A 70,575-nucleotide genomic window follows, 5' to 3' on the forward strand; every position below is an offset into this window, starting at 1 on the left:
GGATTACTGTACATTCATCTGAGGGCTACAGTAAAATTAGATTATATCGATTATTGAATATTAATAAACTAATATTGCATGTAGAAGTTCAAAAAAATGTAATATAAAATGAGTACTTTTAGTTTTCATTAAAATACTTAAATTACATCTTCATGTAGATCATTTTTTTATTGGAACATTTTCTTATTGCAGTATTGTTTTAATTTGACAATACAGAATCTGAATACTTCCTATAATCTCCATATATCCAGTAGTAAATAATGGTAATCTGATTACTTTTGTGCAGTTTTACTGCTCTGCTCTTGTGTAACCTTGCAGAATGCAGATTCACAGTTAGTTCATGTATTTCAACGTTTCCTGGAAATTCTAGTGGAAGATTTTTCATTTAAGATTACATCAAAATATTGGTTCCCTTAAAACCTAAATTATGAAACTTATTTTAAACATGTCTCGTCTTGATGCAGGTATCTGCTGGTGTTTCATTGAACAGTTTGTACTAAAGGGAGACTTGGTATTCTCAGCCTCACTCTGATGCAGTTCCGCTTCACGGAGTGAAGGCGGCTCTCTGCTGCCGCCTAGTGTTCGACTGGAGGTAATGGAACGCAACAGCTGCAACAGGACATTGAGTTGATCCCCTTCGCCTGTTTGCAGTTTATAGAAATTAATCTTTCTTCTACAGATTATCTGCTGTCACAACATTTTATCTTTACTTCTGACCGCCCGAGCATCTAAATGTGATTTACTCATGAAGATATTGCATTGTCACACAAACAGGCCATGAAACACGGACCGGACACACGTTGACCACAAGCGTGTGGGATTCTTTTTTGCTGAGCTCTCTCTGGTTGTGGACGTTCTGGTTCCAAGGTGACCCTGGCAGTTGTTGGAGTAATTTGTGTCCTGGTCTGTTGCTTCAGACGTCTGAACGCCGCTGTGAGCGAGTCTCAAACCCAGAGAGGACGTAGAAGGTGGAGGGGGTCGCGGTGGAGGGTTGAGGGTTCTATTCCTAACAGGGAGACATTCCTCAAAGCTCCTGCAGGCATATCCACAAGAGCAACATGTGACCTCGGTGAGCAGGCCTTGGTTTAACTCTCTTCTTACCTTCCCCTCCTCCCCCAATCACACCCCCGTGGGTGAATGGGTGTTGTCAGGCTCTCAGCCAATGACAAGACAGAGATCTGTGAAACACAACCATGATGAATCTGTGCATGCCAAAGAAAGGAGGAAAGCACCAAAAGATAAGCAGGAGGGAGATCGGATGAGGATGAGGGAAGGAGATTAAAAAGTCTCCATGCAGATCATTTAATTATTGTCTTTTTGGGTTATTGTTTGATTGTAGAATTAACCTAAAATTCCATCTGTAAACACCAAGAGAGACAAAACAACTGACTCGAGGCCGAGTTCAAAGTTTAACTGGTGCACAAACACGAGATAAAAGCTGGTGAAGTTGACCGGAGGATGACTGAAGCGCCTGACTAACAATGAGATGATTCAGTCCAAATAACAATGAAGCATTTTATGAACAGCCGCATAAACCTGTGGAATAAGTGAAATAAATGTGCTGTGGATGAATGAATTCATCACCTACTCGTCCTATACTGTCCAAGAAATAATTAAGGTGTTGGCAATTCTTCAAATAATCATCATAAAACATAAAAAAGGCCTTCTCCTTGTTCTGAACTCTATTAGAATATATTATAATCCTTTCATCCTTTAATGGGTTCATGACTTTTAAAGGACAATAAAGCTGCAGGGCTCTATTAAGATAAACACAGCTATTAGTGCAGAAATTAAACGGTGCATCCACTTCGTTAAAGTAATTATTAATATGATGACTGTGTGTGTGATGAATAAAGGACGTTCAGAACACACTCATCTATTTACTGCATTTCTAAACAATCTATTTGCTTTTCAAACAGTGCAATGTGGTGTTTTACATCGCTGCCTGATTTCATTCATGCTCACAGGTGCCGTACCTGTGTCCCAGAGTGGATTCTAATCTTATCTCCTGTGCAGAGTCCACAGGTGACAGCTCGGGTCGCGACCTTTGTTCAGACAAGCAGCGGCTGACAATATTCAGTAAATAAAAAATGTGCACGTGCGTGAACATGTGTGGATTACAACACGCAAGAGCCACACCGTTTTTGCTGCTAGGAGCACCGTGAGGCCATTGTTCTCATGCTAACTTGTATTGGTTAGTATTGGTTTGCTAACACTAATGCGCATCTATTAGCAGGTATTAGCACGAACACAGTGCATTCACAGTGTGCATCATTAACCAACGGATTGGATAAATTGATATTTCATCGTGATGATATCATAAAAATTGACAATTAATAAAGTCTAACATCTTCATCTGTCTGTGGTGCACTGGCGTCAAGCCCGGAGTGTACCCTGCCTCACGCCTCTCGGTCGGCTGGGATAGACTCCAGCACCCCGCAACCCACAACGGCAGAAGAAGTGGGTATGAAAAATGAAGGAATGGAAATCTCCATCTCTACCCATGATGCTTTGCATCTCTACTACAACTTCCCCGTCTTCACACACATTTGTAGAGCCGTGCAGACGAGGACACGCACCCTGCCCTGAAGCGTCACAACTGTTTGCTTAACCTAACAAATTTAAATTTTTAAATTGTAAATGTCTGAATTTTAATTTATACTACATCCAAACGTGAGAGAGGGGGGAAAATGTCCTCGTGATCCAACGCTTTCAAGTAATTCAACAAACCCCCATTCACTACATTTTGGCACTGTTTACACACACACACACACACACTCACACACACACACATACGTCTATCATGAATGACCTGCTGCCCTAAATGTTGCTTTCCAGTAAAAATCTATGCTTGCACGCTCAGACTCGTCACGACAGCAAAAGGAAGTTTACAGTGAGTTCATTACAAAAAACATCTATTATAATCAGTGAGCTCTGACTATTTATTACCGCTTTATGTTTAAGACTGAAGGGGAAATCTGCAATTTTCATGCAACATCATGTAAGAACTTTTTTATTCTGAGCTTTATTTGCTCAGTAATTCCAACACTTTCTCTCACCTTCTACTTAATAGATCAGCACGAACTGTGTAGGCACACATGGTCCCTGGAGGTTCTTGTAATTCTAACTGAAACGTCTCAAGAAATTTTAAACGGACTGCCATGAAACATCACGACCAATCCGCTGTACCTTCAGCCTGTTTGGAGTTGATTAATAAAAGTTAAACTAACGCAGGAAATCTGTGAAAACGCAAGCATTTTTTAACTACTGTCTATGTTAGCATGCAAACATTACTTGCATTGGGTCTCAAAGTTTACCAGATAAACAGGGTCACCAGATTATATTCTGCCTGGTTAATGACTGATGCAGTCACAAAGGCCTCTTCAACACCTCCCGCCTGACTCTCTCTCTGTTCTCTCGTGGATGTGCCAACTCGCGAAACCGATCAGGAAGTGCTGATGACAGCAGGCCTTTGAGCGAACCACAAAGTACCAAACTGGAACACCGCTGTGCACAATGTCGTGGATCACAAAGCTGACGCACCTCATGTCACAGTGACATAACCAGACATGCCAGGTTACTCCCACGACCTTAGCAGAGTAGTAATAGATTTAATGTAGTATTTATTTGTTAATAATTGCTTCCAGTTAACTTCAGGATATCTTTATACAAGCAGTCTAGGTGTTATTTGTTTTATTTTTACTCGGCCTTCAGTCATGGAGGCGACACAATGGGACATAAAAGCCCAAACAGCCTGCTGGAGGTCAGGATAGAATATTATCTTAATATCTCCAGCTGTTATTTGCTGCACTTATTTATCTATAAAAGCATTAGAGAGGTGAAGAAATGATGATGTTTTCATTTTAAATGGGATGTTTCTGTTTCAGCAGCAGGTTAAAGGTCAAAGCCATGACAGCAGTAAACCCCTCTGACCCACCTTGTTTAAGGAAGGACCGCTGCCTTTATGTCTGCCCTCCTGTGTGAACATTACAAAGGTGTGATAGGGGTGAGTGGTAGGGGGGCTTCTGCCCCTGTGCTAGCAGTAGCGGTGGTAACAACACTGGATCGGTGTTGTATAAACACCATCAGCAAGATGGTAGAACAGGATTCTGGTATGTGTGACCCACGACCAGGGGATGTAATCACAGTTAGATTCCAACACCTGAAAATGTCTCCAAGGAGATGGTGCAAGGGGCAGGAGTGAGCTTCTCACCTAAGAACTGCCCCCAGGAATAAAATATGCATTGATACTATTGCAGGAATGGAAGAACGTTTTGACTGATGGGCCTGCTGAGGAGCAGATGGTTGGAGTGTTTAATTCTACTAATGCAATAGACATTATATAGCCATTATATAGACATTATATGACATATGTTATATGACATTATATAAGACATTAAATAGACATTACATTATATAGACATTATATAAGTTTCCCGCCTTTTTACAAATTTTTTATTTCTTGACTTTTATTTTTTATCTTATATACTCTAATGATCCCCGAGGGGAAACTAGTAGCCTTTAACAGGCAGAAAAGAGTAAATATGTAAGATTTACTGTAAAAAAAAAAAAAATTTACAACTGCATTTATTTAATAAAATTCATTATGTAGTTTAAACTACTTCGGTGGTCGGATTACAATTCCGAACGGGCCATAAAAGGCCCCAGGGCCGTACTATGACGCTAACCGGTTTGATCCCCCTCAGCAGGCCACGCCTACTTTAGATTACTGCTATTAATACGGATTAAACTTAAATAATTTTATTTAATAATTATAATTATTTGAGTGAGTAAAACCTGCTCCTCTGCTGGACGTGCGCGTGTGCGCGCGTGCGCGCGCGTGTATGCGCGTGCGTTCTGGTTAATCTTTTCCACGTTCAACGGCTCCAACTCCCAATGGGCGCGCGCCTCCGTCGGCCCTCCTCTTCCGCGTGCGCCCCGCTCTGATCTCCCAGGCTCGCGCTGCCTTTTAAAGTAAACCGACGCAGCATGTCATCCCCCACTCGGCCAGAGGACGGGACCTGGTGAGGAGCTGCTGTGTCACTCATTCTGCCCCCCTCTCCTGTCGTCGCCCCCCGCCATCCTTGTTGTTTAGTTGCCTTTGTTTATTAGTTGTTTCCGCCGCTATCTTCTCCAGACATGTACCGCTACTTCGGTGAGCTGCTGAGCCGCTCCGCCGGCAGCGTCCTGGCCTCGGGATGCGTCGACTCCGCTCTCCCGGCGTCCTCGTCCCTGATGCGGGTGCGCCGCTACGCCGACGCGGCGGACGAGCCCGATGACCCCAACTTCTTCAGGATGGTCGAGGGCTTCTTCGACCGCGGCGTCGCCATCGTGGAGGACAAGCTGGTGGAGGACCTGAGGACCAGGGAGACCCCCGAGCAGAAGAGGAACCGTGTGCGGGGAATCCTGCGCATCATCAAGCCCTGCAACCACGTCCTGAGCGTGTCCTTCCCCATCAAGAAGGATAACGGCGAGTGGGAGGTGGTGGAGGGCTACCGCGCCCAACACAGTCAGCACAGGACGCCCTGCAAAGGGGGTAAGAATCGAAACGATCCTCCCCGACTGGCTCCGGGTGGCAGCTAGCGTTAGCTTGCTAGTTAGCATCAGTTAGCGGTACCGTTAGCTAATTAGAAACAGATGCTGTCAACAGATGCTAAGCTACTGTACAGCTAAAGATGTGCTCACAATGCTGTCGTTAGCTTAGCATTGAGCTAACAACACACATTCTAGTAAACTGTTTGTTTTCTGTTTTTCTGCACAAATTTATTTTTTTCATTTACAATTACATTGACCTTTTTTTTTTTTTACCTGTGGCTTTTACGTTACTGTACTTTGTTAGCTTGCAGGCTAGCAGCTAACTGGCTGTCATAATGCAGCTCTAACTATCAATACTAATTTGTTTCTTTTTAAAAGAACTTGAAGGACGCCCTGGTTTATTTTTGATAACTGAAGTAGATGTTTTAATTCTAATTTATCTGCATGACGTCTGACATGCTGGAGAGGTCAACCTTGGAGGCATCAGATGTTCCTTTCAGGATTCCTGGCCTTGGTTGCACAAAACACATGTGTACTTTTTTTGAAGATAAAGTATTCAGTCTAGTGATCCATGCACACTGACCACACAAACGCACGACACACACACACTGAAGACACACAAAAACACACGCCACTGGGTAAACATGGAATCATGAGTCAAAGCTTTAGAATGGTTGGTACTCTGGGTAGTTTGTGAATGGGGTTTGATGTATAGCAGGAGTGTCAAACTCATTTTCATTGAGGGCCACATCAGCAGAGCGTCTGTCCTCAAAGGGCCAGATGTAATTAATAAATGTAACTCAATGTAATTTAAAATAAGTGTAACTACTCCTTAATGTTAAAAAAATGAGTTTATTACTTATTCAAGTTACAAACATTTAGTTACAAACATTTAGAAAAATATTTTGTTTCTCAGTTCTAACATGAATCCTTTTAATTTGTCAGGTTATTAAACCTACAGAACGCCCATCAATCAAGGATCAAACTATCAATGAATAAAGAAAAATCACATCAGACCCAAGTTAGAACATTAACTCTATTAAAATGCTTTTTTCACAGTTAAAATGGGCTGAAATACTGGATTGTGGGAAATGTAGTTTCTGGTCAAAGCACACTTTTTACCTATTTACTTTTAGACACTCTGACCTTTTATGTTCTCACAGGCCACATAAAATGATGTGGCGTGCCACATTTGGCCCCCGGGCCTTCAGTTTGACACATGTGATGTATAGGAACACAGGAGACTGGAGGGGGACTTCGGTTTGTCAGTGGTGTGACAGGTGTGGGAGTGGGGTGGTGGACAGGAAGCTTTCTTGGTAGTGTGGGACATATCACTGAGTCAAAGGTCATGTTGAGTAGTATGGAGCGGATGATGGCCTGCCATCAACACTATTGGACACCCCCCCCCATCCACTCAAATGAATGCAGACCTATTCTTGGAAGGTGCATGCCTGATAAAGACGTACATGTGATGTATAGGTGTGAAATATTTAAAAAGTACAAAGAACAGAGGGTTTGAATGACATGGATGAACTTTTTTGTTATCCCATTTTGTTCATTTCAGTCCCTGCAAAGTGTTTTAAGTCCTTTATTCCAAAGTCTGGATTAAATTAATAATTAATACTCCTTCTGGACCCCTGGCTGTGTTCAGATCAAAGTGCAAAGGCTGTTTCTGTGTGTTTGTGGCACACACACACCCACACACACACCAGTTTCCCTGGCGGCCCACTGCCGATGTCTTAACTCAAAGCGGCGTACGCGTCAGTCGATGGTCGTTTGCATACGTGCAGAACATTTTGTGGGAAATTTTTCTATTGTTATCCTAAATAACTGCAATCACCAGGTTTTGTTTGGTCTGCAGAATCACCAGCGCCCTTCTCCTTCCTGTGCAGATATGCAATTAATCAGTGCTGTAGTTCCAGTCATGTTGGTCACAGTGAAACTGGAAGTGAAACACATGCAATTATTGCAAAAACACAAAGTGAACATTGTTAAGAAACCGCTGACTTCACACACTTTAAAATGATTTATGAATATCCTGAATACCTGAAAAAAAGTCATACATCTATTGTCAAGAAGAAGTAAATCAAACATCTTCCGTTTGCTTTCAGCAGATTTTTTTCACGTGTGGAAACAGTGCAGCTTTCAGTAGCAAGAATGTGTGCATAATTTAACAATGACTTATAAACTACTTTGTGTGACTGAAGGTCTAAGTCTTTTAAGAAATCATAAAAGCATCAAGACTGGGCAACAGAATTCAAACATTGAACCAGACTTATAGACTTGTAGAAACAAACTTGCTGTTAAGAACATTAGATCCCTGAGAAACAGAGTAAAAGGTGATTTTTCTTTGGAAGTTTTTAAGCCGAGAGCGTCTGAAGCAAAAAAGTTCCATCGTGTTGCGACGATCCTAGTCAGGCTCGGTTTCCTTCCCTAAAAAACGAGCCTTTCATTTCAGAGGAATGTGTTTATGTATGTGTTTTGGCTCTTGGTTGCTATGGTGAGAGGTTTTTTTTTGGTGGATAAAATGCGGTTGAATAGGGGGGGATGGGTCAGCTGCCACAGTTTCATTAAATCAGTGAGTCCTCTGTCGGGCCGGGAGTCGGCTGATGTTTTTGTTACTGCAAATAAGCTTTGTTTGTGGAGGTTAGCTCTTTTGCTCTGATGCGTCACGAAGCGGCGCTGAAAGATGACCTCATCATAGGTGGGTTTCAGTGTGGAGCTGACCCACTCGGTGTTTTTGTCCCCTTTGCGCTCTTTGCCCTTGGGCTTCTGTTACACCAGCTCCAGAGGGGCTATATTTGGATCACGGGCAGGACGAGCGCTTCCACTCGGGCAGCCCTGTATGATCTCATGTGACGCCACATGTGGGCTGGCTCACACATGTTGCCGTGGCAATTATCACCTACAACTGCTGCCGTAACCACAGACCTGTGAGCGGTTCTCATAGACCGGTTTTTTTAAGATCATACAAATCTATTCTAGTCTTGTATTTGCTGAGTGATCTTGTTGTTGGAATGCTTGAAGGATTATCCGATTTTTCTAAACCTGCGCCCATTTTAGGGGGGAAAAAATTGGCATCCAAGTGACTGTTTGGTGCAAAAAATTCTGGAACATATCCTGCAGACCACCTCTGGTTGAGACAGAGCAGTAAAAGATTTAGAAAAAATACTTGAATCTATAAATTTATGCAAAATATGCACAAGTTTTTAAATTACCAGAATCACACCATGTAGAAAATGAACACCTCATGTTTGTGTGGCAGTGGTGGAGTGACGCGTTTCCTGTGTTTCCCTCCAGGTATCCGGTACAGCACAGACGTGTCGGTGGACGAGGTCAAAGCTCTGGCGTCTCTGATGACCTACAAGTGTGCTGTTGTTGGTCAGTAATTTGAATCCCCACATTCATATCGTTTGTCTCACCGCTTGTCGTACTTTTAAGCATATTTGTGAGGACATCAGTAAAGTAACGTCTCCGGAGAAGAGTTGGACACCCGTGTTTTGCGTCTAAGATGTGTTGTTCTCCTCCAGATGTGCCGTTTGGAGGAGCCAAAGCTGGAGTCAAGATCAACCCCAAGAACTATTCTGTAAGCCCACCACTCAAGCATACACTCGGATTATGTGTTGTTCCTGCATCTTTTTAACCTATTGGTTTTACATTCCTGTGTAAATGCTTCTAGTGAAATACAGAGAATCCTTCCATAGCATTAAAGCTGCTTCTGGTTCTTTCTTTAGATTACGTCCTACTTTTATCTGGATTATGGATAATGACTTCTTTCTGTGCGTTGATGCTTTCTCTGAAATAAACAGTAACTGGAAGGAAAACCTTGAAAAACAGAATCCTCAGTTTGTAAAAATCTCTCCAGCGTCTTCTTGAACATCTCATGGGCCTGATGATGATTAGACTGCTGCGAGCAATGACCTGCAGCCTGGTCCTCTATTATTGTCCCATCCTGGATTGTCTTTTTTGACATGTCCTGAATCCTAAACTCCTTCTCTGTGTCAGGATAACGAGCTGGAGAAGATCACCAGGAGGTTCACCATTGAGCTGGCCAAGAAGGGCTTCATTGGTGAGTGTATGTGTGTGTGTGTGTGTGTGTGTGAACGGTAGCTCTGGATTAAACAGCTGTTCAATCTGTTGCTTCATCACATCATTGGTTTGGGGTGGATTTATCGTGTCCTTAGTTTGAAGTGTCTGTGTGAAACTCAAGGCTGGAGAGAGATGAACGCCTCCACCCGGAGGAGCAAACATTCTCTCACGGAAGGTTGTTTGTTCAAGCTGGGGGGGTTAAGGTTAGGGTGTGCCTGTCTCCACTGAAAACACCAAAGACTAATTATGTAGGACAAGAAGCATGGAGAAAAGATTATCATGTTCAACAAAGGTTCTTTTTAAACTGCTGTGAGGAGGTGAAAAGGTCAAACCTAGAATGACCTTTACCTGATCTGACAGGTGAGCTGATCAAATATAACTAATGTGTTCAGGACAGACGCTCCAGAGATAGGAGTCCATTTGTTTAATGATTGCCAGTGAATACTACTAATCATATTATTAACAAGCGTCCTGCACACATGGAACCCAGAGGCGTGTTCCAGGAAGCGTCATCAGAACCAGAACTGTTTGAGCTGAAAGGTGGAGGCGGCGTGCGTCACTTCCAAGCCGAGGGGATCGATGCGTGCCGCGTAGAGCGGTGGTGTCAAACTCATTTTCACCACATCAGCATCACGGCTGTCCTCAAAGGGCCAGATTTAACTAATAAATGTAACCAAATGTAACTCAGTTTTATGTAAAACAAATGTAACTACTTCTTAATTTTAAATAAATATAATTTATTATTTATTCAAGTTACAAACGTAGCGTAGAGGGACAGTTTTATTTTTAACGAGAGTAACAAGGAATAAAAAACTAGTTCAGAGCCAAAGCTGCACATTAGAGACGTTGTGTGAAATAAATGGATGTGCAGCATCAGTTACCATGGTGATTTAGCCAGGTTAACACACCTTGTCTAACCCGTTACTGCTGTTTCTCAGCAGCTCCAGGATATTAACTGTTAACTCTTCTGGTCTGTCTTGACCAGGACCCGGCATCGACGTCCCGGCTCCAGACATGAGCACAGGGGAGAGGGAGATGTCCTGGATCGCCGACACCTACGCTAACACCATCGCACACACTGTGAGTTCTGAAACCGAAGCGACCGGCTGGTTCTGGGCAGGAATCTCATGGAAGAGGAAAGAATGAGTCACGAGTTGAACCACGAGCTGTGGTTTCCTGCCGCTCCCGTCCCAGATGACTGCAGTTTTTCCTTCTCTTTCAAAAGCTCTTTTCACTGTCAGGACTGTGTGTTTGAGTTAGCAGTTAACTTTAACCCTATCAGAACCTGTCAAACAGGTCGGGTCTAATTACAGATGTAAAATATTTACTCGTGTGTGGTTAACCCTGCGCTCACGTTCATCTTTTCCTCACGTTTGTTTGCTCTGACTAGTTACAGGTTATGTTTGTTCAGAGCTCTTTCGTCATGATTTTCAAACGTCTTGAGGTCAAAGCTCAAGGTCACCAACCAAAAAGTTCACCCGAAACGACCGAAGTTAAAGGAAATCGGTTTATCTGTGCTTTTATAAGTTTTGGTACATCCTCTGTGGAGTTTGATTCGATAAGTTTAGCAAACTCCTCTCCGTCTGTAGGACATTAACGCTCACGCCTGCGTGACGGGAAAGCCCATCAGCCAGGGAGGAATCCACGGACGCATCTCAGCCACCGGACGGGGAGTTTTCCACGGCATCGAGAACTTCATCAATGAGGCGTCCTACATGAGCATGCTGGGCCTGACCCCAGGCTTCCAGGACAAGACCTTCATCGTCCAGGTACACACACACACACACAATGGAAGCCTGTCACTCCAGATGTGGAAATATGGGTTTATTCTCAGCTTCTGACATGTTTAGGGACACACATGATGAGGAAATCCGCCGCTGCTTTCAGAGAATGCTATCTAGAATAAATTGATCGTGACAACACTACAGCGCTTCGACAGGAATGTCTGTCAGGAAGAGTGTTACGTTCAAGATCTGCTCCTCACTTGGCACAGACACCCCAGGAGACGAGATGTCGAGGAGCGCTCGTTTTGTGGGGCGTTTGTGTCAGAGGGAAGAAGCGGCGACAGCTGCTGAGCGGTGACGTGACTGTGATCACGTCAGAATGCTAATCCCTCTGTGTGAGAGTGTGTGTGGAAGGATTATCTCAAACTGAGATTAGATTTTTTCTTAGAGATTTGTCAGGGAGAGCAGATTTCTATCAAGATGTTTCTATTCTTTGATATCGCTGAAATAAAACGTGTAGCTGCAGTCGTGCTCAGCTGGAGCGTGGATGTGGTTTTGGTTGGAACCAATAGAATAAAGTATCTGGATTTATTCTTCTGCTTAAATGGGCTGTAGAAACATAATGATGCCTGTTTGTCTCCTTTATTCGCACAACATTTTAATGACTCCTGTTTGAGGCCTAATTTACGGTAGGTGATGATGTCAAACCCAGACCGGCCACACGGGGGCACCAGAGTGCCTCGCTTTGGTTCTGATTCTAGTTCCTGGATGATAATTCAAAGATGTCTCTTTCTGAGGGGGACGCGGACGACCCGTCCTTGTTTCAATCATTCGTATTGACGGTTTTCCCTCGCTCTGTCTTTCGTCAGGGCTTCGGTAACGTCGGCCTCCACTCCATGAGGTACCTGCACAGGTTCGGGGCCAAGTGTGTGGGCGTGGGTGAGATTGATGGAGCCATCTACAACCCAGACGGCATCGACCCCAAGCAGCTGGAGGACTACAAACTGGTACCGTACTATTTATATGTTTTTTACTCACCGTGATTAAAACTGGTTTTAGAAACCTTCTAAAATCCCTCCCCTCTAGACCAACGGCACCATCGTGGGCTTCCCAGGAGCGAAACCCTACGATGGGAACATTTTGGAAGCCGACTGCCACATCCTGATCCCTGCCGCCGGAGAGAAGCAGCTGACGCGTAACAACGCCCCCAGGATCAAGGCCAAGGTTAACACACGTTTGTTTACACTGGAACACAAACGATAAAGAACAAATTTGCCCTACAGTGACACATGAAGCGTGTGTTTGTGTCTTCAGATTATCGCTGAGGGCGCCAACGGTCCCACCACGCCAAACGCCGACAAGATCTTCCTGGAGAACAAAGTCATGGTCATCCCTGTAAGCAGCTCCAGATGTCAAAGCGGACTGAAACAGTTTTAAACTCCGCGGTTGCATCGATCGTCTCAGTTTAAGTTAATGGACTGATTTTTATGAATATCAAATACGACTGAGAGTAAAAGCACTCAAACAGTTAGACATCGCATCACTGATAAAGGCTCTCAGCGCCGGTTCTGTTGGCGTTTTCATCTGAACCCCTGAGTCTGTTAATGGATGGAAACACCACGTCGTATTTCCTCCATTCCTTCTATCAACATTTCAATCTGATGTCCGGTCACATCCCATCAGCTCGTGAACGTTTTGGTTCGGCAGGCAAATATTTTCATTTAATCTTTGAGGAAAAGTAAGATTAATTTGCAGATGTGTTTAAAACGCAACAGATCTTCATAATAAATCGTTCTACCAGTCACAACACCAAACGCCTCGTCAGGAAACCTTCAAGCTTCACGTTTTGCTGATAACCGGGAACAGACTGTTTGTCTTTGGAGACGTGTTTTTAAACGTGTCGATGCTCCTCCTGCAGGACATGTACCTGAACGCTGGCGGCGTGACTGTCTCCTACTTCGAGTGGCTGAAGAACCTCAACCATGTCAGCTACGGAAGACTGACCTTCAAGTACGAGAGGGACTCCAACTACCACCTGCTCAGTGAGTGGACTTCTCCTTACGGAACACGAACGTCGTCTGACGTGAGGATGGGTCTTAAAGTCGGGTTGTTTCCTCACTTTTATTTCCTGTTTCAGTGTCCGTGCAGGAAAGTTTGGAGAGGAAGTTCGGCAAGCAGGGAGGCCCCATCCCCGTCGTTCCTACTGCCGACTTCCAGGCCAGAGTGGCGGTGAGTGAAATCCCAGTGTCTCATTGGTGCTTTGTGTCCGCTGGCTGCGTGAGCGGGAAATACGACGGTCTTTAAACGCACCGCGTCCTCTTCTTTTTCAGGGAGCCTCAGAGAAGGACATCGTCCACTCCGGACTGGCGTACACCATGGAGCGTTCTGCTCGGGTAAGCAATCCACGGAACCGAACTGTTCTAGAGAACCTCCATCATCATCATCCTCTTCCTGTGATTTAACCCCCCCCCCCTTTTTTTTTTTTCAGCAAATCATGCGCACAGCCAGCAAGTACAACCTGGGTCTGGACCTGCGGACGGCCGCCTACGTCAACGCCATCGAGAAGGTCTTCCAAGTCTACAACGAGGCCGGGCTCACCTTTACATAAACGGCCACCTTTTTGGCGACCCCCCCCCCACCTTCCTCCCCTGGCTCTCATGTTATCGATTCCTCCCCCCAGCCTTCAGAACATATCACTGTTTACCGCTGCTCTTTTTGCTCATCTCCTCACACGTACAGTGAGACGCCTCGCCTCGTATTTATCCTGTGATCTTACCAAAAAATTCTGCATCTCTCAAAATGTTTCCGTCGTCTTGTTTTTGGTGGTTTTGTTGAAGGGGAGGGGAAAGCAGATTTGGGAGGTGGGGGGGTAATATGATGGAATAAATTTGGCGGCCTTCCTATGAACGTGCCGATGACTGTCGTGTTGTGATTGTCACTATGCCTTAAAGAATGAAGTCTTCTCTCTGAGACGACCAACTTCCTGTTAAAAAAGGGATTTAGATTGAACTTCATGTGAATAAGAGATTAGTAACTATTTAGCTCCACTTCCTGTCTTCAGGTTTTAAAAGTTTAAAGGTTAATCGTGAAGGTTTCCCCTCAGTTTTTTTTTTTTTTTTTCTTACTGTAAGATTCCACAGATGCTCTCCCAGCCCCCCCTCATCGCCTCCGTCTCATTATATTCTAAATGGCTTCTCCCCAACTCCTCCGCTAGCCACGGATCAGGGAAGGTCCGCCCGTCCCCGGTTCGCTTCTCCTCAGTTTAAATCGTCCAGTTCCTCTACATTGGAATCATGTTGGAGGAGATTTTTATTTTATGCACTTATTTTTTTTTTTTGGAAACCAATAAAATGTTCCTAAAAACATGAAACTGTCATCTTTTTTTTCCTGTCCTAATAATGAGAGAGAAACCAGGAATTCTGATACCTCAGGTGAACACCAACTCGCTTTTCAAATAAATCCTGGACACAGTTGCTGGATTTCAACAAAACCTTTTTAATTTCACTGGTATAGTTTATAAAATCAGCGAGTCTGCTTTGATGCCAACTTAAACACTGAGGTGTGTGTGTGTGGTGGTGTGTGTGTGTGTGAGCGTGAATGTCAGATTGCTCGATAAGGCAACATGCAGTCATCCGTTCCAATTGGCCTCGGAAGTAAAAACACCGGCTAGAGACACAAACACACTTTGCTGGCTGAACCGCTCTACGATGACACACACACACACACACACAATGCACATAGACACACACTGATGCAGGGCAGATGAAGCTTAAAGGTGACGTCACACTGACAGTGAGCAAAAAGGGGACCCCCTGATTGGCTGAGACAGTTGATGGGTGGGACAGCCGGGGAGGTTCAAAGTGGTGAGGAGTAAAAAAAAAGTCTTGACAACTACATTTCCCACAATTCAAGCTGCACACTGCGACACAAAAAGCCACGCCCTCCTGCTCGGTTAACGGGTCGGATTTCGTCACGACAGAAATCTGAACTGTGCTCCTGAAGGCATGCGAAGCACAAAGACTACAAAGCGACTACATGAAAGCAACACGTGATCGTCAACGGGCGCGTCACGTGTTTCCGGTCAGTTCCATTTAAACCCAGCCTCAGTCAGCTGGTTTCAACTCGTCACTGTTCAAATGTTCTTGTGGCCATCAAATGTCATATTTCTACGTAATGTGCAGCGATGCATGCATGACATGCTTTATTCTAAAGGAACGCGCTACGTCATGTTTATCCCGTGACGTAATTTAGCATGAAATGGGGCCATTTGATGATTATTACTTTAATTTTTAAAATAAAAATAAATAAATTTAGCAAGAAGTGGGGCCTTTTATTTATATATAGATTTTTTAATGTATACATTTTTCATTTCCTGGGTTCCAGGTTGAATTGCAGCTGGAATTTCTCATATTAGACGTTTTCCCAGGAAATTTTAAAAAAATTTCTAGAATGTTTTTCTGGTTCGTTTTGATATTTTTATTTAATGGAACAGTAATTTAACACGCTGATTAAAAACAAACACGTTTAATTTATGCACCGATATGAGATATTTTTATCAATAGCTGCTGACTGAATGATTTATTCCCTGCGCGTTCCCTGAAGTGCGCGTTCCCTGCGTCAAGGACACTTGAGGGAACGCGCACCGGTCATTGCTGCCGGTTCACGCCGTGGTCATCTCTACAAGCCGAACAAAGCGACGCGCAGCGGCGGCTACTCTACAGGTACGACACGACACACGTCACGCTTACACACCTGTCCATGCGGGCTACGTCACCTGACAGAACTACTGCACACCTAACCGAACGCTACCTGTTCATCTCTGCTCGAGCATCCGGGTTCTTTTCACGCCAGCTCACAAACAGCAGCTCGGACCCTCTGATTGGCTGCAGAGGATCCACGCGCACACACACCTGCGCGGACTTTGGCGGTATGCACTGCATGTGTGTGTGTGTGTGTGTGTGTGTGTGTGTCTGTGTGTGTGTGTGTGTGTGTGTGTGTGTGTGTGTGTGTGTGTGTTCCATGCATGTGCCGAATGAAAGTGTGTGATTTTTGCGTGTGAGTGCATGTGAGTTCGTGTGTGTGTGGCGTTGAAGGCGCGCGGGCGAGGGGGGGGTTAACAACACCAGGATTCATATTATGACGTCACGAACACGCAGGTGAGGTAAAGTGGGGGGGGGGGCAGTGGAGGAAAAGCTACGGGTTGCAAAAAGTGAGGAGAAAAGGTGAGGACAGGTGCCCACGGAGGGGGGGGGGGGCGTCACAGAGCGACCAGGCGGATTGGTGGGGGGGCCGGGGGGTTGGGATGGCGGGGGCTGAGGTGCAGCATACAGAAGAGTCTGTTTTTGTTGGTTTTGGTTCTGTAAAGTCACAAAAAAATACGTGGAACATCTGGAGTCTACAGCGAGGCGAGGGGAGCCGGGGGGCCGCCAGGGAGCGTGGGTGGGGGGGGTCGATCCCGGAGATGACTAGTACCCCTGTAGGGAGGACAGAAACATGTCAGGCGCCAATGCAGAAGAAGAAAATTCTGCATGTGCAGAATAGAATGAAACCTAAAGCATCCAATGACCACGCCTATCAGAATGGAGTGGGCGGAGCCTATTCCTCCCCTCAGGTTACCCACTGATAGTAAGTCATGATTCTGAATTGTGGCTTCTTACCTCTCCACCTTCCCCGCCCTGCTCCACTCCTCCATATTCTCCCTGGGGGGGGAGGAAAAACATGAAATTATACATGAAGAAAAGGAGGAGGTTTTTAGGATGAGGATGAGGAGGAGATGAAGGTCGGGGGGAGGGACTGAACCATCCAGCTTCTCCTCAGAGATCATGCTAATGCTTCATGTCTTGTCGTCATGCTCTACACGTGTTAGTGGGGCGAGATCTCTGTAGCAGGGAGGAGCACAGGCCATGACCCCCCCACCCATCTACCCCCCCCCCTTAGCACATGAGGCTATTTTGGTGCATAGCATGAATATATTGATCCGTTTATCTGACATGCTGGAGACGGGGCTGAGAGCTCGGGTGTAATCTGATGCTGCATGGAGGGGCTGCGTGGTTAGAAGAGGGGACATTTAGTACCCCAACCTCCGGGTTGTGGACCCCCAACGATCCATGAGTCGATCAGAACCGGGTCACACAGAAAGAGTCCAGAACTTCCATTATTTCTGTTTTCTTTCTGATTTGATTCTGAACGATATTTTGTTTTAAATTCTCTCCTCCACATCCGTCTATGACTCACTCTATGACGCTTGTGGAGATGCTTGCCTCGGTCACATGACTACCTTCTTAAAGGGGCCGCTCCGGCCGCTAACACAGAATACATTACCGCTAAACTGAAACTCCCCAAGCTAGCAGAACCAACAAGAAACAAACGTTGGTGTGACGTTACGAGAACACTACTGATAAAGTTGATACAAACTTTATTGTCAGTTTATTATATTTTATAAAAAATATAATTGTTATATTTTAAATAAAAAATATAATATTAAAAAAACTGTTTTTTGCTCATTATTGTACAGAATTACAGAATACAGAATTTTTTTTTTCTTTTTTTGCAGATGTGATGAATTAGTTTGCAAAAGCAGTTAAATTGGGTGCAGATAACATGCAAAGTAACCCCTTTACTTGTCCCCCCCCAGCCCAACCCCAGCATGACCTATGACCCCACACTGCTCAGTCCAGCAGGCACCTCGTATACAGGCTCCTCCTAAAACACAGGTGAGACACAGACGACACAAACAACCACAGGTGAGCACAGAGACACACAACACCGGCGCTGCCACAGGATCACAACAAAAGAAGACACACACACGCTTTCAGAATGACGTGCAGCGTTGGATGCAGCGATCTAACGCCCGACGGGGAGGATTTAGGACAGGCGAACGCGTTGGACAGCTATTAAAGGTCTGTCTTGGTTTATAGATGATAATTTCTATCAGTTCACCAACCGTTAACCTGAACCCACCTGGCTGACCATCCCGGTCGACGCGGCGATGTTCTCTACCCCCTCCACGGTTGCCTGTGACACTTCGTTGGCCCCAGTAACCACTGTCTCCCCGACGATGTTGGCCTGATCCACGGTCCTGTTGGCCACTGAGACACGGGGGGGGGGGGGGGGGGGTTACCACATGCAAAACCCCACAGCCTCAGCAGATCCCGCAGGACGACGTCATCCAGAGGGTTTTGCTCAGTAATACTGGGCAGAGCTTGATGTGCACGCCCCCTTGTGGTGGTTTGAGTAAAAACAAGTAAAACTGGTTCTTCCTAACACTGGTATATAGGACGGTGTTCATCTTTGTAAAAACGTTCTAATGTCAGGCAAATGTCAGGAGAACACAAATGGAAGTGAAAAAGAAATTCTGCAAGAGATTGAGAGGTTTTCTTACCTGTGTTTACTGAAGACACAACACCCTCCTTCGTCTTATTGCCTGAGGATCAAAGAAAATCAGATCATAACTGCACTGATAGAAAAGAATCACACATAGAACAGTTTTCATTTTTTAATCAATGTCTGGTGAATAGTATTTTTGCATATTTTGATTATTTTTTTGGCTGAAAATGTTCTTAATTTTTTGCTTTTTCATTTTTTGAGTATCTTTTTCCTCTAGTCAAAGTAATGTGAAAATTCTGGTTCTTCTTTAAATGAAAATGTAGTCCTTACACCACAAATTTCAAATACTGGAATCATTGAGAGAAAATATAATAATAATAATAATATAACAATGATAATAATAATATAACAATGATAATAATAACAAAATAATAATGAATAAAAATGATGATGATAATAATAATAATAACTGACTGACTGTGAAGACATGGTTGTCTTGGTTGGGGTAATAAACGAGTTTCATTACGTATAAATATAAAATAAATATTACGTCACTGTAATAAATCAATGTGTTTTATAACGTGGTCAGATGCAGTGATGGATGTGTGTTTCTTTAAATGTAAATCATAACTGATGCCCCCCCCCCCACATGTTTCCATCTTCAAGTGATTTTTTCCCTCTGTCACCTCTGTGAGCTCTACAAACCCGGATGCATTTACCCCTCCCACCCCCCAGCACTGTGCTCATTACTGTATGATCCCAAGCAGAGCAGATTATATTGTAGTTATATAATCTACCAGAGTAAAGGGGGGGGGGGATGCAGGGGGGGGTGAATTTGCTCCAGGAGATGAGAGGCAGGAACCAAGAAAGAATCACGAGGTTAGACACACCGACTGCTCGCTTCATGTTTTCTCACACGAACGCAGATGCTGCCATCTTCCTGTCGTCCTCCTGCATCCCTCCATCCCTCCATCCCTCCATCCCTCCATCTCTATCCCTCCATCTCTATCCCTCCATCTCTATCCCTCCATCTCTATCCCTCCATCTCTATCCCTCCATCTCTATCCCTCCATCTCTATCCCTCCATCTCTATCTCTCCATCTCTCTGCACGCTCCCTGTGCTTCCTGAGCCACGTGAGTCCCGAGCGGCGCTGCAGAGCAGCCAGACGCTCTCACACCCACTGCAATGACAAAGCACCTCCCTTTCCCTCCCCGGTAACACCCCCCCCCACCACTGGTAACACCACCCAAATCCTAACCCTAACCCCCTCCAGTGTCACCAATGGAACTATTGATTTCATTTAAAGTGTAATGTATTGATCCAGATGTGTGTGTGTGTGTGTGTTTGTGTGTGTGTGTGTGTGGGGGGGGGGTTCAATTCTGGTAATCCGGATGGAAAACAGTGAATGAAGGTTGTGTTGATCAGATCATAAACGAGTTTCCACAGGAGGGTTTGACCCTCAGCGGTGATGAGGTGAAAGCTTCCAGGTGTCGTATTTAAAGAAAGAAAGAATTCACTGCTAAGATGCATTTTAATAAATTAACATATTAATAAATTAACATATTAATAAATTAATAAATTACATGTTACTAAATTCCACCTCGATTCTTTTCCTCCTGTATTTTTTAGCAGTAATGAATGAAATTTTTTTTTTTTTTGAGGTTTAATTTTGAAGACACAATTCCTTTAAAGCCGATAAAATGCTGATTTAACTCTTCTAAAAGTCACGTTAGATTAATATAAAATTTAAAATTCTGTTTCACTTAATTTAAACATAAAGGAACTGATTGTTTTATATCTAACTCAGGACTCTTGTCTTACACCAGGGACCGCCTTCTGCTGTCCCTCCTCCTTCCATCTGCACGTTTATTTCTGTCTCCTTTTCTCTCTCAGATGACCCCCCCCCCCGTACTCCCCCCTCTCTGAGTCTCACCCCCCCATCTCCATCACCACACATCAACTCTTCCTTTCTGTCCCTCTATGTTCATTCAGGAGTCCAGAAAGTAGCCCCCCCCCATATCCCTCCACCTTTGGGTGGTGTTAGTGGAGAGGTTGTTTTATGAGCTGGGGGGGGGTGCTGGGGGGGGGGGGGGTAGTGGTTCATCATCACAGCAGCAGACGCCGGCAGGCAAATCCTGCTGCAACGTCTCTCTCACACACACACACACACACACACACACACACACACACACACACACACACACACACACACACACACACACACACGGCGTCGGTGGGGTTTAATGTAAGAGCAAATTGCTGCAGTGCCCAAATGATCCCTGCCCCATCTACCCCCCCCCCCTTCCACGCTCCTTCAGCTGATGACCATCATCATCATCATCATCATCATAAAGATTCTCTAGCCGCTGCGTGACGGTCAGTGGCAAAGGAACGACGATAAAGACTTACCCCCCCCTCCCTTCACACCCCGCCCCCCCCCCGTGTGGCCTGCTCACACTCGCCGTAACCTTGAGGAGTGACGCATTGCACGGAGCTCTGCTGAGGAAGCAGCAGGGTGATGAAGGAGCATCATAAAAACCAGACCTTTCCCTTTTCTTACCATCTTTTTACCCCCCCACCTTTAATTTCCCTTAAACAATCTGGGGGAGGGGGGTGCTTCAAACATGGCGGCCTGTCCGATGTAGGTCAGCTCTGCTCATAATGATCCCACCTTCCTCTTCCTCCTCTAGCACTGTCCCACCACCCATCTCCAACTTTTCCCACCTCCCTCTCTGCGCCCCCCCCCCACACACACGTTCTACCCTGCACCAGTCCTGCAGCAGCATCCCGCTTGTGCTAATTTAATCCCATTCATCCCTCCCTCTGCTGTCGTGTCCTGCACACGGACGCCCTCGGGACCCCACCTCAAACGTACACATGACGCAACCTCCTCCCTCCCCCACCCCCCAGGAATGAGAACATCTCCCTAGAATGTACCTTTTTTTTCTCTTCTTCTTCTGAAGCAGATGAAATGCGTTACCTACCTACATACATCACCCCCTCCTTGGTTTTGGCGGCCGCCTCCTCCATCCCGGCTTTGGTCTTCTCGGCGGCGGCCACCACCCCCTCCTTGGCCATGGAGAACCCCTTCATCAGTACATCCATGTCGGGCGACGAGACGGCTCCAAACGGGCCTGGCTGGCTGGCTTTGCTGGCTGGTGCGTGCAGAAGAGATGCTGTGCGATGTGTGAGTGTGTGTGAGTGTGTGTGTGTGTGTGTGTGTGTGTGTGTGTTATGGCTCCTCCTCCCTTCGGTGCTTCGACAGAGGACTGAGAGGACCACACAGCAGGGCTTCAGCGCGCAGACTGAGAGGAAGGGGGGAGGAAACGGCCGGTACGCACGAGATGGAGAGAAGAGGAGGAGGAGGAGGAGGAAGAGGAGGAGGAGGAGGAGAGATGACTGGATGCTGCAGCATTTTCAAGTCATTGCCGCGCCTAATCCACCCCTCCACCCCATCAGCATCCATCCCTCTCCTCTCCGGCTGGCTGTCGGTGTGTTTTGATTGGCATGTTGCTATGGACGCACCTTTAGGATGCTGAGCCCTGTGAGTGGCGTTACATAACGGGACGAGCCGTCGCTGCGGCGGCGTTCTCAGCATCGTCAACCTCTAAGTCTCACGTCCCACAGAGGGACACGTTCAGAAGCAGGCGGAGATTTCTGCACATCATGGTTGTGTAAAGACTCGCTTAAAAAAAATGCTATGTCATCAGAACCTGAATGAGTCATACCACACTGCCCTCCCTCCCATTTTCCTATTCCTCCTAGCCATGCCAACTCAGCAGCAGCTGTGAGGATGGTTTTATTATAGCTCCAGCTCCAGTTTCTGTTATTTATTTTTTTAAAAGTTTATTGAGCTTAAAATGAGGCCGGTGGAGAAAATAAGATGCTGCATGTGTGTTTCAGATATTTGCTTCATAAACGTGACAAAAGAACAGGCGGAGGAGTGAAGGGATATCTTTGGAACGCCTGCTTGTTTGAGCTGAGATTAAAACGAGGACATCTTGAAGAATCTCTGCGCCCTCTAGTGGCGGAAACACACTCATGACATCATGACGCAGCAATCTAGCTACGAATGACAGGTTTAAAATCATCCTAAGGGTATTTTGGGGTCAGGAGTGTAAAACTTTACTCCTTTCAGAGTAAAAGATTTTTGTGTTTAAATCTGAATTTAAATCTATGAGAATCAAAATATCCAGGAAGTGAACAGGCATCAGACTTGAATCGCCATTCTGTGGCTCCAGGCTGCACTAATCAATATTTCATATTGGCAAAGGGCTGTTTGTAGTTAATCCGAGTTTAACCGTGCTCAGCTCAGCATCATGGGTAATTTTCCACATCATGGGCCTTGAGGTCAGCAAACTAGCATCAATAAAATAGTCATAAACGTTGAATCACAAACCAGACACCAGCCTGAGACTGCAAACGTCTGCCAAGGAAGCTCAGTTAGACCTTCTTAATGCAATTTATGGTCACATTTCCAATCTCCCTGTGGTACACCTTCCTTTTTTTATGCAAATCTGCGGTGGAGCTCCGCCCCAAAAGAAGGCTGGCGCCCCCTCCTGGTTGGTGCAGCCCCTCTAACCCCTGCTCAGCATTTCATCCAAATCATTTTGGAATTATTTTATTATTAGAATTACCTTGTTTTGAAAAATAAACATTTTTTTCGCCAGGTTGTGGAGCTAATCGGCTAGCCAGGGGTGGTCATCCTCTCTTGTAGTACCACCTCACACCTCTGGAGGCAGTAGTCCCATAGATTCAGCCATAAGAGTATAAATCTCACCAAACCTGTAAATATGAAGATGCGTTCATTTGAGTTTACAACACTCCACTCAGCCGTATGGTTTTAATAAAATATTTATTCACATTGATATCAGTACATTTTGAGTGCATATTTTTTACATAGTGTACTTGTGCAGTGAATCTCTGTGCACGCTTGTCCGTGTGTGGCTTCTCACAAGCATGCTGTAGTGTTAAACTCTTAATGCTTGCGTTTGTGTACTAAAAGAAACATCAGTTCTGCATTTTCACTTGAATATTTAATATTTTTTGTACAATTTCCCTTCAGTTTAAGAGAGACGGAACCCAAACGGGACGCAAGGAAAGAAAGAAAGAAAAAAAACCCCTAAATGCAGGATCAGGTCTCAGCAGCAGGCGGGTACGTCAGACAGTTAATATCAAGCTAATGAACACATAGCATTCTCACGCTAACAGGTAATCTCACATTCTAGTGATCTAGGCTACAACACCATCTCACATTCCTGAGGAGTTACCTCCTCCTCCTGCTCCTTCTTCCTTCATAATTGACCCCCTCTTTCTGTTTACTCCTGTGTTTTTGTCCATGTCCTCCTCTACATGTCCTTCCTCTCCGCTGCTCCTCTTTATTCCTGGACGTTGAGGATCTGTGCAGACAGCCCATGGTGCCAGTTCTTCAGCTTGGCAAAGCGAGGCCCCCTCACCTCTGACTCGAACTTCTCTCTGAAGGAGGGGGAGTTGGGGGAGAAGGCCGAGAACTTTAGAGATCAGTTCCATGTGAAGCAATTAGCTTAGCTTTGCAGGAAGACTTGAACAGATGGATCAAGTGTGTTTGTGCTAATGCTTGTGGTTTGACTCATTTATACAAAAACCAAACTGCAAATACGACCAGCTGGTGTTTTTAGTCATGCTGAAAGGTTCTTGGCTCCACTGCCGCGTTGTTTATACGCTTCAAATGAAATACATCAGGAACAATAAGATCATTGAGGAACTTTTTGATGTTGGACAAACCCAAGGAAATGGTTTTTCCTCATTTCCTGGCTTCATGCTAAGCTAACCGGGTCTTAGGGACCAACATACAGACACACAGCAAATGTTCCCCCAGTCTTACCTCGACTTTTGCAGGGCCTCCTCATCTGGATCTTGCACTGCATGGTTAGAATTGAACAAGAAGGTTCGTTAAAGACTTGCTAATGAGGTGATGAGGAGAGACGGGGTCTTGAAGAGAAGGAAATACTGACTGTATTCGGTGCCGGTGATGTGGGCCAGGATCCTGAAGCTCTTGGACTGCAGGTTGGCGGCGCGGCGAGCCCAGTCAGACATGTTCTGGTTGGGTTCTCCTGGCCTGATCACTGCCTGGTAAACCGGAGATGCACAGTCCACCACGGGGTCCTTGACAGGCAGAGCTCCGCTGCAGGGCAGAGGGTTCAGTCAGGGGTCTGCATAGAACGTACTCATCCAGATGTAATCAGAGTACTTTGACTAAAGTACTGTAATAAAGTACAGTTAGGAACATCTGCAGACTATTTGATTTGGTTTTGGAGAATCTGTAAGAAGTAAAATCTCTTTATTGAGGTGGATTTATGTCACTATTGTTCTTAAATTTAAATGCTACCTTACACATTCTAAATATTTAACCTCTAAATGAATACTTGTAGTCCTCAACATACAAACATTCGACTTATGAACACTCGGAGATACAAACAAACGCCATATCTGAATATTGTCGTGCAAATCCGCTATCAGTGGGTCATTCACATTAGTGTGGTGGAACACCCCAGTGGATTAAAGCTAGGCTTAGCCTCAACACCCCCCAGGAAAAAATTAATTGAGGTACAGATGTTAACGTTACATTACGTTACTACAGGATTTTATTTATTATGCACTGTTTTTGCATCCTATTTGTGTTTCTGGTCAGTCTTGGGGAATAGTACTTTATTATTTAGAGTAATAATGACATTTAAATGACCTCAAATGGCTATTGCAGATTGAACTTTTAGTAAATAACAACTTACGAACAATTCAACTTATGAACAATCTCTCAGAACCCATTATGTATGTTGAGGACTACCAGTATTAGAACGGTGAGACAATCCTGACGGGACAGTTGTTTGTGAGCCCTTGAGAGGATGATCAGAACATTCCCATGCCGTGACGTGTCACCAGTTTTCCCCATCTGTTCAGACCCGACGCTAACGTCCCCTCTGAGTGACCTGACCAGTGGATCTGTTATCGGTTGAATGTCCTGGGATACCAATCGCATGTTAAACTTCATTTGTGGATTCAGGAGTGATATAACTTTAGGAAATGGCTGCAGAAACTTCTCTGGGTCCACCTCGGTCAGCTCACCCATGTGGGACGTTAGATTCAGGTATGAGGAGGCCTGTAGGGAATTCTAGAAGAGGAAACACTCCCACACTTTGGCCAAAGTACTTTAAGTACTTCCACAAACGTAACCGAGTCCATGGCGGACTCGTGGTTAGTGAGTTTTTTTTCCATTATATACTGGTTTGTGGAGACATAACACCTTAAAAAAATCATCAACACCACAAATAAAAGACTTCAAATCACATGATCAGAGAGACGATGGCGTTCAGCGATGCACAAGCTGTTACGAAATCATGAGACGAGGGTTAGAAGAGGAGCGCTGCTGTACTTACGCCAAGGGGGAGCCCGCCTCCTCACTGAGGTCACACCCGGGGGGAGGAGGGACGGGGAAGGATGATGGGTGGAGGACAGCACGGGTGTGGTTGGTGGTTTGATGGAATGAGGAGAGGAAATTGGGTGAAAGGCAAGGAGCAGTACATCGAAGGACAAAGACGACACGGAGAAGCCCGGGCGTACGGTCAGGTGGGCGTGTTTCGAATGGAGGAATTTCCTCTAACTGGATTATTTGTGATTAAATCCTGAAGCATTCTGGGTAATTCATGGGCTAATCAGCCAATTAGATTTATGTGATGTGTTTGGGCGGAGCTTTGCTGGGCTGCGTGACCTCACCTGTCGTGTCCCTTAGCCTGCGACTGGCCGGCGATGGCATCCATGATGGCGTCCTGTGAGTACATGCTGATTGGCGTGTTGTACTGGGCGTGAACAATGGTGGCCTTTCCCCCCGGACCTTTGACCTCGATGGGCTTGTGGGTGGACAGGGCGGAGTCTTTCAGAGCGATGGGGTTGAAGCTGGGGGTGTACTCCACGCTGTTGGGGTCAGGTGTCGAAGAGGTTTTGGATGGAGATGTGGGGGAGGAGAGGGGAATTGGAGAGGAAAGATATGTCAGCAGGGGGTCGCTGAGGAAACCGGGTCACTTTAAAATGAACAGACCGGGTTTAGTTCATGACACACAGAACCACCAGGTCCAAAACGCTCACCAGTTCAACAAAGCTCACTTTGGGGAGGGTCAATATCAGCTGGAAATGTGGATTTAATAGTTTTGGATATTACACATTTAAACATTTAAAAATCTGCATTCCGACTTTGTAGATTTAGTGGTTGCGCTACCGCTACAGGCCACTAGATGGTGCGCTATCGCTGACTATTTTACAGTACCTCCAATGAAGCTGCGCGAATGGCGTTAGGGTTTGGACCCCATGACATCATCACTACACTGTAATGCACATGTGTCAAACCCAAGGCCTGGGGGCCAAATGTGGCCCGCCACATCATTTTATGTGGCCCGTGAGAGAATAAATAGGTCAAAAGTGTGCTTTGATCAAAAACTACATTTCCCAGCATGCAGTAACCAAGCCCATTTTAACATTGACAAAAAATTAAAAGGACTTAAAAAAAGATTTATGTTATAACAGAGAAATAAGCAAACTGCAATGTTTGTAATTTGAATATGTAATGAATTTAGAGTTATTTAACATTGAGGAGTTACATTTATTTACATTAGACTGAGTTACATTTAGTAACATTTGTAAGTTACATCAGGCCCTTTGGCGACAGCCGTTATGCTGATGTGGCCATCAGTGGAAATGAGTTTGCCATCCCTGTTCTCTGCTTGGCATTAATAATAACAATACACACACGCCTAAAAGCCACACACACACACACACACACATACACAAACAGGAGAACATGTCTTACTGGCACACACTAATGTTAAGCATAAAGATGCATTGAAAAGCCTCTAAAAGGTGAATGCACAGGTTCACTCCACAAAGGTCAAGTTTTAAAAAACGTCATGCACATTAAAGGTGTGATGGTACTGACTTCGCAGCTGTGTTTGCGATAACCTGAAACAGAGAGAGAGAGAGGAGGGGGGTGAGGGGATAACAATACATTAAATGTGCTGGTAGGAAACTATCCTGCGCTGGAATCTCGTGAACAGGTTAGAATAGCAGCTGTTTGTCATCACTGGGATATTTCCCAGCTTCCCCTGCATCACCAGGAGTGACTGACAAGAGCAGGAGTGTGTCCGTCACATGACACGGGACGGAGACGCATTTAGCACAGAACAGACCCAAATACACACACACACACACACACACACACACACACACACACACCTACACAAACACGACACCTGACCCCAATTATGTCAGGATGGAAGCCTTTTTCCTACGCCGACGAGCCGCAGCAGGAAGTTAAAGAGTTAAAGCTGCTGTTTATTTCTGGGGTTGTTTACTTTCAAAAATATCCGTTTCTGAAACCGCACTTTTGAAGCATCAGAGGACGTTTCTGTTTTTCACATGAATCTGTTTGTTTGCTGGCAAATTTATGCAAGACTTCCTGATTTCCATGAAACTCGATTTCAAATATTTGAAAAGATCTTTTTAGCATTTATTCCTCAGGAAATGATCCTTAAACAAAATTGAAAGACAATTACACTCATTTAAATGATGTGTTCTGTGCTAAACTGAATGCCGTCCTCATTTAATGTTATTCATCCTTCACACACATTTCTTTTCTGAGAACTTTTAAGTCGACATTTCATCAGTAAGTACTGCCGTTCTTTGAACGCAAGGTGAAACTATGAGTCTTTATCTGTAGTTCTTTTCAATACGCACGCAGTAAAATTAAAAAGAATTGCTTATCGTTTGATTCAAAGCAGCAAGTTAATGTTATTTCGTTGACATTAGACAATAAACGTTCTGCAGGAAAACCTGCTGGAGGTCAAGCACCTCCTTCAGATCGGCTTTGTGCTAACGCGTTTAGCATGGAGGCTACAATGGGGCTTCTTTCCTCGTCAATACCGGGTTAATCTGCTTTTGCAGATCTCTATTTTCAAAACTGTAAATTGAGTAAATTTTTTACTTTATATTTGTTTTATTACACTTTATTGATTTATTTTTAACTCTGGCACGGAATGGGGGGGCTTCAGGAGAATCAGGATGATGGTACTTAACCAGAGCGGAATATTCCATGACTGTGTCCAGCAGCTGCTCTATCTCTCTCTCTCGTGTGTGTGTGTGTGTGTGTGTATGTGTGTGTGTGTGTGTGTGTGTGTGTGTGTGTGTGTGTGTGTCTACATGAGGGTGGCTGGTATGATTCTGCCATCATCGTCCTGCCATCCGCCCGGAGCACGTTTCCTGACACCTGACCTGCCGTTGGCGGCTGCAGCTCGGCCCCCAGAGGGGAAACGCATTAGCGAGGACGGAGACGTGGATGTGATTCGTCGGGACAAGCAGATTGTGACCTTAATTTACATCTTCAAATATTCCATGACAGAGACTTCACCCCCAACTTCACCCCCATCCCAGGAGACTCACTTGAAGGGAGGCCTCGAATTTGCGTCGTTAAAAACAGTCGCCTGGTTTGACCTCAGATATAAAGCAGGTAATTTGATTTAGTCTTTAGTAAATGCTGGCTGAATCCACCTGACGAGTGTCACCACCCCACCACTGTTCTAGTTTATTTTTACTTTCACAAACTTAGTTCTTGACCTATAACTGTATAACTCTGAATGTATATTTATACATGTATGGAAATAGTTCTGAGCAGATCCATCGCAGTTCACTAAAAGCCTGTTTTTAAAAAAGAGAAGCAAGTTTTTAAATTGAATCTGTTCCCAAAAAATAAAATCCATTAACATAAAAGTCCTAATTTGCAGTTACATTTTTTATAGCTGCTCTCCCAGTCCTCATAAAATGTGAAAACAATTATTTTCCCGATGTTTTGATCTATTTTCATATATTTATTTTTTGAATCCAAACTGTTCCAGCCAAGCTGTCAAAAATATTTTAATAAATTTGGGTTTTTTTTTGCATAATTCAATAATGAAGGAACAGATTTAAAAACTATTTATGAAGCAAAAATAGCTGAATAATTATTTTTATTCTGTCATAGAGGTTTGTTTGGACAACATAAATCATTAATATAATTTGTGTCTCTGAGAATTTATGAAACACACTTTATGTTTGAACAATTAGCTTCCATCGTATTTATCAAGCGGTGATAATTTAGTCCAGAATAATTTATCGTCGTTTTTCTAGAATAAAAAATACATTTGAAAACAAATTAACCTGCAGAAAATATTAGTTTTAGTTCATCTGAGGGAAATTTCAGGACCTTCAAGCATCCAGCACAATAAATCATTTTTTATATGATCTGTCCTCCAATTAAAAGATAACACAAGAAAAGCTACACAGGCAATTTTCTGCCTTTTTCCCCCCAGAAAAAACATATTTTAAAAGTTCTGTTTTGGGTTTACTTTCATGACATCTTGAGGATAAAAAGCCTCAAAGATGGAAATCAGGGAGCTGAACCAGCAGGAAGAGTTCTTTAAAAAGATCCTGCAAACTCATCTCCTCGGTTTCATTTTCAATTCACAGAAAGCGTTTCTGTATTTACAGCAAACGAACCCCAGCAGCTCTTCTACCTGGAGTCCAGCCAGGTATGTTTGTTTTTTACACCCCAGAAATAAACGCCACCGGACCGGAGCTCAGTGAAAGCCCAGGCGACGGAGGCTATTGTTTGAACACTGAGGTCATGGTTTATTCTCACACCGACCACGTCCGCCTGGCCCTGCTGTCACCGCCCGGGGTGACGATCGAGACGTCAACTGTCCGTCGACGGCTCGTCTGTCCAACAGCGCGATGGCATGCCTTCATCGTAAGCCAGTCGTCTCACTGTTGCTTTTAGCTCTGATTCTCTTTTGTACCTATGTTCAGTCAAGCTACTGTAATGCAGATGGTTCACCTCCCAATCACCTGCTCAGCAGCATCATGAGCCGTCACCACCACCAGAGTCTCTTCCTCTTGAGATAATCTGGAGGAGATGGGACCGCCTGGTGTGGTTTTTAAGGGCCTTCTCTCCAAATTATTCACGACAAACATTCTCCATCAAAACCGAGCAGATGTCAACATTTAGAGTTTTTTCTTTTGCCTTTTCTTTTTTTTTTTTTAGTAGTTCATTTTTTTCCTCTAAACTCTGTCATCATCTTAAAACTCCCTGAGGACTCGATCTAATGAGGAACAGCAGATGGCAGCAGGACTCAACCTGAAGCCCGTGACTCCACAGATATTACAGACATGCATACAAACAAGTGTGTGCACACGCACACACACACACACACACACAAACACATGCATGGTTTGTTCCGTATTGCTGTGGGGGTGTTGATACCTTCTGGTGTGGGATGACGGGCATGGGTGAGTCCATCCTTGGAGTTGCTGTGGGAACCGGTGCAGGACGTCTGGATCTGAAGATTAAAACCATGAGATGTTCGCAATTTAAAAACTGAATTAAAACAACTAAATACAACCATTTTTTATTAATTTAACACCCTTAAAACTCCTAAATTGTGCAAAAATAAAAGTTCTTTCTCCAGGTTGTATCTGATGTGTTCTACTTGCGATGCTTTCGGACCCGGTTGCTTACTTCAGCATGGTGAGGGACAGTTTGCTGCTGGCGGATTTGATCTTGTTCTGGGCCTCCAGGTGCGTCATGCCCTCGGTGCTGACCCCGTCGATGGCCGAGATGACGTCGCCTTGCGCCAGGCTGCCGCTCACCGCCTTGCTGCCTGGAGTTATCTATGTTGGGAGGCAACGGAGATGGTCACAGCGGGGACTGCCGACGAGGATTCCATCGGAAAGATGTACAGTAATTACAAAAAAGACACATGCAGACGTTAAATAATTAGGAAGATGATTCCTCACTTCACATGCTTATTTGTAATCAAGCCGTAAAGGTCGGGAGATGCTGATAGAACAAAATGATTCATCAGCTTCTCAGATGAAGGGTTGAGTTAAAACTCTGCATACAGGCCGTCTAGAACCGAAACAGCAATCAATCAAACTCAATCAAACTTTATTTATAAAGTGCTTTTCAAACAAAATGAGTAATCCAAAGTGCTTTACATAAAAACAAAACAAAAAACAGGTTATACAAGAAAAATCCCCCCTCTTTCTCAATACACACACACACACACACACACACACACACACACACACACACACACACACACACACACACACACACACACACACACACACATGCACACACACACTAATTTAAAAACATTGAGAAGTTCAGAACATAGAGGAAACTCTATCCTACACTTTAAAGTTAGGAAACATCAGAGAGAATTTAATCAATATAGAGATGAAATATGACTGTATAGAATAAAATTCGGTCAATAAAAGTAATAAAACAAATAATATATGGTTAGAGGACACCAGACTAAAAATGTAAAAATAATCAAATAAATAAAATTCAATTTAAAAACAATTTAAAAAGGTAAAATAAATAAATCTGTAATTAATGAAAAAAAGAAGAAGAATATTCAATTAAGAGCCAGACTAAAAGGTTAAAAGTAAAAATAAAGCTGCAGGGTTCACCCCTTCAATCGAAGAAGCTAAAAATAAGTTTGTAGATAAAGAGCACCATTCTCTTATGAATGCTTGATTTCAAAAAGAACAGTTCTTAGTTTGAACTTCTTGCTGCTGCAGACATGAACGGACCTTTGGCTGCAGGCGGGAGGCTTGGCCCGTACAGTACTGGGTCTTAGCTTACAGTGAACTCGTTAAAGAGGTAAAAATAAGCCTCGCCGGTGATGCCTGCCTGGTTTCACTATGATTGACCCCTTCCCCCCCTCCCCCAAAAAACATCCACACACCCACACACCTGCTACTGACACTCACCCAAGTCTTCCTCCATTCTTATTTTTATATTTTCTTTAGCGTCTTTTTACCTTCACAGAAGTCAGTCTGCGTTGTTTCGCACTAGTTTAACCTGCTGCTGTCTGTTTCTCTTCTTCCTTGGGTTACTGTTATCTTGGCTCGCTGCGTGTTTGCAGAAACCACAGTTAGGTGGCGTATGTGTGCAATCACACACACGTGTTCACATACATACACACACACACACACACACACAGACACACACACACGCCTGTCGTGCATGTTTTCTCACGCATCAAACACTTCAAACACGGGAGACAGGAAATGGATACGGAGCCTTGATTCCTAGAAAATTGAATTTTAATGAAAGAGCAACATTTGGGTTTTTTGGGGCTATCTTCCAGCGATATGTCGGCGTGTCGGACGAGCCAATCACCAGCCTGCAAATGGATTTCAAGGATGACATATTCAGGTAATGTTTCATCTCCTACTTAAAAACAGCCATGTATGACACACGTCTAAGTTGCCGCTGGAAGTATGATGGAAGAAGAGAAGGAAGTGATGAGGAGCCACCAAGTTCACAGCTGGAGGTAAAATTAATAACGTAATAAATAATGAGATTGATTTGTTTCACAGTATAAGTCGTATGTTAAAGCCGGTACACCATCCATCCATCTTCTTTCACTTTTCCAGGGTTGGGGCGACACTAAGCCGGGTATTCAAGACATCTAGATCATCCCTGGGGATCCTGAGGTGATCCCAGACCAGATGGGACATGTGATCTCCACAGTGAGTTCCGGGCCTACCGCAGGCTCGCCTCCCACATAGTTTGTGTCCTGGAACCTTCTCAACTGACTCCTTTTGACCCAGAGGAACAGCTTCTACCCTGAGCTCACACTGGAAGTCCAGGTCTTTGTCGCTGAGATCTTTATCCAGCTTGTGGACCGTTCCCCCATCACTTGTGAACTTGTGGAGACTCCAACCCAAGTCACTGCGATCCATCCACATGGTGCTGGAGATCATGGACTGATGCGAACAGAGCCACATCATCAGCAAATAGTACAGATGAAATTCTGAGCACCTCAATCTGGACCTCAACTTGGATCAACATGTCACAAACAGGATTGGAGATGGAGAGCAACCTGAGAATATGTTGGACTTCCTGCCAAGAATATTGTCCCAACTCTCATTATACTGTAATTATACTTTCATTACCACTGTAAGAAAACTACTGCACACGCCCCCTACAGGACACTTTGAACAGCATCCTGGAGGGACCCTCATCAGGTCCTCCTCAGTCCAGGGTCAGGCGTCACCGCCATCTGAGGACGTGTTGATCATATACAATAACAGGCAGTTTGGTGCGTCACATATTTAACGGCCGGCGGCTCTAACAAGCTGTAATGAAGCCGCGGTCCTGGTTCCCCTCCCCTGACTGAAACCCAACCCCTGGAGGTGTTGCGTCAAACAGAAACGCATCCCCGAGTTGTTTCACGATAATCTGTTAGGATTCATCATGACCAAAGGTCCTGATCCACAGTATAATGTCACACCAGAGCCCCCACCTGAGTGAGACGGGTGTCCACAGACAATAAGCTGACGGATGTCTGGAGCTGTGATCCATCCATCCATCTATCCATCCATCCATCCATCCGTCCATCCTCATCCTCACCATGACGTCATCATCACATAGCATCTCCGAAAAACCAACTGAAACTGACTGCAGGCGAAGAAAAACGTTAACTAAAGGTAACACAAGCTGCCCTTCAGCGTCTTTCCTGTTCCATTCCCATCCCTCGCTCCATCCATCCATCCATCCATCCATCCATCCACCTCTCCTCCGCTGCTATTTAAAGAGAACTCTGTAAATACACCAGCCGTCCTGCCAGAGCCACACTCCATTTTCATAAATTTTTTCATAATTCCTCCTATTTTAGGACATAAATCACCCGTAATGATTTCATGCACTATTAACTATTAATTTAACACTTTTATTTTCATGAATCATCTTGTTTGTCAGCATCTTATATTAATTTCAACCTAACCTCTGAAGTGACACTTAATTTGTGAGAAAATTCACTTTTCAATCTCACAATACTCCTGCAGAATAATCTGACAGCGAGATAATTATGAAAGGTAAATCTATAACCCAAAGAACGCAGCTGCACCTAAACTCCAGGAAAACTATTCCAGTCTTTCCACTGCCCCTCTATTCTGGAAAACTCTCTGGAGATTCCATCGGAGCCCCCCCCCCCGTCATCATCATGTACAGCAACATTACATAACCGCTGCTCACACACACATATCACACCTGCGCTTACACATATCACACATGTACAATGCGCACATGCACTGATGCAAGTTGAACATGCAATATGTCAAAAAAAAAAAAACAGCAAAGAGGTGGTTTCATGATGAAGATTTTAAAAAAGTGTAATTTAAAAGTCAGGTGTTTATAATCAAATTTAAATTCAAACTACAACCGATGATAAAATTGAAGCTCCTGCGTGACGTGATGGTGCTTACCCTGGAGATGGTGAGGGGCATGTTGAAGTCCTTTCCCCCCTGTAGTCTGAAGCCCCACGGAGCGGGGCCATTCAGAGTCACTGTGTATGAACTCATCTTGGCTTGAACGTTAATTCTCCCCCCTGCTTACGACTCCTCTTCCTGCTCTTCCGTGCCCTCGACCTCTGTCCTTCGATGGCTGTCCTTGTCGTCCCGCCTGCACTTCACTTGGAGTCTCTCCTTTCTGCTCCCAGCTTTCAGGACGATCACCCCAGTGGCGGTGGCGGCGGTGGTGGATGGTCAGGTGGAACCTCTGCTACAAACACACGCAAGCATAAACAAGAAGATGCACAGGAAGAGTCAAGATGAGCGGCGAGAGGAAAACAGATAAACGGAAAAAGTTCTATCAGAGAAAGTGTGAAAGTGTATTTAAATGTAATATCAGATGGAGACGCGTCTCTTGCCTGCAGAGTTGCTGAGGTTGAGGGACATACAGTCTAAGAATAGCCGGGGTGAGCAGAGACATAAGGGCCCTGACCCTTATAAGGCCTGAAACACGAAGCCCCAGAATGCTTCACTGCGGATTCACATGGCCAATATAGACCCCTCTTACCGCAACACATTCTCCCTCTCTCTTCCTCCCTCTCTTAGCACTATCGGCTCACGCAGCTAGCACCTCTTTATCTGTAATCGCTCTGATGTCAGGCGCTCGGTGCTCTTGCACCCTTTTGTCTCGTTGGTAAAAGGAAAAAGACAAATTACCCAACGCCGAAATCCCCAGCTGGCATTATTAAGTTGGCTCACACAGCCCACGGATGGAAACACACCTCTGTTTGTTAGGTGTAACACACACACACACACACACACACACACACACACACACACACACGCACACACACGCACGCACGCACGCACACACACACACACACACACACACGTGCTAAACACTTGAGCTTTAAAGCTGAAAGTAAAAGAGGAGGTCATCTACGTACAGTACTGTTAGCTTAGCTTGCAGCCTGGAGGCTTCACAAGTTTAGCAATCTGTCATCTGCCTGACTTAAATAAATGTTGTCAGACAAGGATTAGCAAATCTGCCAGTTCATGATTTACTATTTTCTAAAGCATAAATAAATAACAGATGACTCAACATCTCAGACAGGCAAATAAAAACTAATCAGGAAATAATTGCAGTCTCAAAGTAATTAAAATTTAAACTATGATTACTTTGTTTCTCAAGAGATTGATTTAGCATTTCAAAATAATGACAATATATTAAAATTCATTAATTTTGGGATACAGAGAATCCAGAATAGTCTTTTTGTCCTCTATCATTTCATGACAAAGCTGCTTTGTTTTTGTTGTGTTGTTGTGTTGTGTTGTGTACATCTAACCACAGGTTATTACAAACGACATCACCTTCCAACTGTTTCACATGAACTCATAGACCAACACTCAGAGGAGTCCAGCGTCCAGGAACAGAGTGATGGACCGCAATAATAAAGCAGCAGAGATGTGACTGATGCTCTTTGTCGTTCGTTGCCATGGGAACAGCAAACCATGTCTTAGCTTTTGGGAAAGTCACTAGAAGACAAAGTCAAACCTTTAATTCTGACCAATATAGTTCCATTTTTAAACTGCACCAGGTGAAAGAAAAAGAAAGAAAAGGTCTTCACTTTTCCAATACAGAGAAAGTTTCAATTTTAATACATTTTATATGACCATAATTTTTTTTTCTTCTACAAATCAGAGGGAAATATACTTTATGTTATGGCTACAGATCCGGCTTTATGCACAAATCGTAATATAAACTCATGAAATATATCGACTAGACAAAAAATACCTAGAGTTCTGAACATGCTCCATCAAAGTAAAGCACAGGTGATGCTGACAGAGACATTAATGGACAGATATGACCTTTGAATCTCCCTCTCCTCTCAAGCATGAGTACCGACTCTCACCTCTGCAGGGCGCCACAGTCTGCAGGTCAAAGAGCAGGATGGATGAACCTTCCTGCTGTTTGACACCAGGACGCTCCTGCGGGTTACCACCGGGCCGGGCAAATCACTACCCCAGACGGGTGACAGAATGATCACTGGAAAGGTGAGTCTGTGATGGACAGATGGTGGAAACGGGAAGAAGATGAGGAACTGCAGGGAAAACCATCATGTTCCTGGAGCTGAAAAATCATGCCCTGAATGGAAAAATCCTCCATGGAACGTCATGAAGAAACAAAAGACATAAATTAATTATTTGAATTTGTATAATTTCAAATTTGTAAATTCTTAATTTGGATGTTTGATGGCAAAATAAACACGTTTAACACAACTTGGCTACAATTGGCAAAAACAGATTTCTTGAATTTTACTGGCCAAACATTTAATGATAATTACTTTAATACAGGCAGTCCTCAACTTAGGAACAATCGGAGATCCAAACAAAAGCCTCATCAGACGGTTGTCCTGCAGTTCCACTTTCTACCACAACCTCCGTGGGGGGCAGCACTGCTGCGTTCGGACAGTTCCAACAGTCGTCTCTCCCTCTTTTTGTTTGTTGTTTGTTTTGTTGACTTCCTAACTTTGATACTTTAGTGTTTATCATGATGATAAAGCAAATTTAGTGAAAGTAGTGGCAGTGGTGACAGACAACAACTATTCTAAAGGTAAGCTACATGCTAATGCTAAAGTACTGTTGAATCGCTAATTTACAAGTGACGCTTAGCGGTAGATATTGGAAATATAAGTACGTTTTTTAATATATTTACATGTTATTTATTGTACTGTAATATGATATTATGAGCTTTTAATGACTTTCTAGTGATTTTTAGAGTCGGTATTTGTGATGGACTTACTTTAAATTGGGTAAAATGATGTAAACGTAATATTTATTTTTCTCTATGTGTTTTTTAAAGTGACGTATAATCGTGAACGAAACAAAATGTGCCAGTATACACATTTTTTTCCCCGTTTACCTGTTTTTATGTTGACAGGTTGTCCCTCTGTAGGAGTTAAATGATAGGTAGGAACCATGTTTTTAGGTCAGGTTTCTGGTCGGAAGCATTAAGTGACGCTAACGCTGACCTCTGAATGTGTTGCTGGTTGATGTTAACTATTGGTTGAATTCATTCATCAGAGGTAGAGATGCTATTTACATTACGGTACTACAGGATTTTATTTTTATTTATAATAAAATCCTGTAAATGTTTCTAATCAGTTTTAAATAATATAACTTTAGTATTGAAAGTAGTGATGACATTTAAATGAACTCAAATGGAGATTGTAGAATAATTAAAGATTTACGAACGATTCTACTTGCAAGAAGCCTCTCCGAACTAATTATTTTCGTATGTCGAGGACTACCTCAACATACAAATTATGTTCGTATGTTGAGGTAAAAAAGCATTCGTAACTTCACGTGGAGCGTCAGGAGTCACAGACAAAAAGAAAATTGAGTGTTTTAAAAACATGTTTATTTAGAAAAATAAATAACAACACGAAACATTTGTACAAAGAAAACAACATATATATCGACAGGTATATCATAACGCTTATGTCACTACATTCATCGAGGGGGTGGGTGGGGGGCTAAGGAGGGATGGATGAGCTTGATCAACTGAGACGTTCAACTTCTCATTGAACATAAAAATGTCCGCTTTTGTCAAATTCATTATTTTTCATAGGCAAATAATATAGCAGTCTGAGAAATCTGAAAGGAAATCGCAATATACAGGTGAGGAGACAGTTGAGGGGAGAGGAGGTGGAGTCAGACTGTCCACCATGAGGTCGACACAAACACCCTGAAAATAGTCACAACAACAAAGTCAGTCAGCAAACTGGTGATACAGCAGAGTAAAGTAGAGTTCAGTTCGTCAGCGTGACCCGGTTTGTCTGATCCGTGGCCGCAGGGATGGAAAAATCCATGACAAAGAACCAGCAGGGGGGGGGGGGTCGGCACCAGCTGCATCCTGGCTTCTCCGGTCCCACGTGCCAACATGTGTCCGATTGAGCAGTTTAGAAGTTAGTCAGCGCGACCCCTTGACCCCGAGAGGGCAGAACTCAATATGAGCAGTTCGATTTGGATTTGAATGAATCGGCTTCATTTTAGAAAACAGTCATCAAGCAGCAACATAAATGAATAAATGTGAGCTAATGGAGGTTTTTGCACTTTTTTAAATTCACATTTTAAATAAACGCACCAGCCCTGACAACATTTCACACCATCTAAACTTGGAGCGGCGGTTCTAAGGGGTGATAAATGTTAATGTGGTGCCTGAACTCCAGCCTCCTGCTGCATGTGGTCTTTTTAGGCCGGCTTCATCCACCGGCTTTCCTGTCCGACTCTTTGCCCGTTATTTTGACGCTTTGATATGTCGGCTATTCTTTCGGTGAGAAACATTCAGTTCCACAATAATCAAGATGTTTTCAATTTTGAGAACCAAAACAAGGAGCTTAGAGCGGCTTAAGTCTGCATATCGTGGCGGCGTGTGGTGCGGGTTCCCAGCGGGGTTGGCGGCACTGTGGAGGAGTCCTCTGAATCACCGTTAAAATGAAGAGATAGGGCTTAATGCATTTAATACCTGCATTTTTTAGCATATTCTCATCTGGGAAAAAATAAAAGCACAATTGACAGAAAGGCTTAGGGTCGAGTAACGAGAACTGGTTCTGATTTGGAGACTTTATTTTAAGATAACGGGCCTCAAGAAGAGTTTCTGTCTCCACCCCAGGCTGAGTGCTATGTACTAATGCACAGTGTTTGAAATATGGCTCATAAACCCCGTACAAAAATAATTTCGACATCTGTAAGTCCACAGCGTAGTAGTAATCGTCATGAAAGCCAGAAACTGTAACAGGTACTGCAGAAAAATCGAGAAGAAGAGCTGCTGTCTGGCAAGAAAAACCCTTTCCATACCCACCCTGCAGACAAAAAGGGGGGCATTTCATTCCAATTTAAGGCTAACCCGTCTCCAAATGCCGTGATATGTCCGAAAAAGTGACACAGGTGTGGAGGTAAGCAAAGGTGTGTTTAAACCGTCGGGGAATTCACGCTTTGTTGTGCAGAAAAAACAAAAAAGAAAGAAACAAGAGATCGCTCTGGTACTCAGACACGAACCAACGAAGCATGCTGACATAAAGGAGTGTGATGGAGGACACACATTTACACAATGCCGCTTTGTTCATCCGTTCATGGTAACACTGTTGTCTGCAGCCTCGTTATATCGAGGGGCTCCTTGGCAACATGGCTGTAAGTTTTGGCCATTTTAAGATTGCCATGGAAACCCGGGGGGCTGTGCAGGATGGACGGGCTGGATATGGAGGTGACGATGACAGCTGACGTCTTGGTCTTGGCCCCCAGCTCCTCCGCCGCGACCTCCAGCTGTGCGGGAAAAGAGAGAGAGGGAGATGTTCAGATGGCTGGATGAGGGATGGATGAACTTTATCAACGGTCGCTGCCTTGCGATCTGGATCAATACGGCTCTCCTTCACTTAACCGCCCAGATTAAGACAGCGCTCAGTCACGGCTAACAAAAGCCATTGATTGGTTGAACTGATGCATTGCTCTCCCGCGGTGCCCTTAATGGAGTGGGACTGTATCATACAGTTCACCATCAGATCAACGGCTCGCCGCTAGCTGAGAGGAGGGGAGATGATTCTGTTTTAATGCAATGCTGCTCTCTCTCCCGTGTGTTTGGTTATAATTTCCACCAGTAAATATGGTGGAAATATTTGGTAAATAAGTTCATCTGGCGTCTAGGAACGGTTCAGTAAGATTGGTTTTACTTTAGTTGAATGATAAATATAATGAAAGATAGAAAGAAACAAACATTTGGCCAAATCAAAGTGAAATTAACTATTTACTCTTTGTGCACCCAAATTATTAAGCTAAAACTAAAAATGAATCCTCGAAATTCACAGAAATATTCTAATTTCTGTCTGCAGGGAAAAGTCAGTCTGAACTTTATCAATGGAGCGTCTGCAGTCGTCGCGCAGATAACACAAACACCTCGCCACAGTCTGGGTGTGAGAATGAAGAGAAAATGAGCTGCTGAGCTCCCACACCTGTGATTTCATTCATAAAACCAGAGCAGCAAGAAAAATGAATGAAATCTGACAGAATGGGAAGTGTGAATGATTGCATTGAGAAGGACTGGAGGGATCCATCCGCCCATTCATTTCTGGTTCAGCTGCTGCCGGTGATTTATTTATGGACAGATAAGCTAAATGTGGTGGACAAGGACTTGAAGGAAACACTGAAGACGTCTGGAAGCGACTAAAGCTGCTGGAGATTTTTATTACAGGCAGGATTTACCTTACTGTGCTGGATTTTATGCTCAATTTCACAGTAAATTTTGAAAGAAAATAATGATTTCCAGTCACAACCAAATAAGCAATTATTTGAAACTGGGTTTTCTTAGATAAGCTGTTTCTTGAGGTAATTTTCCAGATCGTTGCAGAAGAATAGGGTGAAAGAAATGAACAGATCTCAAACCAATTTTTTTTAAAGGAGTTTAAGCTTTGGTTCAACAAACCCTCAGACCAACTTTTTTCAGACCAACTTTTTCACGCAGGAGTTTTTGTGCCACATTAATAAATTGTAGATGTGATTTTTCAGGGGACAGAGCGAGAGGTGGATGATCAGCGGATTCTTACAGGAGCAGGCAGATGACTGGTTGACTGCACACCGAAGTCCGACATGGAGATGTCTTCAGGCGTCGTCCGAGTCTAAACAGTATGTGACAACACACAAACACAGCCATTCAGAGTGAAGCAAACAAAGTGTTTTTGGTCCTATTCCACCATCCAGGTCACATTAGAACTAAAGAAAGAGTCTCTTTATTAGTGGAATTAAACATGAACCTTCCAGAAAAAAAGGAACATCTCTCTGGAAAACTATGTCATGTTATTACGCCGGCGACAATCACATGTTGACGGCTACAGGGTTAGCATCGCGCTGAGAACAGGGGCCCTTCTCACTTTCCTTGAAATCCGTATTCTCAAAAGTGATAATAACAAATTCCAAAATTTTAAATCAACATTCCACAAACTCCTTCTCTTTATTACCAAGAGTTAGATGACAACACCGATAAAGCTCATCCCACGGCGAAACACAACACAACAAAAGTCGTGTGTAGCATATGATCATGAGAGCCGTTGTTTTGACTGAGAGAAACCCGCCGTGACGATGAAAATCCATCTGATGTGACTCAGCGGGTTTGAATTTTGCTGGAAACATCTGGGCTTATGTAAGAACTCAACACTTAAAGTGGACATGCTACAAAGTTAACACTATCTAAGCGAGCATCAACTGAAGACAAAGGCACACGAAAGGCAACGTTGTCGTTCTACTGCATAGCATTGTGGGATTTATGTGACGGATTAATGTCCAACACCTGCAGACTGTTTCCTGAACGTATGTTCTAGCCCAGGGGTGTCAAACTCATTTTCACTGAGGGCCACATCAGCAGAATCGCTGTCCTCCAAGGGCCAGATGTAACTAAAAAACGTAACTAAATGTAACTTAAAGTAACTTAAAATAAATGCAACTACTCTTTAATGTTAAATAACTCTAAATTTATGATTCATGTGATAAACACTGCAGTTTCACTGAAAAAACATGTTTGCTTGTTTCAGTTATAACATTAAAAAAAAAATTTTGTCAGGTTATTAAACCCACAGAACTCCATCAATCAAGGATCAAACTATCCAAAAGAATAAATAAAAATAACATCAAACACAAAAAGTGTGTATATTAATTTTGTTCAAAATGTTTAGTCAAAGTTAAAATGGGTTCAATTACTGAATTGTGGGAAATGTATTTTTTGCTGAAAGCACACTTTTGACCTATTTATTTTTAGACACTGACGTTTTATGCTCTCGTGGGCCACAAAAAAATGATGTAACAGGCCACATTTGGCCCCTGGGCCTTGAGTTTGACACATGTGTTCTAGCCTATGAATTAGCTTGTTGATGTGGATATGTGACGCAGCCATAGGCCGGGATGGTTTGCCTTCCCTTCCCATCTATGCTAAGCTAACATCACCACCATGTGGCTGTAGCTTCAAAGTCAGGAATGAAAGGGTGTATTAATCCCAAAGGGAAATATGACCATTTAAGAATGGTCAGTAAAAAGCTAAAACATGTGTACATACATGCTACATGCTCTGCTTTGTGCAGAGCTGCAGACAGATGGAGGTCAATGACTCCTAGACAATCCACCGTCTTCTGCTGCCAACAAACACGGGGCTGCATCATGCTAACCCCGGATTAAGACTGAAACATCCAGATTATTGGATTAGTCTTTGGACCCTCTGTAATGGAGTCTTCAGTCAACATGACCTGCATGGCATTTTGATCTATGAGCGTATTTTGCATGTGGGTGACTTGAGTTTTTTCTGCACAATAAGATGATTACATAGAGACGGAAATGCTCCATATTAAATGCCCCACATAGAATGACATACAGTAAAATCACTTTCCGGCGGCCTGATAGCGCGGCGCTCAAAAATGTCACCAACGTTCACCAAAAAGTGGAGGCTTTGAGCTCCAGACATGTATGAAACTCTAATGTGAGAGTCTATAGAAGCATCATCAGCACCACGCACCAGAAAAGGTCAGTTGTCACGTAAAACAGAAATACACATTCCCTCAAAAACACAATGCCCTACCACTCCTCTGTCCGCTCTGACATTTAAAAGAAGCGCCCACCCAGATATAAAGTCATTATCTACTCATTTCCAGCTCCATGGGAAGTTTGTTGGGTTTAATCAACATTTCTGGAGTGTCACAGCCAAACAGAGGAGCCGGAGAAAAACTGCTTCAAATTTAAGCGTTAGCATGCAACCGGGGTTAACGAACAACTCACCGTCATCTGCGAAAGGATGCATATGGCCGGCTCTGGGGCAGTTTTCTCAAAGTCCCCCATGTTGTGACCTCTCACCTTTGACCTCTGGCTGCTGTGGCGCATGTGTTTGACATCAATGGACAACTGACGGCTGACCATCGTCCGTGACGAACAGTCCTCCTCCATGTCTGAGAAGCGTGCCTGAACACAAATCAGACACACAACTCTAAAACGATCAACTCCTGACTGGAAGAGTTTTTCCAAAGGAAGCGTAAGACAGCGACATACCATATTAGATATGAGACACACTCACTGATTCGCTGTCAGACAGGGAGGAGTGGCGGGGTTTGCTGTGGCTTTTGCTCTCTGATTGGCTGGTGAGGGTGGATCGGCGGGTGGACATGAAGCTGCTGCTGCTGAAACGGTCTCTGCCGGTGACGCACAGCAACACGCCGAGGTAGGGAATGTACTTGCTGAGAGCTGACCTGAGAGCGAGAGAGTAAAAATATAAAATAAAATAACTTTGGCGAGAATCTATGGCATTTGTTTTCTTCTGCTGAATACCTGTTAATGAAGTCAGGTGACAATCAGGGTGGATCTTTGGCGAGTAAAGACGTGACGATCCCTCCAACAAGTAGCTCAGATAATGCAGATTAATTTAAATGGATTTAATCCATCTGTTAAAGGTTGGAAGGTAAATGAAGAGTGTAGATCCGCAGGAAATGTGAAACCAAACCTGGTTTCTGAGATTAATTTGGCAACTTTTACCTTTTACTTGAACAGCTCTCAAATTCTACTACACCACTGGGGACAATAAATTCCTCTTTGTTGCCAAGGTGAAGAACTAAGACCAAAAGGCTCTGCAGCTAGCAGGTTTATAGAGCATTGAATGGTTTCGGCAGCGCTGCTGGCCGCTTTGACGCCAGACAGTCTGCAGAATCCTGTGCAAATGTGTATTAACTTCTCAAAATGCGATGAATTAGACGTTGAGCTTCTTGGACTCTTACATCAGATTTATCTTATTGAGAAGTGAACCGTAGTGTGGACCGTATCTCCAAGGTGCTATTAAAGCGCTCTCGGAGACAGCAACAACTGCACTGCTTGTGTTCTGTCCGATAACGTTCCAAAAGTGTGGTCACAAAATTGACAGGAAGTAAGCTGAGGTTGAAGGAAAGGTCAGAGATTTACACAATTGCGTAACGATGGCCGCGTCCCTTGTACTTCCTCACCGATGCAAGCAGGAGTGTGGAACTCTGAGGGGAATTTACAACACACAGACTCACCTCTGATTATGCAGAACTCTAGTTTAGCAGCGGTTCCATAAATAAACCTGAAGCCAATAGTCATATCTACCCTGAGATCGTCTTTAACATATTCTGTCAGTCACGAAACGGAAGGTCCTCGCCTAACATGCGTCTGCATGCAGTCAAAGAAACGTTGTGAGACAGCAAACATGGTGCATCTTTAGATTTCAGAGTAAGTAGAGAACAAATGAGAAATTTAAGAGCAAGCAGAACAAACACAGGAGGTGTGTAATGTAATGGGTTGTGCAAAATGTCCATCTGATTACATCGAAGCTTTCTGATTGTTCGATATTCCCTGAGAGTTGAGAGTGTTTTTCTTGTGCAGAACATACAATACAGCCCATAGAACTCAGAAGAAAAAGAACCTTGAAATCCTCGTCTCTGAGGTCCATACATGACAACATCCTGCTCAAACATCACAGCACTAATTCCCCAAAGCAGAGTCTGGATCCATCTTTACATACAACACCCCAGAAACAAGGTGACCCCCCCCCATCCCCATCAGATTTTATCAGCTGAGAACGGATTCCTGAAAGAACTTGTGGATTTGAGGTTTGCACATGTGGAACAAGATGTGTTATAAAGCTGAATCGAGTGTTCATACTGTAAGCAATAAGACAGAAACAGTATATACAACTGATGTTGTCATGGGAACAGCGAGATAAGTGTCGAGCGTAAAACAAAGCCATGTTTGATAAGGTGCGGTTTACAGAGATTTATTTGTGGGAGATGACTGGAAACAGAGGAACGTCGGTCAGCAGGGCGAGGATTAGCAGGGAGGCGAACGGACAGGCAGGCAGATGGGTAATAATCCCAAACGCGACGGAAAGATAGATGCAGGAATTTAACCCGAGGTACAGATCAGTAAATCAAGGATGCCTGCAGCGCGTTTTTACAGGAGCAGTGATTGAGCACCAAATCAGAGAGGAGCTTATAGTTCCAAAGATCACACCCGCTTCGTAAATGAGAACCAGCACCAACTCTTGTCAGAATATCTCTCACTCTGCTTTTAGTCTAGTCCAACATGAGCAGCCCGGTGGAAGCTTGCAGCTAAGCTCAGTGTAGGTGAAGGTCAAAGGTCAGAGGACCATCAACTTCTTGAACTTCTTGAGTTTTTAATGATGGCATGGATCTCTAGTCAGTGCTGCTGGAGCAACATCGGCCCAGAGTCAACAACCAGCATCAGGGTCCATTCAAACTGGTCCCAGTCCAGGTTCAGGCGTACACTAGATAGAATCCATAACACCTTAAAGGTGTTTTCAGGATTTCCTTAAAGACTTTATCCATATCAGTGGTCATATTCATGCCTTTGGGCTGGAAATCCTTTCATTCTTTTAAGACGTGCATCTTATAACATGGGATTAAAAACAGGAACCATCTCCGTTTCTCCACCGAACTCTCCTCTGCCATCCAACACAGAGACTGTGTCTGATTTGAGACAAGGTGGAGTGGATTAGTAAAGCTAAATCATCTTTATGTAAGGCAACCCTGTTGGGTCAACTTAATTATAAAACATGACGGCATCGCTCAAGAACTCCCCCGCCCCCTCCTCCTTTCATTAGACAGGCATTTGGTCATAGTGGTGACATCATCCCATCTTTTAATTAATCACAGGGAAGTCTGGTCTTTTACTACCTTCGCAAGTGTGAGCTGGAGGTTATGTCTTCGTCCACATTTGTCTTTATTGTAAAAAAAGTTGGCGATGGGCTTGTGGATAGCGGATCTTGATTCCAGATTCTGGATCACTTTTTTTATTTACACTCTCTGTCGGATCAGAGCGGACGCTATCCAATGTTTATAACTTTATATCGCTAAGAGTGTTTTATTAATTTACAACCAAGCTTCTGGACTAAACACACCACAGCAGGATGATGTCGTTAGTTTGCTGATGATACTGTTTTATACGTTCCAACCCGGTCTGCCTTCAGACTGATTTTAAGCTTTTGCAATTGTGACTCCTAAATCACAGACAACTCTTCCACCAAGTGACTCATCATCCCCTGCATGAGAAGTTTGAATGCCACCTTTATTACTCCGTCTGAATTTTAACACTTCAGTCAGGAATTCAGCTTGAAGGGCTACAATGATTAAACCATCCGTATTCAACAAAGCCTCAAAAATCAAACATCAAAGTAGGCTTTTTGTGCGGAATTAAAGGATGTCTGCCATCCTCTAATTTTTAAGTAGTACCATCATCATGTGTGCAATCATGATCAGTGCAGTCATCCTTCGGTGTCCTTGACGGTGAAATGTTCTGTGCTGGCATTTAGCCCCATCAACTCTCAGAAGCATCACAAAGCATTCAGTTTAATAACAACTGAGAGGTTTCATCCTCATCACGAAGCCGATATAAAGTCAACCTGAAGTTCTGCCGTTCATTAAAAGCAGGCAATATCAACAATCTGAAGCGTCAACTAAAATTAAATACTTCATGACATTTTCATCTCAATTGCCCACACACACGGAGACACGGAAGGAGGAATGGGGGTAAATGGGAAACACAAGGAATCACAATGGAAAACACGGGGATGCTGCCACAGCTTGTGTGCCTGAAAGGAAAACAAGAAACACATGAACCTTTCAGCTACTTTCAGATCAGCCTCCTGGTTTTATTTTTTGTCGTTGTGGACTCAAATATGGGTCTCATTGTGACATTTAATTCACATTTCAACTTTGTTCTACGCAATGCCTTGATGCTTTCCTGCTCAATATTCCATATACCATGAGAAAGTAATCACAGGAGGTGCAGCAATTGTCGGTGGCGCCCCTCATGGTCAAAGAATTTATTTAGTCTTATTATGTAGCCCTCAAGCAGAGACGGAGTGACGTCACGTATTTTCTTTGTGGTGGATTTTGTTCTTCATGCATGTTTTATGCCTGTCGTCTTTTGTTTGGCTTGACATGAAGATGGACATGCCAAGAGGTCGTCTTGGAACAGATTCTCTCTGTGAGTCTCTTTTTTTTTCTTCAGTGAATGGAAATCTGTGAAATAGTTTTTCTAATCTTGCTGACATTTAAACAGACATTGATGAAAACAACCTCCTCAAACGAGGCAATTAAGTGTTTCCTGCAATATTGTTCTAAAAGCAGCGGTAATTGGTGAGTGAAGTTTTGACAAAAAGTGCAAAAGTGCTTGGAGACAGGGGTGTCAAACTTATTTTAATTGAGGGCCACATCATCATATTGACTGTCCTTAAAGGGCCAGATGTAACTTATAAATGTAACTCTATGTAACTCAATGTAATGTAAAATAAACATAAATACTCCTTAATGTTAAGTAACTCTGAAATTATTACTTACTCAAGTTATAAATATTACAGTTACACAGAAAAAAAAGTCTGTTTCTCTGTTATAACAAATTCTTTTAATTTGTCAGATTATGGTTCAATCAAGGATCAAACGATCCAAGAGAATAAAGAAAATAACGTCAAACACAAGTTAAGACATTAACTTGGTTCAAAATGTTTTTGTCAAAGTTAAAATGGGGTTAATTACTGCATTGTGGACAAAATTAATGTTGGTCAAAGCACACTTTTGAGCTATTTATTTTTAGACACTCTGACCTTTTGTGCTCTCGCGGGCCACATCAAATGATGCGGCGAGCCACATTTGGCCCCCGGACCTTGGGTTTTCTACATGTGGCTTAGAATGATGCATATGACCCAAAGAAACATGGAACCGAAGCGGTAATGGTAAAGTCAAACCCGCTGCCTGACGCCGTGTCCTACCTGTATTTGGGATGCGTGATGGCGTATATGATGGGGTTGTAGATTGCAGATGCTTTGGCGATCACAGCGGGAACGGAGTTCATGTAGGGAGTCAACATGTGGGCGTACCTGCGGAAAAAGAGGGAAAAGAGACGCATTCATGCAAACGGGTCTCCTGTACAGGATTTACATACGTGTGGAGACACGTTTCTGTTGGACCGGTCGATTGTCATATCAGTCACGACTTCCAACACCTACCCGGCGAATGCGGTGAGTGCGGCGCAAGAATAGGGTGCCCAGGAGAACACAAACAGCAGAATAACGATGAGTGCAATCTTTGCCATCTTCCATTCGCTCCTCATCTTGTGGAACCTCTTTACAGAATCTCTGTTTCCATCACAGCTGATCTTTGTGATGGCTCTGTCAAGCACCAACACACGGTTAGAAAACGTTCTGTTTGCATTCATTCATTTGTATTTTAACAGTTGCTCTAATTTTGTTTTCACATCGACTAAGAAATAATCCTCCAGCGCTGCTGTCCTCACCGCCCACACAGGCAGAGCGCTTTGATTGAGCAGGACATCAGTGGAAAATCGATAGAAAGGCTATCCAGACGCACAATGCACACCGTTGCGTCACACACCGTAAGGCTTTTGCGATGCATAGGAACGTCAGGTACCAACCGTGTTGTGTGTCGAATAGCTCTGAAGATGCAGCAGTAGCTGAAGATGATGATGGAGAGAGGGATGAAGAAGACAAATGTGAAGAGCAGCATGGTGTAGGAGCGGACGGAAGGGGTGAAGGTCATGTAGTCCCAGGAACACGAGGTCATCAGGCCTTCTGGAACGTAAGCGCCTGCGGAAGATCACACACACTTTAGTTGTGGCTTCACACACCTCCACGACTTCTGACAAGTCATTACTGCAGGTCCTGCAGCTGTTTCCTCTCCACCTGAGACGCCTGTTAAACACGGCTCCATCTTTTTGCCGTATTACAGCGTAGCCCAGATTAAGAAAGATGAATTTTGCATTCTCTTTCTTGACATTCCAGTTGTCACGCTTCATCACGTCGCCGTATTGCAAAATCCTGCATTCCATGACGATAACATCGCAAAACAAAAGTTGTGATTGTGAGTACGGGAGAGGAACACAGAATCATCCTTGGTGGACTGGATTGAAACCAGAGGCCAGGCCGATCGGCGGTGATTGTGAATTCAATGTCGTGTTTCAGTGGTGAGCTTCACCACTGAAACACACGACTGTAAACCACATTTTGTTTGCAGATGATTGCATTTATTGTAGATTTTTACAACGTGTCCTAACTGCTTTGGAATGGAGGCTGAAAACCTTTTAGAATAAACACAATGTGACCAGATAGCCCAATTACCCACCGGAAGAGTTAATCCCGATTTTCTTTTTGTTAAAAAACAATAAGATGATAATTTTCTCGCCTTCTTGTTAACTAGAGTGCCACTCAAGTCTTGCAAATTCCTCACCCAGGGTTTCTTTTAAGGGGCCATTCACTTAATGCCAGTTTTATTCTAAAATGGAAAACATGAGTCACTTTATGACGGAAGGCATTTTGGGGATTGAAAATGCAAACAAATGTAAGTTCCAGAGAGTTATCCTTTTAAAAAGGAATCAATTTCATCTCTCAAAGTCGAACTCTGTGTTTTAATTATGCAAATGTTGTTAAATCAGGTGGATTTTCGTTTCGTCCATTTCTGATTTCGTCCATTTCTGACTCAGAAAATTGAGTAATTTCTCAAACATCAAAGTTGCTATATTAAAGTGAAACATATCCATGATCCAGATGTGCACCAAAATGTAATTGCTGCTCTGGACAAACACATCCTCCCATTGGGAAATAGATTTAACAGTTTTTACATCATACTGCTGACAAACCAACAAACTAACCCTAATGTCCTTCGCGCCGATAAATATTAAGAGACACCCGGGAGGTGATTTTTTTAATGCTGCATGCACTGAAACCTGGGAAACCGCTCGCCTTAAAATGACATCTGCTGACAGCTAGAGATCATCAAAACAAGCTGTCAGTGTCAAATCTCTGAAATCTGAGTGGAAGCGCCTCAGAGTTTTTAGGAGTCGTTGCGTCCTTGTCATGAAATAGACCTGGAAATACAGTAAAGCTGAAGATGTAGTGTTTACTTCGATCAGTCCAAATGTGGCTCTATTGCTTTGGATATCAACTCAGGCTGTAACAGCTGATTGCTGCTGGGCTGAATGTCGCTGCACGCCAGAGAAAAATGAAAATCTCTCCCGGATGTACCATCATCATCACCATGATGCTGCCATCACTGCTAATAGCAACCTTTAGCTGATTGTAGGGCTGAGGCTGTATCATACAAATGTATGCTGTGTTCCTTTGTGAACACCCACCCCCAACCCCCCTTGGAAGGCTCAGGCTTTAATATATGACCGAAGGGCTCCATGTGCAGAATCCATCAGATGTCACAGCTGAAGATTTCTTCTGTAGTTTCTGTATTGAAAAACCAACACTCACGGTGTTTGGCATGCAAACTGCAGGGATCTACTGCAAACACACACACACACACACACACACACACACACACACACACACACACACACACACACACACACACACACACACACACACACACACACACACACACACACATACACACTTGTAAATATAATACAACAGCACTCTCCGACAAACACTCCCTTTTTTTCAGGCATTAAAGGAAGCAATAAGTCACCTTTACTGCTTGTTGTGTTAGGGTGTTATGGGGGGGGGGTCCAAATGCCAAGAGACTTATGAGTCTGCAACAGGTTAGATGAAGGGTAACTGCAGCAGTGAAGATAAGGGTCCAGGAGACTGTCCTGTTGCTATTGATTGAATAAAAGCACTATCCTTCCAGACCTCTGAACCTGTGGTGTAATCCCTCCCCCTCCCCCCCGCCAATAGTTAAAGTTTCATTCAAGGAAAGAAACGAAAAGTCACAGAATACATGTTACCTATAGGGTCTAAATAAGACATAATGGTGATGTTATAACTACCTCTAGAAAATAATCCCCGAGTTTTCATTTTGTCATTGATCACATATGTTAAACACATATTGGTTGGTTGCATTAATCAATATTTACTGTATACGTAAGACACACAAATATATCAACAGGCCTGGCATCTCAGGGCCGCTGATTAATTGATTTGATCTTTAATTCTGCAGAACAGAACTTCTATCGTCAATGAGGGTTTGACTCCGTCAGAAGTTCCGCTGCCCCGCGAGGTTCCCCAGGCATCTATGATCGATCCTCTACAGTTCTCTGCCCAACACAGACAGTAGCTGTGCTCATTACATCATCCACTAACTTGAAAGTCATGAGTTTGACTAATTTACAACTCAGAGCACAATGACAGTTTTAAATAGGTTCTGTTTCCACACATCTTTAACATCTTTCATTTCTTGTCCTGTTTGGAAAGACCTCTGGTAGGAAAAGTCCTGAGAACAGTTCGCCATGCAGTTTCATTTAGACTGAACTTTAAAAAAAGCAATCTTTTGTTCAGTTCAGGGAGTTTAAATACCACCTCTCTAAGTCTCGTCTGGCAGGAAGACCTGCAGGACTCAGTACCACCAGCCAATGGAAATAACCGATGACAGCCGGTGTCCATAACAACGAATTGCATCGAGTTCAATGCTGGAAAAAAGTAGAATGAAGTTGTGCTAACTTAATTGAATCTGACTGGCTCACACCGACCTGGACTCTTTTTTTTTACGGGGTCACGTAGAAGGAAGGAAAAGATTCAAAAAGACAAGCAGGCAAAAGTGAAACTAGTGTTGTCAGCTACAAGCAAACACCAGCTGATCCGTCTGCTGATAAGGGATATTAAATAAAGTGCATTTGGCGTTAGGTCACATCTATTGATATAAGAGCTGCAAGAACTGGCTGAGAGACCAACGAAGACGGAGCCCAAAAAATTGAGCAGCTCAGAAGGACCTCATCCATCAGCTGCAGTGACTCCCAGTAGGCTCACATCTTCCCTATAGGGACAGTCTGACCCATGTTACATATATAAGATCTGGAGGGATACCAAAATCTTTAAATCACAACTGTAGGATCACTAAAAAGTACACTCAGGTGTTATTTTCATTCTTCCAGCTCCATTTTTTACCCTACAGCAGCAAAATAGAGGTCATGTAATTGGATTCTTCAGGTCCAAATCACCTGGACCAACAACCTTCTGAACATTTTAAAATCAGTTTAACAGTTTAACGCAATTACTATCAGAAAAAGGTTGGAACATTCTTTGGCCTCCTGGATGGAGGCAGTGTCGGTGTTGTACTCACTCCACCCGAAGAAGGGGGGCAGACTCCACCCCATGGAGTAGACCCAGGCAGCCGCCACGATGCTCAGGGCTTTCTTGCGAGACATCACCCCCAGGGAGGCCAGAGGCCTGGTGATCACCACATACCGGTCCACTGCAATCACCATTAACGTCATCATGCTGCAAATACCAAAAAGTGCTCCACAGAAGGCATACAACTCACAGCCTGCAGGAGGAGAGGTGAGGGAAGGGAGGGTGGGGTGGGAGAGGGAGCAGCAGGGGTGAGAAAGGTCAAATATGTTTCTTGCATTTGAAGGTAAGTGAATTTTCTGGCAGCTCTTGAACAACAGCTGGAAATACTGGAACCGACTGTTTCTCAACTCGGTTTTATCGACGGGTTTAAATTAAGCGTCCTACCCAGGGATTGCGTCACGTGAAGATCTGCCTCACATGGTGTCAAATTTGACGCACGTTTGAAAGTTATCGATTGAGATCCCGCCGAAAAGCATCAGTGTTGTTTTCATCCGTTGGCTGTTCAAGCTAATGATGCCAGCGTGACAAAATCAGGAGGGCAAAATCATTTTAGATGGAATAAAATCATGAGCAAACAGCTGATCCCACTCAGAGAATGCTGTCTAGTTAATATTATCATGATTCCCTTTGAATCCTGGTCACTTAGATATTAAATCCATCAGATTAAACTAAAATAACCCAAAAAAACTAGATGGTAACTGAAAGAAACAGAGCTGAATTTGGACCATGTTATGTTCATAGTCCACTTTAATCTGCCTGGTTATAACAGGGATTAGAAAGACACACATGCGTCACTTACGACCTGATTCAAAGAGGCCCTGCCCCCCCCAAGCACAGAAGAACAAAACACATCAAAGAAACCTCAGGAGCCCTCGAATAGCCTCGTGTTTGACTCTGACGATATTCATTAAGATGAAGTCTGCTGGAAGAGAAGGAAGAACTACGATTGCCTGTCTCTTCTGAGCCCTGATTGGATAAGAAGGGAACACGCCCATCTGCTTCCAGTTAATGGAGAGCCGCCACGCCCTGCACAACAGGTGACGTGAGCATCCGTCCAATCAACTGAGAGGGAATTTAGAGAGTGGCCTATGAAGAGCATGGAAAGGGGAGTAAGTACTAAATAAATGTGGAAGAATCCATATGATTTGGATCAATCTTTGGATTTGGATCAATCAATAAATCAATCAATAAAAGATGATGGACTTGTAAAAAAAAAAAAACGGAGGAGGAGGATGGATGGAGGAAGAGTGTGAAGGTGACGGTGAAGGTGAGCGAGGAGTCAAGATGTGAGGTGACGACAGGCAGCGGTGTGATTGCAACTTTGCACCATTAGTGTTTAATTATAAGACATTAAATAGTGTTTAAACGTCTCATAAACGCTCCTGATGTAGAAGCGTCTGCACACTGCGAAAGGTTTCACTCACTCCAGCGGTTTCTACCGTGTTCCTGTGTTCCGAGCTGCGTTCTCCTTTGTTATTATGCAAAACGCATCCATAATGCATGAGGAAACCCAATGCGTACATTCATGCACACTTGCAGACATATGTGTTGAGCTGTACTCACATATAAAACAAACACTCTGTCATCGAGTTATCAGCTGCTGTCCCTTCAGGCCCAGAGAGTGTAATTACCCCGGACCCGTCACACATGAACTCACAGCGAGAGGACGGCGTAAAGGAACTCGGGCAATTCATCCTACATAACAAGGCGTGTGCGTCCCTCACCAGAACTGTCTGTGTGTGTTTGACAGGCCATGCTAACTCGCTAATGAACTCCAGATTGGCTTCCATTAGAAGATCAGAAGGTGGGGAGCAGAAGTTCAGCAGACTGGGTTCATGTAAAAATTCTAAGAAATGTAAAGGTCAGTGAAAAGAAGTCCTGCAATGATTTATGGAAACGAAAATGAAGATGTTGCAGCAACTTTTTTTTTTGCACGTGGCAGACGAGGAAACGACCAAGCAGAGCGATTTCTCTCAAAAAAGCAGCGCCGAGCCGGTCGATATCCGACTCACAACCAGGCTGATTGTTTATCCCATTCACTTGTGCGGTTAAATAATTATTCTTGCAAAAACAGGCCGTATTTCTTTCTCCTGATAAATTCCTATCCTCGCTTCTCATCCATATATCTTTTCTGAAACAGGGTTGACGGAGAAAAATGAGAAATAAAGGCAGCGCTTTCTAGGTTGCTGGGGGTTGGAGGTGATTGGAGAGAGAAGGTGAGGGTCCTCGCGAGAGATCTAACGGTGATCCTGTCTTCATCAAGGTCAGTAGAAGTCCTGAAGGAAAACGCAACGCTATCAGTGTTTGATCAGCAGAAGGTGGATTCTCTTTTACCAGCTCGGTATCTCTGGCCCCAGTGGGTTTCACATCCATGCACATTGCAGTGCAACCCCCCCACCACCTATCCTACCAACCCCACCACCATCCCCAACGAATGGACTAATGTAAAGCATGGCGACAGACGGGCGTGTGATCAATGAGACACGACACAGGTAGCCTTTGTGCTTCGCACTAAAGAAGGGAAGCCTGATAAGTGTGTGTGTGTGTGTGTGTGTGTGTGTGTGTGTGTACAGAATATTAATTGAACAGTACGTCACACTCAAAAGACAGAAAGATAACGGTCCCTGTCAGAGTCAGCGTGTATTGATGTAAACGTAAGTGCAGGAATGTTCCAGATGTATTTGTCCGTGTTCAGGTGTTGAGATGTTCAGGTGTTTAGATGTTAAAGTCGTGGGCATGCCTCACCCTTCTTTCCAAAGATCCATCTCTTGTGCATGCTGGTGATGAAGAACGTGGGCGTCTGGGTGAAGCACATGAAGAAGTCCGTCACTGCCAGGTTGATGATGAAGATGTTGGATGGCGTCCGTAAGCTCCGGCTCCTGTAGGAACACGGGACACAGCTGTCAGCACTCTCCTCATTGGACAGTCCCACCGAGGGTCGTCTCATTGTCGGATGCATTATGATCAGACACACACACACACACACACACACACACACACACACACACACATCACAACAAGTACCTGCAGAAAGCATATATGACCAGGAAGTTTCCCAGCATGCCCGTGATGCCCACGACTAGGATGACTACGCCGATGGTGTAGTGAGCGTGGTCCGGGACGTCCACCGTGGGAAACGGGTGGTTGGGAACCATGGTGCCCTGGAGGAGGAGTCACAGGAAGGAAGAGCAGGTGAGGGGGTCATCCCTACCACTGTGATGATGTCACCATGGTGACATCACTTTACTGTCATTAAAGTCTGCTGACCAGAATTCTTTCTTCTTAATAAGTTATTTATTTAATAAGTTATTTAACATTAAGGAGTAGTTAAATTTATTTTACATTACATTTAGTTACATTTAGAAGTTACATCTGGCCCTTTGAGGACAGCTGTTATGCTGATGTGGCACTCTGCGAAAGGAGTTTGACACCCCTAGACTCCAGGGGGTTGTTGGTGATGGTGGTGGTGGTGGTGGGGGGGGCACATCTTCTTCATTCTTCTTCATTTGCTTCTCTGCTAATCTGGCTTCACGTCTCAAGCCAACCTGTTCCCAGGAGTCAGGTGAACGCGCCAACCTGTGGGAATGAGCCGGAAACTTTCCAATTTTCCTCACTGACTGCACGACAAAAGAGGGACTCTTCTTGGAAAAAACACTCTAGAATAACGATTTTTAATCTAAAAAACAAAAAGGTGCAACTCCCTAAAGAGCCGGTTTTGTCGATATGAGGCTTTCAATTCACGGCAATTTCTGAGAGGCCGTTTCCCTTCAGTGTATTTACACTTCCCTTTGTTGTGTTTCTTCCAGTAGGATGCACACACACAAACGCACACACACACACACACACACACACACACACACACGTCACCTATCATCAAAACCCGCCACCCCCTTTAAACACACATGTTGTGTGGAGTCCGACATCTGTTCCAGGTGTCCTCCTCTCGTCCGGCTCCTGTTACTGACACGACGACTTCTGAACGGCAATGTGGGGGGGGACGGCGGGGGGGTTGCATAAGAAAAAGAGTGTAAAGGTTAATGGGATGTTACAGAAACTAAAGGTGATGTGCAGATGTGACATGTGTGCGTGGAATGTAAACATGCGTCTAGTATGACCTGTCATCCATGATGATGATCACGCTCCAGTCCCCCCCTCCCTCCATGTTAAATCCCTCCATCGGTGGGGTTCCTCCTCTTCCCTGCCAGTCTGCCACTCTTCCCTTTCCCATCCCTACTGATCCCTGATCCCTGCTGAATCCTGCCTTCATGTCTGCTTTCTAAATCCATCCATCACTCCCTTGCTCCCTCTTGTAGTCTCTTCTCTCCTCTTCATCTCAAAGCTCTGGCAGTTAGGAGTCAGATTAATGCCGATCACAGGGAGACGATGGAATATGGGCACCGTGACCAGCATGCAAGTCCCTATAGAATGTTTGCATTGGTGTAGAGGACGAGATGGAGGACCAAAGTGTCTTTCTGCAGCTCCGGGGATTTTTCCGTCCGTAAAGCGAAGAAGAGGAGAAGCTTGAAGACCAGAGGGAGGAATGGAAATGCCAGAACATGCATGTCCATGTCCAGCTGATTGGGTACAACCTGGTATTTTAAATGCCAGAGAGAGCAGTGAATAAGATCTCCTGGTTCTGTCTCCTTCCTCTAGATCTGCACCAGAATACAACCGGTTCATTCCTGAACGCTGTCTAATCCTTCAACTCAGTTTTGTCAAAGTCCATCCTGAAAGTTTTGTGTAATCCAACTAACAAGCAAACCAAGAAACAAATCACAGAACAACCAAGAATCAAATGAACAGTCATCACCTGGACGCCACTCACAGCGTCTTCTATCCACCTCCTGTCTTCTTTGACGATGCTGATGTCTCAATCCAGTCATAATCCAGTGTCAATCCAATCTCAATCCAGTCATAATCCAGTGTCAATCCAATCTCAATCCAGTCTCAATCCATTAAAATTCTGTTTATAATAAACACACAATCATAATTTAACAACTAAACTGATCCATCCACACACGTCACGGGCGAGCCATTAATCAACTGATCGATAAGTTTGAAGATAACCCGTTATTGATTATTTATGGTACTCTTGTCAGACGACCTGCAAACGCACGCGCCATAATTGCGCGCGACCAATCACATGCACGCGACGAATCCCTGGACTCGTGTTGGTTTTCATTCCACACACACACACACACACACACACACACACACACACACATCCGTGTGTGTGTGTGTGTGCGCGCGTAAATCAGAAACGTGCCCCGAGTCCTCCGCGGATTTCACATCTGATAATTAAGAGAGAAGAAGTGACGAGCAGTGGAGGAGGAGGAGGAGGAGGAGGAGGAGGAAAAGAGGAAGAGCAGGAGGAAAAGAGGAGGAGGAAGAGGACTCTGGGGAGGAGCGCAGCGCGTTTTGAAGGAGTTTGAAGCCACTCTGGTCGGTTGAGAGGAGGATCCCGTCAGGAGCATCAGATCACTAAAATACTGGAACCTGCAGGCTATGACGTCACAGCGGGGGCTCTGACACTTGTTGAACCTCAGCGGTGCAGCCGTGGTTTTTTTGCCCCCCCCCCCTCCTGGGGCAAAGTTAAACCTCTGTTTTTAGTTTTATGGGCACTAAAGCAGCTCCACCTCTCTCCCTCTCAGAGGCTGATTCATCAGTGAAGACGTTCTGCAGAGGGGGCTGTGACGTCATTAACCACAAACCTTTGAATTTACAAAAAATATTAGGATTTATAACCAGCGGTTCAGATGAACCTTAAACCACATGCTTCATGTTTTCTGCCTCAGGGCTGCAACAGAAATGCAGAGAAGCTCCGAGCTGAACTTCACCTGCAGCCCACGTGTGTTAAAATCACCATCTGGACACAGGTTCCCCCCCCCCACACACACACACACAACCCCTGTGGCGTGATGTGACAGCAAAGGCATCATCAGTCACCAGCGTGAGTGAAGTCGAAGATCAGGGGGGCTGTGAACCCCTGACAGATGAGATCAATGGGCAGATGTCGATCATTCTGATTAATCCTGTGATCAGTGACGTTTGTGACGCTCATTTTTAAAGCAAACTGACGTCACTTAATGCGATAATTACCCCCCAAACAAACCTCGAGGGGGGTTGCACCGAACGCGTGGAGGGGAAGCTCCTCACTCATCCACGCTCCCGCGAACCAGCCCCACATTTTATGAATGACCCCGCTGATGAATGGAGACACCTGCGGACACCAACGCGCACCGCCCCGCGCCAGATGCGGTGCCGTCAGCCGCGCTCCGCGGGTCCGGTCTTGCCGCAGCGCGCAAGAGCTCTCCGGGAATCCCCCCCCCCCCCCCCCCAAAAAAAAATAAATAAAAATAAAGCAAAAATTGTGCGGGACGGTGCGGGATACTCACAGCTGTGGCGACCGGGGACAGCTTGACCAGCCGGTGCGGGCTGATGGAGCTGACGTACCAGGGCGCACGGGCGGTGGGGTCCGGCGTGGGGATCCCTGGTCCAATTAGCAGCCTGGAGTCCATTCACGGTCCACGGTGGTCAACTAAAAGTGTGAGGGAAAGTGGACCGGAAAGGTGCGGGGTCTCTGGGAGGTGGGCTAGTAGTCCGAGTGACCCGGCATCATCGCCGCCCTGCGCTCATGTCTGAGTCCAACGGGGCGACCGGAGACCTATAGCAGCAGCGGAGGGGAGGAAAGACGCGCTCTCCCCCGCGCCTCGTCCCTCCCTCCGCCCAATCGCTAGTGCGGGGATGCCAGAGTGTGTCAGTAGGTCTGCGTCCGCGTTCACAGACAGACCTACAGCTCTGTATTCATAACTGGATTCAGCCCCCCCCCCCTCCATTACTCCCCATCCCTTTGTTTTACGCACTCCTCAAGAAGTTCCACTAGAGACTGTAAGATTGGTATTTTAACTTCACCGTGTCAACTTTTAGGTATTTTAACTAAACAGACGTTTATATCCGTTAAAAATAAAACGCAACTTGGAATAAAATGTGAAAATCATTTCAGAAAATAAAAAAATGTTATTAACATGAATTGGCACAAATCAGGTCTGATTATGAAACAGCATCAGGGTTTATGTCAGTGTTACTATAGAGACCTAAGTCCGACAAGTGGAGCGTGTTTCATGGGGGGGTGGAGAGGTGAGGGGGGACTTTGGATTTCGAGTGTATCAACGGGGAAAGGTCGAAACCAAAGAAGGATTGGAGGAACACGCAGATAATGTGGAGGGATTTAAGTATTTAAGCATTTGTTGTTTCGTCCAAATATTGAGGTTGAATGGAAGACTTTAATCCGGCTGGAGGATGAGAAAGAGAGAAAAAAGAAGCACGAATGGAAGGGGTCATCATTGATTTTTGATTTTACACGGTTAAACAACAGTAAATAGAGCAAAGAAATAAATTCGCGTAAGCAACAATAGTAGAAAACGACTCTCCCCGTGATTGTAATGAGGGCAAACACCAGGACGTCATGTTAATGGTTCTTTCATTTGATGGCAGGACCGGAAATTGTCCCTCAGGCTGTAAATGTCGTTTCACGGACGACCGGTTCTGACTGAGCACTGGTGCGTGGAAAAATAACAAATGATCAAATTTCCGATTTGTCCCTGAACGAAGCATGACAGCTTCCAACACCTGGTGAAAATCCAGCCGTGACTGATCCAGGTGAGCAGTTTTTATACGTCACCTGCAGAGTCACCTGGGAAACACGTGGTACACGGAAACACCTTGAAGACACACCCCCCCTCCAGCCGTCAGAACAGGTAAGGCAGTTTTAATGTTATTCACTTGTTTGTAAGCACTGCTGGATGTAAACAGTCTCACTGATGTAGGCGTTGTTGTCACGCTGCGTGATGATGCGTGATTTTGTGGTTTTGTTGTGTACATAAACAAATGTGTCATGGAGAAAGACACTATTTGGGGAGTTTTGCCCGAGGTGTGGTGGGTTTGGACATTTACGCAGCCTCTCAATGCGCGCATTAAGGCCTGCAGCCTTATTCATGGTTCATGTCTTGTGCGTGCGTGTGTGTGATTGTGTATGAATGAACTATGCTGGTTATTGTTTGGATGTAACTATGGTTTTAATGATAGTTGGAGGAAAAGTAAAGAAAATTGCGGATCTGAGGAAGAAGAGGGGGCAGAGAAAGTCCAGAATAATCAAATTAAATAATTTATGCAAATTTATTCACATTAAGTAACCTTGTTTTCTTATGAATTGGTGTGGAAAAAGTAATCATGGGAACAGAGGAATAATTCCTTCCCCTTGCTGGACCCTGTTTACACATCTCATAATTGTGTTGACCCTGAAGTGTCAATTTTAAGACAGAAATGGGGATAAAAACCACTTCCTGATCACAAACAGTTCCTCCAACTATTAAGGAACAATAGAGACGTCGTTGTGAATTGACTTTCTGGCCACCTGATGGATTCCAGTCCAACTTATTCTTATTTTAGCCCTTCTGCACCGTCTCCCGAGGGGAATGTCTGCTTTTGAAGTGGCTGGTTGTTCACTAGCTCGTTGCTAATTATGTTTGGCGCTAACCAGGTAGCATGCAGAGTGAAATTAGAGCTGAAGCTAAGAACAGGAGGCTCCTGCTGCAAAAAAAAGTGATGTCATAAAAGGAGCGAGTGAACAAAACGGGACGGATTCAGAATGGAACGCCGAAACAATTCGCTAAAAGGTGCTACAAAGGGTGGAACGTGTCCATGTACAAGTCCTGTGAAACGTAAATGATATGGAAATATTGCTGTTGTTCTTCTCTGCACAGCTGAGCTGTGGGAATATTTATTCAGCGCTGTCATGTCTCATAATGTCTGTAGAGGATATCTACATAGAAAGAGAGAGGGGAATATTTATTTGTGACTCTTAACGGCTCCTGGGTGAACAATGAGGCCAGCTTTTCATCGCTTGAATCCAGCCTGACATTTAGCTGAGAGCGCTCTGCCATGTTGACGATGGATTGGGAATAATGGTCGATTGTGCACTACCGAAGAAGGATGTTGGGAACATCTAAGCATGACCATCTTTCACTTTTGATTAAGTCTTGAAGTACAGCATCTTGTGATTTGCCTCGTTTTTTTTCTGTTTTTTTTTATCGTCATTGCTTCATCACGCCCTGTTAGCATTCTGTTTGTGCACTCTGAGGCACGCTAACACGCTTCCCTGCTAACCCATTTTAGCCTTTATGCAACAATTTCAGCAACTGTATATTGCTAATTCTCCCTTAATAGGTTTAATTCTGCAAAATACGCTGAACCTTTTGGAACTCGGGGCTGAAGCGTTGAAGTTTCCACCCTGGAGGAAGTTGTTATCAGTTGCATTTGCAGGCTTGACCTCGTGTCACGGTCCTCAGTGCACGTTCACCTCGGTGTGACGTCGCGCTTTCATTTTGCAGAATTTCCATACAAACACATGCAGAGCAGGTGAATTCAGGGTTGCAGCATGAAGTGATCTATAAAAGAGAAACACATCCTTCCTCTGTGTGTTTTCATTTCATATATACAAGCCTGCGCGTGTGTGTGTGTGTGTGTGGGGGGTGGGTGGGGGGTGGGTGGGTGTGGGTGTGTTTGTAAGCAGCTGCCAGACGCACAAAGCGACCGGTCCCATGATTTGGAGTTCTGACCGATAAGAGGATCAGAATTCAGGGCTCTGGCCGGACTTACACAACAGAAGCTTTATATAAACAACACGAATGCAAATGCTAAAACAATACTACACTGTGTAGCCTGACACCCCCCACCCCACACCTAGTTTATGTGTTCTGTCCAGGTTATGTGGGGATATTTTGCATCATGGGGTTCCAGGCAGCCGCTCAGACTTGAAGAATAACGTAGACGCAGGGCTCGAAATTAACTTTTTTTCTTGGTAGCACTGGTGCTCCCAAATTTAGAAGTTAGTAGCACCAGCAAAGACTTTAGGAGCACCTACCCAAAAGCAAGGCAGTGATGGAATGATAGAGACGCTCCGTCCATCTCCGTTCCTCCTCCCTCCCTCCCCCAGGTGAGCAGCCGCAGCTGCGCTCTCATTGGTTCCTGGCAGGACCGCAGGAGCGCGGTCTCACAAAAAAAGGCGCACCAGATTTTTTTCCCTAGTCGCACCGGTGCTCCCAAATATATTTAATAGTCGCACTGATAAAAATTTGGGTGCATATGCGACCATAATGGGCGCAATTTCGAGCCCTGAAAGTGACTCAGTTCGGGTCAGACTGGCTCATGTCAGACGTGTCCTGCAACCCAATAATCAAAGTGTCTGCGAGCAAAAAATAAAACAGTACTGGAAGTTGCACGCATGTATTTCAGCTAAAATTCTTCCAAACATCATCGTCCACCGAGTTCAAGATATTGACACAAGGCAGTCAGAGACTGCAACATTCCGCAACACCTCTGAATTCAAAATTTTACTTTGACCTACTTTCATAATGGTCACAATAATGAATTCCATATTGTACTACCAAGTATTTGGCCTTTTGTAAGTTGACCACTGCTAGAGGTAAACTGTAGCAGACAGGACAACCTACAATATTGTTCTGGCATTAAAAAGGTATAAAAGTGAAAATTTGACCTTTTCCTAGTTTTTCAAGGTTGTGATCTAATTTTCATCCCCTTGCCTCCTTGAATATAACGTCTTTTGTTTCGTCTTATAATCCGGTTCCTGAGATATGTGCAAAAAAATGACCTAGTTTTCTCAAGGTCAAGGTCATCATCTCATTTTTATCCCCTTTGCAGCCCGAGTAATGTGGTTTTTGTTTCATCCTTCTATCTGCCACGGTTGTGAAGATATTTGGTGGACAGACGGACGAACACACTATCACTGACAATTACAAAACATCATGTCTTTTCTGTATTAATCTCTCTTTCCACCTCTCACCTATACCAACGCCCACCTGTCTCTCTCTCTCTCTCTCTCTCTCTCTCTCTCTCTCTCCCTTCTTCAGAAACATCCATCATTCTTTGGTAATTGTGCATCATATTCATCTGTGTTTACACTGTAAAAGGAATTAAAGGCAGATATGTGCTTAGTATGAAAAACACACTTAACAGAGAGAGACAGAGAGAGAGTTACACAACTGCATTTCAATGTCAACAAAACCTTTTCATCCACATTTAACAGCAGAAAAAGACCCAGATGATCATTCATTATCATCAAAATTTCAGTCAACTCAACCTTCCTTATAACAAGTCACCTGGACGAGATGGACGACCAGCAGAATTCTCCAAACATCCTGTTATCACTTTCACTATCTCACAACTCGTCTATCATTGTGCAGCAGTCGACTCATACTCGTTGAAATCAAAGCTAATAATCAGTACAGACTTGAAAATCATCACCAAAACTTAGGCAACCGTAATTAAGAAATGTGCAGGTGTTTGTTGATTCTTCAGGTGAGTCCTGCGGGATGGGCGGAGCTTCTATTTTTAAGTCTTCCAACCTGTGAAGCTCTCAGGAGACATTTAATTCCCATGTTTTGAACCCATCCCATCGTGAAATCGTGTATCGGCTCTTTCTGCATCACCACCCGATCACATGCGTTCATCAGCCTCTTCAGAGCCATCAGCCACCACCGTCACCAGTGTGTGAACACCAGAAAACTTCTTCACCGTCTAATTACGACCAATCCTGGAGTGTTTTTGATGTGATTCTTTCTGAGAGCTCTCTCCGATGAGATCATAAAAAAAGCTTTCACAGGGATGACATGAAAAGAGGGAACCTCGGGGGGGCCGTTTTGTATGTGAGTCAGCTGAGACGAAATCTGGCATAATGTCTGGTGGTTGTCTCTCTAAATGGGCTGGTTCTAATGGCTGCTTCGCTGCTGGTGATGACTCTTAATAAGTGAAGAGTCCCTGAAGCACATCCAGTAACGTGGAGATGGATCAGACTGGTTTTAAAATTCATCCCTCATCCAGGAGAACCTGCAGATCGCTGCATCGATGGATCGATGTGCCCTGCTGCGCCACCTCCAGGACCAAAGAGGCAGGGAAAATGTGGGTCGTCTCGACACATTAAACCTCCAACTCCTGTTCTCCATTGGAACCATTTCTGTATTGTCATTTCCCGTTGGCGAACTGAAGGTCCGGACTGGTATCCTCAACTCTTGGATCGCCATCGATGCTCATGGAGGTGCTCGCAGCTGAAGAGGTGCGCTGGTTTCTTCTCGTAGAACCTTTACATCATCATCATGTTACAGATGTTGGCCCGGCAGGAAGCAGAAGCCTTCCGGTCCTTTGTTAGCGGCCTCCTCCGCCCTGTCATTGGTGCGTTCTCTGAGGTATTTATACCACCTCCACATCCTGCGCTTAGATGGACGCGAAAGTCGGAGGAGGTCAGCGGCTGTTTTCTTAATATTACAAAAAAAGGGAAAACAATAGCGACTTCCCTTTCATGTTTCAGAAAGCACAAAGGAGTTTCCTGAAGTGGCAGGGAGGGGGGGCGAGGAGGTTGTTAGTTTCTCAGCTCTTGACGTGTTCACCTCTTCAACACAATACGTCAAAACACCTTTTCAAGATGTCAAGCTCATTAAGCCACCCCTGACTTATTGGAATAACCTGAGAATAAACAACCTTTTCGTCAACACGTCGTTATTTTTGATCTGTTTTCACCCTCCTCCATTTTTCAAGGAAAATCCAACGATTTCACGGAATTCTATGTGTTTATTTTTATTTCCATTCTCAGAGAAAGAATGAAATATAACCCTTGCAGATTTCATACAAATGAAACCTCTTGGTTGATTTGTCAGTTTAATGATTTCTGAATATCTGTTATATAAATTCCCTTATTAACATTTCCCAACTGGCATTACAGAGGATTTTTACAATACAACTGCTGTAATGTCCAAAGTCCAAAGTAAGCACGGCACAGTTTGGCTCGAGGGAGCCGGATTAGCATGAATAATCATAAGGGTCTTACTGGTCATGCTGTAACACCAGTATTGGAGTATTAGACACAGATTTCTAGGGGGGGAGGGGTCATGCCCTTGGCAGCATCTTCAAAAAGAAGCACCGCACGTGCATTAGGACCCAAACGTTTCATCTGCCGCTACCCTTTCCATACAGGGGAATATACCCAACGCATTAACCAGCCTCTCCATTTAATTACGTCAGGCAGCTGGCAGGAGCCGGCGTTCAAACCCGACACCACTAAGCTGCTCGGGGACCTGGACTCGTTCCAGAACAACCAGTTCAACATCATCCCAGCAGCCGGTTTCTAGGACACATCTGATGGAATTTATCGGTTGTCCTGGCGCTACGCAGGATGGATCGTCTTGCAAACTTCATCATGTTTCCGTCATGGAAACGAGTCTTTGCTGCAACAAAGGAATCAGAAACGAATGAAACAAATGTGATGAAAAAATCAATATAAAACCAGTTGGTGCATTCATGCATGGAACATGGGACCATGGGGAGGGAGGAAATGATATCAAATGCTTAATTATTGATTTTTGGGCATGTGCATGCATGCAGAAGACTAGGGATGTTCCACTTATTGTAAATCATGTCTGCACATGGCTGCAGAAAATAAAAATATAAATAACAAGGTATTCAAAGAATGAATGATGTGGGCTGCAGAATGTCAATTCAAACACAAAAGGAAGAGTAAACAAAAGCCACTAAAAGCTTTGTCAGATGTTCCGTCCATGAAGGTAAATGTATGAAAAAGCATCTCCAGGGTCTGCAGACAGAACATTTCCTTCTCATTTTGCTGTCCATGTCTGCTCCTGGGAAGTTCTGGTTGGAAACGTCGTCTTGGGGGCGCCAGGTGTTTGATGTAATGGACTTTCAAGGGTCGTGTGAGATGTGTGGGCGTACTGGAGTCCCTGGGAGGCTTCCAGGATGCGACCTCTGTTACACATCAACACCTGTCAAGACAGGAGCAATTCTCGCCATCTCACCTGGATTGCATAATTGATGACTTTTTTAAAAATGCATGAAAACAGCAGTAAAGGAGCATAAGAAAATCCTTTTTTTTTTTTTGGTCACAAGGATCCGGATCACATAAAGGTCTTCAGAAAGTAGTCATCAGAAATGCTATTCACTTCAAGCAGCAAACCTTCATGGGAAGGTGAAAGAGGGGAGGAAACGCAACCTGAAATCTGAAATGCTGCAGCCTGTGCATCATTTGTTGGCAAATACCCAGAGACTCGTTGGTATCGATTGGTTGTGGTTGTTAGTTGGTGCCATTCCAGGTTTCGTTGATTGAGTCTCAGGTGGCAGAGCAGCCGTCAGCCGTGGGTTCAATCCCCGTGGTCTTCATGCTGAAAGGTCCTCTGGGAGGACGCTAACCCAAACTGCTCTGGAAGAGGGTTTGTCTGTTTTGTGAGGGTTGGTGAACGTGGACATGAACAGCTGGTATCACGGCTTCAAGCGTGTGGCTGCGTAGAGCCACCTGAGCCCTCACGGCCACCAGGGGACCCCCCCCTCCAAGAGCTCCCAAAATGGCCTTTCTTGAAGACGAAGCGTGAAACCAGATGGCCTGACTCTGAAACTGTAAATGAACAGTTTGGATGTCATGAGGGCGGCGCGGATCCACGAGGGAACGACCCAGAGAACAGTAGCGGGTCACGAAGAAGTGTTCCGAGGTGTTTTGTTTTGCTTCTGTTTCCATGGAGATCTACCGAGAAAATAAGAGCTGTGAACATGTTGGAAGAGGAATCTTAAATTTACTTGAGCACAAGACTGTTTTCTTCCAAAAAGATGGATTCGGTGCAGAGTCAGCTGCCGGATTCCTGATAAAATCTCATGTCTAACGTGATAAATCACAGGATCCAGCGGTTTGGCTATTTTTGGTTTCACAAAGCACTCGTCTGAGCAGATTTACACAAAAGGGATGGGTGTGCAACAACTTTCTCAACAACATATTTGAAGGAGGGTTTAAGTGTCTTATTTTAAACCCCAGCAGACGGTGAGGATCTGAACGGCTCATTAATAACCAGGTGAGAAGGATCCCATCGACGCATCAGGAGAACTTGTAAATTCACTAAAGTGGATGTAAAACGGTTACAGCAGAAAAGTAACTTGCTATTCCAGACAGGTATCTTTATTACAGGGACGCCGTCACGCCGCTCTGATTTGACAGTCATCATTGGTGAGAACACAATGCAGAGGCTGCACGCTCAGATTGCTTCCATGAGCGTATACGATCACACGGCCAAGCGCGTCTGGAATTTCAAAGCCGTCCAATATAATGGGAGGCCACAGAGGCCCACGAGCTGCGGGATGAATTGATGGAAGTCGTACCCCGTTCCGTGAGCCCAAGGTACAGATGAGAGAGAACGTATTTGTGCAAGAAGCGTTTCCAATGTCGTCCTTCAGGGTGCATGAGGAGAAAAACCTGCGATTCATCCACATTGGTGTGTGGGGTGCCCTTGAGGAACGCGTCATCACACCAATGCATTCCAGAAACCTGCAGCAGAGGCCCGGGTCGGTTACGCTGATGCATTTCATGTTATGAGGAGAGCCACTGTAAACACAGAGGTCACGGAAATCTGTCCCCAGTAAAGGTCAGTGGATGACATCACTGGTGCAGGAGGAAGCAGGTCAAAGGGTAAGACTCCTGAAAAGAAAACCCTCACGAGAGGGGGGTATCGACGTTATTGATATGGATGAAATATGGAGTGTAATGCATGGGTGAGTTGTGACCAGTGTCTGCAAATTAGAAAGTGACCCCAGACCATTTAAAGGACCCCAGGGCCTGGATCCACAAACTACTCAATATTTTATTTCAAACAGCAGCAAAGGGAGAAGCTGTGATCATTTATCATTTTTGATGCACTTGTTTTTAATTAATGGATAGAAATGGCTACAATGAAGAAATGCAGTGTTTGCGAGTTGAATTAAATTTATTCCCGTCATTCTTCTGGAGGATTTCTGTTTGCATGAAGTTTAATTTGAGCGCCGGATGTGATCGGTCTCACAGATTCTCCCTGTTGAGGCCGCAGCAATATTTTTTTCAAAATTTTGCTCCATGCTAAAAATATGAATGAAGTCATGAGATCCTGAAACGGAGGGACTCCTAATCTTCCCGGCGGCGAGGCCGGGTGAGGTTTCCTACGAAGAGAGGAAGATGAAGTTGTCCAGCGTGCAACGGATGGTAAGAAAAATTGCTTTGCTGATGCAGAAGACGACAACCCGCTGCAGCAACAGAAGGCCTGAGATCGGACGATGTTGTGTTTTGTGTTTGTGTTGAACACGCAAACAGGAGCTACGGCGTGACTGTCTTCATTTGATGGCACTAGCTCAAAGCATCTGGACGCCCTCTGGACTCCACATCTAACAGGCAAAGAGATTAAAGCAGAATGATTTCATACAGCCGGCGGACGGGGGCACAAAAAACATGAAACAGGAGATTAGGACGGTGTGTGTATGTGTGTGTGTGTGTGTGTGTGTGTGTGTGTGTGTGTGTGTGTCTGTGCGTGTGTGTGTTCCATAGAAATGGAGTCAGAATTGACTTCTAGTGACCGTTAAAGGATCCGTGTTAAACTGTCAGAAAGAGGTGGTGGCAGATAAACCTCTCTGCTCCTGCCTCGCCTGTGGAGCAAAGCATTATGGGAGAGAACCGTTATTGGGTGAAATGCATATTGGGAGAGAACCGTTGCTGTCGTAGGTTTGTGGGTATCGAGTATAAAAGTGGAAAAGGGGTTGAAGAGCTGCATCCAAGCGTTACTGTAGACAAAGAGAAACTAACTAACGCAACAGTTTTATTAACGATTGAAGTTTCACCTTTAAGATTTAAAAAGTTCCGGCTTCATGATTCTTGATCCACAGCAATGTCTGGAAACGCTGCAGTATGCATGCCAGTGCAGTAGTTGGCGCTGTCCTCTTTCAAAATCTACAGAATGAGATGTCAACAGTATTGCAATTAAATCTCCACCAACCAATTCTGCAGCACAAATGCCACCAGACAGACTGATCCTTTAGTTGTTGTTATTTTTGGAACTTTGCATTTTCAGGTCTTCCAAAAGCACCGTTGTCATGGAAACAGAGCTAAACACACTCTGGACATTTCTCGTCTCGTTTTCATTGTGCGCATTTTTATCCTAAAGCATGAAATGATCAAAAGCAAACTTTGTGCACGAATGGATCTGGACCAAGAGCAGGATGATGATTATTTTTAATTTACTCTCACAGAACCTTGAGGCAAACTTTTAGATGGTGCACATGTGTCGTAGGAACTGAGATTATGGTTTAACTTAATTAAAAGAGACTGTTTGGCCTTGGGGGAGGGGAGGAAGTTGCTTCTCCATTTCATGCATGGACGGTGTGTTTTTTCACTGTAATTCAATTCCCAAAACAACAATTTTAGCACAGATATATTTATCAATTTTGCCGTTGGTACCTCTTCATATTTTCTCTTGCGAGAGCAGCTAATAAATTTCATATTGGTGTTATTTGTGGAGTTTTAGAGGAAGGGA

At 44.3% G+C, this 70,575-nt stretch overlaps 5 protein-coding genes across 11 annotated transcripts in view; 2 read left to right on the top strand and 3 right to left on the bottom strand.

Moving 5' to 3' along the window:
- Positions 1-17, top strand: part of epas1a (endothelial PAS domain protein 1a) — a 4,053-nt gene extending 4,036 nt beyond the window's left edge. The window contains exon 9 of the mRNA XM_068304868.1: positions 1-17. This exon is cut by the window's left edge and continues 861 nt beyond it. The gene's annotated coding sequence lies outside the window, so the exon portion shown is untranslated.
- Positions 18-4,912: 4,895 nt separating this feature from the next.
- On the top strand, positions 4,913-14,718 carry glud1b (glutamate dehydrogenase 1b). 2 transcript variants are annotated; one of them, XM_068305272.1, is made up of 14 exons: positions 4,913-5,024; positions 5,138-5,536; positions 8,836-8,916; positions 9,066-9,121; positions 9,541-9,604; positions 10,610-10,704; positions 11,214-11,393; positions 12,218-12,355; positions 12,435-12,572; positions 12,663-12,743; positions 13,267-13,390; positions 13,486-13,577; positions 13,679-13,741; positions 13,837-14,718. In XM_068305272.1, the coding sequence occupies exons 2-14, from the start codon at positions 5,140-5,142 to the stop codon at positions 13,954-13,956; spliced, it is 1,629 nt and encodes a 542-aa protein (XP_068161373.1). In that variant the 5' UTR covers positions 4,913-5,024; positions 5,138-5,139; the 3' UTR covers positions 13,957-14,718. The 2 variants fall into 2 exon arrangements, with proteins under 2 accessions (XP_068161373.1, XP_068161372.1); XM_068305271.1 differs by having other exon boundaries at positions 4,981-5,536.
- Positions 14,719-16,644: 1,926 nt separating this feature from the next.
- On the bottom strand, positions 16,645-22,139 carry sncgb (synuclein, gamma b (breast cancer-specific protein 1)). The gene is made up of 5 exons (XM_068305584.1): positions 21,660-22,139; positions 18,730-18,771; positions 18,309-18,436; positions 17,006-17,047; positions 16,645-16,822 (listed from the first exon to the last, which is right to left on the bottom strand). Exons 1-5 carry the CDS (start codon positions 21,778-21,780, stop codon positions 16,814-16,816), a joined length of 342 nt encoding a protein of 113 aa, XP_068161685.1. The 5' UTR covers positions 21,781-22,139; the 3' UTR covers positions 16,645-16,813.
- Positions 22,140-23,511: 1,372 nt separating this feature from the next.
- On the bottom strand, positions 23,512-35,577 carry ldb3b (LIM domain binding 3b). 4 transcript variants are annotated; one of them, XM_068305759.1, is made up of 10 exons: positions 35,454-35,577; positions 35,011-35,302; positions 31,247-31,398; positions 30,992-31,067; positions 27,638-27,660; positions 26,425-26,622; positions 26,088-26,111; positions 24,669-24,838; positions 24,539-24,575; positions 23,512-24,150 (listed from the first exon to the last, which is right to left on the bottom strand). In XM_068305759.1, the coding sequence occupies exons 2-10, from the start codon at positions 35,104-35,106 to the stop codon at positions 24,054-24,056; spliced, it is 873 nt and encodes a 290-aa protein (XP_068161860.1). In that variant the 5' UTR covers positions 35,107-35,302; positions 35,454-35,577; the 3' UTR covers positions 23,512-24,053. The 4 variants fall into 4 exon arrangements, with proteins under 4 accessions (XP_068161860.1, XP_068161859.1, XP_068161858.1 ...); XM_068305758.1 differs by having other exon boundaries at positions 35,011-35,305; positions 35,454-35,539; XM_068305757.1 differs by lacking the exon at positions 35,454-35,577 and having other exon boundaries at positions 35,011-35,447.
- A 2,923-nt stretch (positions 35,578-38,500) lies between these two features.
- On the bottom strand, positions 38,501-59,939 carry LOC137588236 (melanopsin-A-like). 3 transcript variants are annotated; one of them, XM_068305182.1, is made up of 11 exons: positions 59,572-59,939; positions 56,201-56,337; positions 55,922-56,055; positions 53,166-53,369; positions 49,519-49,690; positions 49,094-49,255; positions 48,857-48,964; positions 44,138-44,309; positions 43,846-44,025; positions 41,634-41,705; positions 38,501-40,359 (listed from the first exon to the last, which is right to left on the bottom strand). In XM_068305182.1, exons 1-11 carry the CDS (start codon positions 59,692-59,694, stop codon positions 40,168-40,170), a joined length of 1,656 nt encoding a protein of 551 aa, XP_068161283.1. In that variant the 5' UTR covers positions 59,695-59,939; the 3' UTR covers positions 38,501-40,167. The 3 variants fall into 3 exon arrangements, with proteins under 3 accessions (XP_068161283.1, XP_068161284.1, XP_068161285.1); XM_068305183.1 differs by lacking the exon at positions 59,572-59,939 and adding an exon at positions 59,289-59,383; XM_068305184.1 differs by lacking the exon at positions 59,572-59,939 and adding an exon at positions 56,534-56,756.
- Positions 59,940-70,575: the final 10,636 nt, after the last annotated feature.

This window comes from Antennarius striatus, chromosome 21, assembly GCF_040054535.1.
Source record: "Antennarius striatus isolate MH-2024 chromosome 21, ASM4005453v1, whole genome shotgun sequence".
Classification (NCBI taxonomy): Eukaryota; Metazoa; Chordata; class Actinopteri; order Lophiiformes; family Antennariidae; genus Antennarius; species Antennarius striatus.

Coding starts and splice junctions, on each gene's coding strand:
- sncgb (XM_068305584.1), bottom strand. CDS start 21,780: ATGGATGTACTGATGAAGGGGTTCTCCATGGCCAAGGAGGGGGTGGTG. Junction 18,437..18,729: donor TGTGTCTTCAGTAAACACAG/GTAAGAAAACCT, acceptor CCCGTGTCTCAG/TGGCCAACAGGACCGTGGAT. Junction 17,048..18,308: donor CGACCGGGATGGTCAGCCAG/GTGGGTTCAGGT, acceptor CTCCCCCCCCAG/GGAGAATATGGAGGAGTGGA.
- glud1b (XM_068305272.1), top strand. CDS start 5,140: ATGTACCGCTACTTCGGTGAGCTGCTGAGCCGCTCCGCCGGCAGCGTC. Junction 12,744..13,266: donor ACAAAGTCATGGTCATCCCT/GTAAGCAGCTCC, acceptor CTCCTCCTGCAG/GACATGTACCTGAACGCTGG. Junction 13,391..13,485: donor CTCCAACTACCACCTGCTCA/GTGAGTGGACTT, acceptor TTCCTGTTTCAG/TGTCCGTGCAGGAAAGTTTG.
- ldb3b (XM_068305759.1), bottom strand. CDS start 35,106: ATGAGTTCATACACAGTGACTCTGAATGGCCCCGCTCCGTGGGGCTTC. Junction 31,399..35,010: donor TGCCCCTCACCATCTCCAGG/GTAAGCACCATC, acceptor CTCCCAACATAG/ATAACTCCAGGCAGCAAGGC. Junction 24,151..24,538: donor GAGGCCCTGCAAAAGTCGAG/GTAAGACTGGGG, acceptor CCCCTCCTTCAG/AGAGAAGTTCGAGTCAGAGG.
- LOC137588236 (XM_068305182.1), bottom strand. CDS start 59,694: ATGGACTCCAGGCTGCTAATTGGACCAGGGATCCCCACGCCGGACCCC. Junction 49,256..49,518: donor GCTATTCGACACACAACACG/GTTGGTACCTGA, acceptor GGTGCTTGACAG/AGCCATCACAAAGATCAGCT. Junction 44,310..48,856: donor ATCACGCATCCCAAATACAG/GTAGGACACGGC, acceptor TCTCGCTCTCAG/GTCAGCTCTCAGCAAGTACA.